Source organism: Phocoena sinus, chromosome 10 (assembly GCF_008692025.1).
Source record: "Phocoena sinus isolate mPhoSin1 chromosome 10, mPhoSin1.pri, whole genome shotgun sequence".
Classification (NCBI taxonomy): Eukaryota; Metazoa; Chordata; class Mammalia; order Artiodactyla; family Phocoenidae; genus Phocoena; species Phocoena sinus.
Window position 1 is genome coordinate 93,213,950 of NC_045772.1, and position 71,501 is coordinate 93,285,450.

General features: G+C 46.6%; 2 protein-coding genes across 3 annotated transcripts in view; one reads left to right on the forward strand and one right to left on the reverse strand.

Annotated features, from left to right (window-relative positions):
* Window positions 1–6,460, forward strand: part of GPRC5D (G protein-coupled receptor class C group 5 member D) — a 12,153-nt gene extending 5,693 nt beyond the window's left edge. Inside the window, 2 exon segments of the mRNA XM_032646979.1 lie at window positions 4,987–5,043; window positions 6,378–6,460. Of these exon segments, the coding sequence (XP_032502870.1) occupies window positions 4,987–5,043; window positions 6,378–6,460 (140 nt within the window).
* Window positions 6,461–26,142: 19,682 nt separating this feature from the next.
* On the reverse strand, window positions 26,143–46,452 carry GPRC5A (G protein-coupled receptor class C group 5 member A). 2 transcript variants are annotated; one of them, XM_032644113.1, is made up of 4 exons: window positions 46,110–46,452; window positions 30,241–31,169; window positions 27,416–27,474; window positions 26,143–27,117 (listed from the first exon to the last, which is right to left on the reverse strand). In XM_032644113.1, the coding sequence occupies exons 2-4, from the start codon at window positions 31,160–31,162 to the stop codon at window positions 27,025–27,027; spliced, it is 1,074 nt and encodes a 357-aa protein (XP_032500004.1). In that variant the 5' UTR covers window positions 31,163–31,169; window positions 46,110–46,452; the 3' UTR covers window positions 26,143–27,024. The 2 variants fall into 2 exon arrangements, with proteins under 2 accessions (XP_032500004.1, XP_032500005.1); XM_032644114.1 differs by lacking the exon at window positions 46,110–46,452 and adding an exon at window positions 45,068–45,095.
* Between the last annotated feature and the right edge of the window lie 25,049 nt (window positions 46,453–71,501).

The following is a 71,501-nucleotide window of genomic DNA, read 5'->3' on the forward strand; positions in this document are numbered from 1 at the left end:
TTAATTCTTTTCAGTTCAGTTGACCACGAGTTGGAAATTGACACTATACATCCTTCTTTTAAGAGTTTTTCATTGCTTTTGATGATGTGAGGTTTGGGGCAGAATTGCAGAGTCTGTCTTTCTTTCTTTTTTTTTTTTTTTTTTTGCAGTATGCGGGCCTCTCATTGCCGTGGCCTCTCCCGTTGCGGAGCACAGGCTCCGGACGCGCAGGCTCAGCGGCCATGGCTCACAGGCCCAGCCGCTCCGCGGCATGTGGGATCCTCCCGGACCGGGGTACGAACCCGTGTCCCCTGCATCGGCAGGCAGACTCTCAACCACTGCGCCACCAGGGAAGCCCGGGTCTATCTTTCTTGAAACTACTTCTTATAGTTCTCACCGAAAAATGGGATAAAACTTCTTCTGTTTGCTTTGTTGCTGTTATGTTTCCAGGAAACAAAAGTCAGAGAGAGAGAGAGAAAGTTCTTAGAGTTTCATAATACCCAAAACCCACTGGGACTTGTAATGATCAATTTTCCATACGCCCAAAAGACCAGGCAGGTGTTTAAAGTGTTCTAAGAAGTGTCTTAGTGGAAAAGCAAGAGCTTTCAAAAGCACAGTGTTTCCTTATAACTATCCTTATTACTGGAGCATGGTTAGAAAATCCATTTCTGCCAGTGATAGTCATTGTCAACGTAGCTCAATATTTTGTGGCAGAAAAAAAATCGATAGTGTAGAAAAGAACATATAGGTTGCTCTCCAAAACTAGGCAGAATAACCAGAAACTTAAGCTTAGAGAAGGAAATCAGAATTTAGGTCACCTAGAAAAAGTACAAATATCAAAAATTAGAAGAATTGGGCTTCCCTGGTGGCGCAGTGGTTGAGAGTCCGCCTGCCGATGCAGGGGACACGGGTTCGTGCCCCGGTCCGGGAAGATCCCACATGCCGCGGAGCGGCTGGGCCCGTGAGCCATGGCCGCTGAGCCTGCGTGTCCGGAGCCTGTGCTCCGCGATGGGAGAGGCCACAACAGTGAGAGGCCCGCGTACCGAAAAAAAAAAAAAAAAAAATAATAATATTTAGAAGAATGATTAAAAAGAAAGAAAAAGTACAGGATGACACCCAGCTAGGAAAAACATACAAAGAGATACAAAATAAATAAGAGTCAGACCAGTACAGTATAATAACAGTAACAAAAAAAAATCCTAAGTGTTGCTGTAGGTCATGAGCTGACAGTGGGAGCGCAGCTCACGGCTGTCTGTTTTTGTTTGCCCGAGAAACAATCTTAGTGCTGTGTAAACAGACAAGTGGTCAGCGGGAACAACCAGGCCATTGTTCTCAGCACCTGTCAGTCTCTGACAAGAATACCCTTTCCAGCACTGAGATCCACTGATGAGAAGTGTGGGAGAGGCTGGGTGGAAAACCACAGAGATGATGAAGAGGTTATAACGTCACACCTACGTGGAAAGGTTAGGACAATGAAACTGAGATGGCAGTTCTTAAGCTCTATGTGTCTTTCTCATGGACATTCAGGTTCTCTCTAAATTCTGTACTGAAACACAACAGTCCATGAGGCGTGCATCTGTCATGTGACTCTTCTGATTAATAGCTATGACTCCAGTCATATAATTATTTGATTTACCACTGGGTTGTGAGACCAGAATTATTCAGTTGAAAGAAGAGTTAGACAAGAGGGGATTAGCAGGGAATTTCACACGTATGAATACCTCTCTCCAAGAGGCTGCTGTCCTGCTTTCTGTCTCCAGCTAAAGACGAAGGGTGGAAATAGACTCAAATCGAAGCACAAAGCATTTAGATTAAATACGAAACTAAGAGTTGGTACACACTGAAATAGATGAGCAAAGCGGATTAAGGACTTCATTTCCTTGGAAGTCTTTCAAAAGATTAGTCTTTATCTCTCGGAAGTGGCTTAGGGACTTAGTTCGAAGATATAAAAACATCTTGATGGAGAATGAAAATGAAATCAGGTATATTACTACAAAACACCAAACAAATGGGTATAAATATTCCTTGCCCCATGTTATAAATGTGTTTCTTAAAAACTGTAGACTGGGGCTTCACTGGTGGCGCAGTGGTTGAGAGTCCGCCTGCCGATGCAGGGGACACGGGTTCGTGCCCCGGTCCGGGAAGATCCCACATGCCGCAGAGCGGCTGGGCCCGTGAGCCATGGCCGCTGAGCCTGCATGTCCGGAGCCTGTGCTCCACAACGGGAGAGGCCACAACAGTGAGAGGCCCGTGTACCGCAAAAAAAAACTGTAGACTGATTGAACTTTTAAAATCAATTGCTCTTTTAACTGAGAATTTTAAATGTGATATAATTTTCAAACACCTTAAATATAGAATATCAGCCATGAATCTTTGTTTATGAAGGGAAACTCCTGTTCTAATTATTGTCTGCTTTATCTGTTTTAGATGAATTAGAATATTGTTATATCAAGACCCCTGTATATTTTAAAGGATCACATAATTGTGGGCATTTTTTCTATCCTGTGTTTAAATATCTACAGACAAATCTAGTATCATTTTTTGAAGGTATTAAGACAGAAATAATGAGGCTATGAAATGTAAAAATGGGTCAATGAATATCAAATGATGTAAAACGAGAGAAAAATGTTCTTGCAAACAGAGGTCCTTCAGATTGTTTTCCTTACAGCAAGTACCAGGCATACCAAGTTCTGGCAAACATAGCCTTTTTTTGGACAATTCTCAACATTTTTTGCTTCAAGGTGCCCACCTTACTAGGAGAAACCAAATTTGGATGGTCCCAGGCAGTGTCAGTTTTGTTTGTTCTTTCAGGGGGACAAGCCTGAAAACCTCTCTGTCACCCTCTAGAGCTGCAGGTCACAAAGAGTGAACTGGCGTAAAGTACAGAAGAAGACGTGGTCTGGGCAAGATTTGCTTGGTGTGAGGACAGACCAGGCAAGGATAATGACATTCTCCTTGTCATTATGCTTGGGTGACAGCAGAAAGGGTGCAGACCCTGTCCTCACATGCCCTGTCTTTGAGGCTCAGCTCTGCTTCTTACCAACGTTGAGACCCAACCAAGCTCCCCAACCTCTGGGAGCTCAGGCTCTTTGTAGTGAAGTGATGGTCATAGTGTCCCTGCCCCCTCCAGGTATCAATGTAAGGTCTTACTTACTCAACTCGGATCCATACCAGGAGCTGGTGGCAGGATTAATAGAGAGAAACACTCGACGGTTTGGTAAATTCATGAACAATAACTCAAGTTGGAGAATTAGGCTTCTCTGATTTATGATCTGGTCTGATGAGACTATTGGAGGAACACGGGTTACCAAGGGGCTGAGTGGGAAGGAGTCTTGTTATGCTGCAAGGAACAAAGTTAAACCAAGGATTCAGCTCATTTCTGCTGAAAGAAGAATGTTTTATCTTCACAGGATTCAATCCCTCTAAAAAACACCAGTAGGAGAAGGATGTCGGAGCATCAATTATAACTATACCACCAACACCACCGCCAATAATAAGATACAAAGGGAAGCACTGTGGTGCTTTCTATACTTCATGTCCTATTCCAAGGGCTTTATAGATATTGATAGGTTTAATCTTCAAAGCAACCGTACGAGATAGATTGACTATTATGATCAACAGGAAACTCCCATCAGGAAACAGGGGCAACAAAACATTAAGGAACTTGACCGCAGGTAACGCAGCTAACAAGTGAGAGGGCAGAACAGTCCATGCTCTCAGCGCTGCAGCCACCAAGCAGGAACAAAATGACACGGCTACGTCCCAGACCATCGAAGGACAGCTATGTATCGAGCAGGGACCTGGTCTAAGAGACAGACACAGCTCCTGTCTTCACAGAGCTTACAGGCTTGTTGAGGAGACAGATATTAAACAGCCATGTGTGATTATTCTACGACAGTATAAAATGGTCTTTAAAAATTATGTCCAGTTTTTTTCTTTTCTTTTTTTTTTTTGACCACACGGCACAGCCTGCGGGATCTTTTTTTTTTTTTTTTTTTTTTTTTTTTTCTTTCTTTCTTATTTTATTTTGTTTTTGCGGTACGCAGGCCTCTCACTGCTGTGGCCTCTCCCATTGCGGAGCACAGGCTCCGCATGCGCAGGCTCAGCGGCCATGGCTCACGGGCCCAGCCGCTCCGCGGCATGTGGCATCTTCCCGGACCGGGGCACGAACCCGTGTCTCCTGCATCGGCAGGCGGACTCTCAACCACTGCGCCACCAGGGAAGTCCAACCTGCGGGATCTTAATTCCCAGATCAGGGGTCAAACCCATGCCCCCTGCAGTGGAAGTGCAGAGCCCGAACAACTGGACCGTCAGGGAATTCCCTATGTCCGGTTTTTAAAATTGAACCAAAGCTTGCAGAGTATCAAGCCTAAAGGGACTTTAGAGATGATGCAGTGAAGGCCTTTGATTCTACTGCTGAAGACAGTGAGATGCCCAAGGTCACGAAGGTGCCAAGACCCTGAGCCCGTGCTAATGCTCTTTCTGTAGAAAGTGATGATAAGCTTTCAGTCTCTTCAGTTACTAAACACAGATGTGCTTCTCCTGAGCACACGAATGTGATCCCTAGGCAACCTTCCTCAGAAGCTTTAAAAACACTCTTTAAAAATCACAGATTAGGGGCTTCCCTGGTGGCGCAGTGGTTGAGAGTCTGCCTGCCGAGGCAGGGGACACGGGTTCGTGCCCCGGTCCGGGAGGATCCCACATGCCGCGGAGTGGCTGGGCCCGTGAGCCATGGCCACTGAGCCTGCGTGTCCGGAGCCTGTGCTCTGCAATGGGAGAGGCCACAACAGTGAGAGGCCTGCGTACCGCAAAAAAAAAAAAAAAAAATCGCAGATTAAAACACACACACACACACACACACACACACACACACACACCCTCAGTGGAGACTTCCTTTTCAAAGGGTCAGGAGCCTCTTTGCAAGTCATTGAGTCTCTTAGTCCTCCTGTGCTGTTTCCAGGTGAATCCGTGACACTAAGCCAGCCCCTTCCCTCCTTTGACTTTCAGCCCGAGACAGTGATGGAGCTGAGGAGGGTGTAGCGGTAACTGAATATGGTACCCCCGATTCAGCAGCAGGTAAATGTGCTCATCTGCATTCTCCAGGGAAGCAGAGAGCAACTCACTCCTTCCTTAGGAGAGCAGTCAGTCTTCATCTCCAGTGGCTGAGCTGAGCGAGGAGAGGCAGGGCAGGGTCATCCCTCCAGGCATGGGGAGCTTGAGCCATCCAGACTGAATCCACACCAGGGCAGTGCAGTAAAGCTAAATCATGCCTTTGCCTCTGCAGGAGGCCCTCCCAATCCCCCATGGCGCTATATTCTGTTGCAGGTGAATGTCCCTGAAAGAAAAGGCAGCTTGAAGGGTTTGTGTGAGGGTGAAGAGATGCAAGCTCACGGCTTTTTGCCTTGGGGACAACAGGGGATTATAAATATGTATGAATGTCAGATCTGTTCTTATTATCAGTTGTATAAATGTATCCTCTGGGCCACGCTGGCTGCCTCTCTGAGTCACTGTCTAGCTCCAGCAGCCCAGGCTGCCCCAAGAACTGGGCTGCGTCTGTCAGCATCATCTGGATGCCCAGATGGGTGTACCAATTTTTTTAATTTTTTTTTTATGGTACGGGGGCCTCTCCCTGTTGTGGCTTCTCCCGTTGCGGAGCACAGGCTCCGGACACGCAGGCTCAGCGGCCATGGCTCACGGGCCCAGCCGCTCTGCGGCATGTGGGATCTTCCCGGACCGGGGCACGAACCCGTGTCCCCTGCATCGGCAGGCGGACTCTCAACCACTGCGCCACCAGGGAAGCCCGGGTGTACCAATTTTAATCCTTGCCTGCAGAAACAGAGGGACACTGCTGAGTAGGACTGGAAGTAACTTGGATTTGTGCCGTGATGGCTTGAAGACACACAAATCCGAACAGCTAAAAATACCACTTTGGGACACAATTGTTTTATTATAAGGATCACAAGTCACTAAGATCCGAGAGGGAAAGCCATGCTCAGGCTGTTTGTTCAATGAACTGTACTAGGCAACTGTAACTAGGTTAAACCCTCTGGTCTGTTATCTGAGAATTTGCCTTTTCCTGGAATGACACACAGACCAGGACATAGCTATATCATTTGCTGTAATTAATCCTCCAGAGGGCCTTTACAGGACGAGAAAATCTTTAGTATCCCCACCAAGAATTTCTCGGATTATTTTCAGTTTCCAGTAATCCTGCAAAAACATTCTTATTAATGGCTAAGAGGGAAGATGGTAAAGTAGTTGTGATGTGGATAGGTTCAACATTTTTTTCTTTTTTTTATTATCAAAAGATTAAATGATGGTGAGATGATAATATTTCAAGCATAGTTTTGGAGAGTATTATCCCCTGTGTTGCCTCAGAAAGCTGATGATGGCATTTCTTCTTTTGCAGACTGTTGATCCCACACAGGAGGATTTCATCCCTTGGGCTAAAGTAAGCCCTCAGCAAGATGCAGAATTATAAAGTCCACAGGAAACATGGGTAGTGAAAACCCAGCAGATCATCCTAACGTAGCCCTGATGGGCCACCGGGAAGCCCATCTGCCAGCGAAACATCGGCTCATCCTTCCTTCCCTTCCACACGGTCCTCTCCATCCATCTGGACCCTTCATCAGGAGACTGCCCCTTCAAGCATAATTACAATCTTGCTGGCCACCCTACTGTGACTATGTGTCTCTTTCTTCATTCTTTTTCTTTTTTTTTTTTTTGGCTGCGTTGGGTCCTAGTTGCACATGGGATCTTTGTTCCGGCACACGGGATCTTTGTTCCGGCGCTGGAGCTCAGTAGTTGTGGCACATAGGCTTAGTTGCCCCACGGCATGTGGGATCTTAGTTCCCCGACCAGGGATCGAACCCGCCTCTCCTGCATTGGAAGGCGGATTCTTAACCACTGGACTACCAGGGGAGTCCCTCTTTCTTCATTCATGTAACTGAAAGATTCCCTTCCCTAGTAATGCTAGGACAAATTGGCACCTCTTACTAATGCGACCGAAAGACCTCAGTTTGATGAAATTATGGTCATGCTAATATGACAAATTATAGATGTCAGTAGCAGCTTAGTACTGGATTACCCCTCTAGTCATTTTTATAAAGGGCCCCTAAATATGATTGACCCAGAATTTGCAATAAAATTACAGCAGAACCCTCAGGATCCCCACAATTGTGCATCTCATGGGCTTGCAATCTGGCAGGTTTCTCCCATGATGTTAGCACCCTCATGACAGTGAGTACGGCAGCCGATGTGACTGAGGTCAATGACCTGCTTTCATGAACTAAAAACAGCAAAGGAAGAGCCACCCGAGTTGTTGCTCATAAAGGATTTCAGGTGTACATGAAAAGGAGAGTCCACCTGTCTTGATGTTTCTAATGCACTGATGCCTCTGCCCTAATTACTTTTCCTTCATCCCTCATGCAGCTTCACATCCTTCCCAGTGGATATATACATCCTTAAGACCCATTTGTTAGATATAACAGGTATAACAGGACCAGAATCAGAGGCGTGTTGCCCTAAGGGTTTTTAGAGTCTAATTCAGCCTCCCACCTCGCAGATGAGAAAACAGAGCCTCAGAGAAATGGAATGACTTGTCCAAAGTCACACGGTAGTTTGTATTGGGCCAGGTCTTCTGACTCTCAGGCCACTCCTCTCTCACTCTACAGGCTTCTCCATGCCTGTATTTCTGTATTAACAAGTACGGCGTGCACCCTTGAGAATCAAATGTGATATTTCAGACCAGTGACTGTTGAGCGCCTGCTATGTGAAAACACTTTGAAAAGAAACTAAGACTCCATATATCGGGAGAAAAAGCCCTTTTAATGACCAGTGCACAGCACGGATGAGTATTTCCCGAGCACCTGCAAGGTACCAGGAATTGTCCTCGGACTCAGTCCTCGGCAGACAAGGCACACAGCGCTGCTCTGACGGGGCTTACGTTTTTCGTGGGGGAAGATAACACAATGCAGAGAGTTTCAGGAACACCACTCCCTCTGTTATCAAGTCCAGACACATACTGCTCACAGCACAGCAGCCCAATCGGTCCAGAGACGAAGTGCTGGGGCAAAGAACGGCAACTTTATTCGGAAAGTCAAAACACCGAGAAGATGGAGGGCTAATGTCCTAAAGACCATCTTAACTCAGAATAGAATTCAGGCTTCTTTTATGCTGAGGGAAAAGGTTCAAGATTAAAGGATAAAGGTGGATTGCAGGCTTCTTGGGGCCACCTGGCCTTCAAGGGAAGCATAACTTTGTTCTGCTTGCTCACGTAGGCTGGATCACGAGGCTTCTGCAAAACTTCAAGTTGCTAGCAGTGATTTTTACTTTACCATTCTTATCTCTGCTTAGTTGCAAGGTTTCTAGGCTGAAAGAGAACTTGTCTATAAGTAATAGCCATAACTAATTCAGATCCAGTCCGTGGTATAGAAACTTTCTTCAGGAACTTAATGAACTATTTGGGTACAAGTGACATTTCTCTAATGTTTAACTCTTGATGTGCGAGGCTAAAGTAATGGAATACACAGGCTGAAGAATGAGAGAGGCAGTTTCTACAGGGTGTTAGTTCTGTTCTTCCTCTGTTACACCTCCTTTTACAGACAAGGAAAGGGACTTGCCCAGGATAATATGGCTTGCTAGGGGCAGAACCGACTAGAATCCAGGTCCCCAGCTGCTGTTCAGGGGCTCACCCTCTACACAGTGTTCCAGCGATTTCATGTATTTTTCTGCTGCGCTCAGATGACCTGCTCCCTTTTAAAATCTGTGCCCTGAGCAATGTTCTCAGCACAAGCAAGCACCTAGGTGAACGACCAAAGAGTTTGACCTTCTGCCCTTACTGGTAATAAAAGAACAGAAAACGTCTAAACATTAAGGCTCTGACCGGTGGCATACTATTCAACAAACCACATAAGAAACCTAATTTGAGACAGAACAGCAAGCCATGCAGGCTTACACCTGCTCTGGAGGAAAACTATCATCACTGATCCTCCTAGATTTTATCCCCAAAATGATGACAATGACACCTTCAACGTAATTTTGTTTTGTTTAGTTTTGTAGGTAAGAGGTGTTTAAGTCAGCTGACAAATGTCAATCAACCTATTAAAGTCACATAGGATGGCTAATATTGTTTCCCAAAATGTTTTCCCTAAAATCAGTAAAGGTAAAATTGAACCTCTTTGTACCAAATTGCCTCCGAGGTTTATAGCACAATATTATCAAATTTTGGACCATGCATTAATATTAGTTAGATTTGGGGGGTTGTAAGGTTGCAAAGTATCTCCTTCAGGCTGTTTCAGGAATGGAGTCGTAAGGTTACATGTGGGAGGAGGGAGCGAAAACTCCCTCCGGGAACCCACTATAGCCGCCGGCTTCATGGAGATGGAATACTGTCAGGTGTTGGGTGGACCCTGTTGTCTCCTGCCCCAGCCCCACAATCCCCCTCAGCCACTTTGATACTTTCCTCACTATTTCCTTTTGTGGTATCTTCACATGTCCATCCACCCACTAGCCGCTGACTTATTCTCTCCCCATATGTCAGATTCCTGAGAGGGAGTCCGCTTGGGCCAGCTGATCATCATTGTCTCCGATTGGGTACTCCTTTGCCTTGGCCAGCCTCTTCATTTACATTCAGCCTGTGGATTGGATGCCCTTGGATCCCGTACCCACCATTGGTCCATTCGGCTATGTGTGGCTTGGTCTTGTGGCGCAGACTTGATTGTATATGTCTGCCCCCTCAGTGAGATGCTGTGGGCAGGGAATTATCCTCTGGGCAGCTAGGGAAGGTATAGCATGCACGATGAGTGACCTACTCTGGAGAGATTAATCCAGGAAAATATAATTTTATGAAATTATAGAATATTTTAGTGAAAATACCATTTCTTTTGAGTTTATGCAGCAATTCACGTAAAGCTAAAAACCTCAATAGTCTTCTAAGTTGGGATCCATGAGGAGCCACTTAAAAGAGGAGATAAAACTATTTGTGGGGCTCCCCTGGTGGCACAGTGGTTGCGAATCCACCTGTCAATGCGGGGGGCACTGGTTCGAGCCCTGGTCTGGGAAGATCCCACATGCCACGGAGCAACTAAGCCCGTGTGCCACGGCTGCTGAGCCTGCGCTCTGGAGCCCGTAAGCCACAACTACTGAGCCCGCGAGGCACAACTACTGAAGCCCATGCGCCTGGGACCCGTGCTCCGCCACAAGAGAAGCCACCGCAATGAGAAGCCTGCACACTGCAACAGAGAGTAGCCCCCGCTCGCCGCAACTGGAGAAGCCCGCGCACAGCGGTGAAGACCAAACGCAGCCAAAAATAAGTAAATAAAATAAATAAATTTTTAAAAAACTATTTATGATACGCATATTATACTCAATTAATTCAACATGGAGTATCTGAAGATCTGTCATTTACTGAACGCAAAAGCTGTTTATTCACTTAAATATTTTAGATCATCCTCTTCTGATTTTATTTTTCTGATTTTATTCATTTACCAAAAGAAAGGATATCAATGAAAAAATTCATTACAAAGTACCTTCCTGCTGGAGGGAATTCCCTGCTGGTCCAGTAGTTAGGACTCCACGCTTCCACTGCAGGGGGCCTGGCTTCAATCTCTGGTCAGGGAACTAAGATCCTGCATGCCACGCGGTGTGGCCAAAATAAATAAATTAAATAAATAAATAAAATAAAACAAAACACCTTCCTGGTATAGCATGGCTGGTTTGCTCAGCAGAGCATGGTGCTAATGAAATACCTGCCCAGGTAGAATTAATATATCCTTCATCTTGATGAATTTTTTCCTCATCCAGAGCATCAAAGATTTGTTTCTCTCTACATTAAATTTCATGATCTCTCCATAAGCTTAAAGCGTCTTTTACTTATGCCTTATTTCAACCTGTGGTCTGGTCAGGTTAAAGTTTCCTCATTCTCTCTACCCATTATTCCTTCTTCTTTCTTTTAAACAAAAGCTCCCTTTTCCTAGGATTACATCTACTTCGTATTGGCCAGATTCATGCCTTCTTATCATTCTTTTCCTCCTTCCACAATCAGCTCCGAATCTACCTTTTCCCAGAAACTTTCTCTGATGACATGGAGACACAGGGCTGTCACATACCAAGCCTTACTTAACTTATGGCAGAATAAAAGTCTCTTTTTTTCTTCAAACTCAGATGGTAAACAAGATACTTCTGTTGCATCTTTCTCTGAATAAGCCTAATCATCTATTTCAAAAGTACACAATTCATGAGAAATAAACTAGAAAATCTTGTTTTTTCTTCCTTGGTACAAAAGCCTCTTTTTTGCATCTGAAAGAAGTGCTTCTCAGTTAACATTAAATGGGAGTGAACATCCTTAACTTCTGAGAAGTCAAGCTTGACACCTGAGTAAAGAAAGACTTTTTCTCGGAGTTGTTTAAAATGTCTTTTATTTTTAAAGGTATTTATTTATTTACATATTTTGGCTTAGTTGGTCTTAGTTGCAGCACGCGGGATCTTTCGTTGTGGTGCGAGGGCTCTTCACTTTGTTGCGATACACAAGCTTCTACTTGTGGCACGCGGGCTTAGTTGCCCCGTGGCATGTGGGATCCTAGTTTCCCAACCAGAGATCAAACCAGCGTCCCCTGCATTGCAAGACAGATTCTCAACCACTGGACCACCAGGGAAGTCCCCGGAGTTGTTTAAAATGTCTTAATGGCTCAGACCAGTTTTAAGCTGCTGGTCTCCAGTGAGAGATCATGTTTGCTACTCTTCAAAGATTCGTTAGAATTATGTTTGCATTTTAACCTATATCAGAACTTACTTATTCAAAGGACTTCAAAGTGACTACCTCAGGAGGCATAAAGATCACCATTACTTAAAGCATTATTAGAATGCCTTTCCTGGACTGCTTTCAAGAATGTCTCAGGGGGCTTCCCTGCTGGCGCAGTGGTTAAGAATCCGCCTGCCAATGCAGGGGACACGGGTTCGAGCCCTGGTCCGGGAAGATCCCACATGCTGCGGGGCAACTAGGCCGGTGCGCCACAACTACTGAGCCTGCGCTCTAGAGCCCGCAAGCCACAACTGCTGAGCCCGTGAGCCACAATTACTGAAGCCCGTGCGCCTAGAGCCCATGCTCCGCAACAAGAGAAGCCACCACAATGAGAAGCCCGTGCACCCCAACAAAGAGTAGCCCCCGCTTGCCACAACTAGAGAAAGCCGGCATGCACCAATGAAGACCCAACACAACCAATAAATAAATAAAAAATAAATAAATTTATTTTTTTTTAAAAAAAGAATGTCTCATTAAAATCAGAGGGATTGGGTTGCTAGGATGGCCAAACTGTCAGATCAGAGAGGTGAGTTCAGGAATGAATTTCTACTGCTGATCTCATCAATCACTCAAAGAACTACCAAGTACACTTTGGAAATACCACCTGCTATCTTTCTGGATTTTTTTGTTTAATCCTTATGTGCAGGCAAGGCACACACTTGCAAGGCATGTTGTTATCTTGCAGATGAAGAAATTGAGGATCAAGGAGATTAAGCCACTTGACCAAGGTTTTAGACAGTAAGAACCCAATTCTGGCCACGCCACGCAGCATGTGGGATCTAGTTCCCCAACCAGGGGTCAAACCCAGGCCCCCTGCACTGGGAGTGTGGAGTCTTAATCACTGGACCGCCAGGGAAGTCCCTGGATTTTTCTAAAGATAGTGGAGCTATTAGAACTTGAACCATATTTAGGATGTGGTTAAATCAAGTCTGGGTTTGGAAAAGAATCCTCTGGGCAGACTTTTTTTTAATGTGAAAATTTAGAGGATTATATTGACTTTTCTATGTTCTTAGAGAAACCCATGCCCATCTAAACGTCTGATATTTGATCTGAGATTTATTCACATTTTTACACATGAATTCTTTAATTGGAGGTTAACGTAATTTTTCATTTCAACAGGATTTTCACATGATTACTGTCACAAATTGTGGGGTCACAAGTTCTGTGTCATCACAGGATTCAAGGTAAACTAAACTGGTAGGAATTTCAGTTGCCATCCATTACTGTCCACTAACTGTAGGATAATGGAGTCTATGCTGTGAAGCAGATAGAGAAGAAGCTATCCATTTTAAAAGGTGTCAAACACAGACAAAGAAAAGATACAAATTAGGGCATTGCATATATATTTCAATTTGTAGAACTGACACTTCTTAACTGTAACATGTTCTTTATATGATATAAATGCACTAAGGGAGCACATTGCGCTTTTAAAATTCCTTTTTAAAATTCACCCCTTAATTGTTGTTATTAAGAGTCGAAGGCTTTGTAAGTTTTCCACCTGCGTATAAGGAAGGGGGCTGGGCTTTTTAAAAATATATGCCACAAAGGGAACGTTTGGCTGTAGTTTCCACCTGGACTTTATTTGCACGCAGAAGAAACTTGTATAGACTTCATCTTCAGCTCATTTTTAAATTCCTGACTGTCTAATTCAGTGGCCTCATTCCCAGGGCAATTTGTTTCTGGAAAAACTGAGCTTTCCAACTTTTGTTTGGAATATATAGCTGACTCAGACTGAAAGAATGTTTTCTGTGGTTCTGTTCTTATTAGGGGTTTGTTTTAAAAGCAAAGGAAAATCTATGGAAAAGAAATGAGAAGATGAGAAGACACCCATAGCAGGAGGAGATCTTAGAACATAAAGATTTGGCTTGACTGGTGGCAGTAGACTAATAATGCCTTTTTAAATAGAACTTAGTTTTTAGCATCTTACGATTTGCAAATGGATTTCACATCCACTGTCTATCTCATGTGATCTACTGGATGGATTAGACCATTTATTTATTTATTTATTCTTAAGATACTAAGAATCTAAAACTGCCCTTGGGCCACCATCACTCGGCTGTTTTGTACAATACAATCTGAACTATAAAATAAAATAGACACATACGTCCAAAGAATCCTTACTTATGGACAGAGATGTCACTGAAAGGTTTCCAAAACAGGCTGTGCTTTGGCTATAGCCGTTATTGCCATGTCCTGCTGTTGATTTTTCTGAAGGCCAAAACAGCTGGTAGAAATGGCTTATTTAGGAAATAAGAAGAGTCAGTCAATTTTATGGAAAATGTCAATTCTGGGAGTCAGCCGTGCTGGTTGCCAAATGTTTCCAAACTCTCCTGCCGTCCAGGCCCATGATAGGATGGCACTTTTTGTCCCTTTTGAGGTTGGGTGGGACCACACATTAATTCCGGCCAATAAGTCGGAGCAGAAATGATGTCATTTCCAAAGCTGATTCCAGGCAGAAGCAATTAATTGTTGGTCCAACAAGGTCAAGAACTTTTTTCCTCCACCATGTGGCAAGCAGAGCTTCAAACAGTGGCTACCGCATCCATCTGGGTTCCATGATGAACATAACGGTGTGAGCAAGAAATAGAACTTTCTTATTGTAAGCTGCCCAGATTTGGGGCTGTTACCTCCGCCTGCCCAGCCCAGCCTGACTGACTGTCGTAGCCACTGAACAAATTGTCTGGTACCTTAACGTAAAACAAGGAGGTACTTGTCTGAATGTTTTACTTTACCACTTGTTCTTCCAGTGTTCTACAAAGGCATCCTTAGATTAAAGAAAAACCATCCTGAAGTTAACTGATATAGGCCGGACCTCTCTGCCAGGCGTGTGGCTTTACAGCTGTTCACATAATTACACTTCACTGGGATAGCTGCCGTCAAAAAAGCATGCAGAGGGCGAGGTGGTAACTTAGAGTCACTCTGTCTCAGAGACCGAGGGCAAGAAAGACTTCCCAGTAGAGGTCAAAGCTTGAGCTCTGTCTTACATGGGAGGTAGGCAGGAATTCATGGGGCAGATAACGTTGGGAATGATACTATGAGCAGCCGCTAACAGGGCGTCTTTGTTTAAATTAGAAAAATGTGCCCCCTCTGGGTGGATGAATCAGAAAACATGCCCGCAGCCCCCAGGGATGCAGCCTATGCTAAGGCCACGGAGCTTGGTAAGCGGAGCAAGGCTGAATTCCAACCCCACTCACCACCTCAGCCAGGTGTCTTGGCGCAGTGCAGAAAGCAACAACAACTATGCAACTGACTGCAATGACCCAGATTTGCAGAGGGCAGAAAACATGCCAGTGCAAAGGCGTAGCTGCAGAGAAAACCAAGGTGTATTGGAGAACTGCAAGGCATTCATTATTGCCAGAGCAGAAACACACAAAGCAGAAAGCAGTAAGAGATGAGGCTGGAGAACTGGGCTTCCTCGGCTCACACCGGGCTTATATCCCAAAAGCAGGAATCTGGATGTGGGTGTGAAGGCCATGAAAGGAGCGGCCGATCAGCCTGGAAGCTCGGGCACGAGGCATGTGTACCCCTGAGCACGCTTATCAACAAATCCTCCCACATTTTGAACCTAATGGAAAAAGTTAACCAAAGCTCTCCAGTCAAAAAAAAATCTAGAGCCCTTCATAGCACAATCTGTTTACACGCCTTTGTCAACCCTAAAAAACCCCTGGGAGGGAGCTGACAGGCACACCAACCCCGGGAACCACAGCCTGATTGGAAAAAATTGTTCCTGTTGCAAAATAACGCGGGGTCGTGAAACAAACAAACCGTGACAGCCTGTTTTTTATAAAATGTCTCTGTGTTGTTGATCATGGACTTTTTGCACTAATTTTGGTTTTTCAAAATTTTGTAATTTATCTTGATGACTGAGGGTTTTGGCGCTCCCTTGAATTTTGTGCCGGAGGCAAGAGCTTCGCTCTCCCCACCCTGGCCCCAGCCCTGCCGATGGATCAGATTTGCCTGGTGGGAAAGGGTGGGACTGTGGCTGGAGAGGGAACCCTGGTTGATGTTAGAATTACTTAGGAAGTTTTAAGAGCTCTCCATGGCCTGACCTCACCACAGACCAATTTAAATCAGAATTTCTGGGAGTGGAGCCCAGGCATGGGTATGTGTTTAAATCTTTCCAGATGATTCTGTTTTGCAGCCAGGCTTGCAAACCACTGCAGTTAAACAGATATTTAGGCTTCGAGGTACAGAATGAGGAAGAGGAAGGTGCCAGGATCCTGACCTGGGTAACTCGGAGGATGATGTTTCCACTTTGTAAAAGAGGTGACCCCAGGTGGAGGGTCCAGGAGGAGAAACAGATCTGGAAATGGAGAGGACAGCAGATGAGTTATTTTGAACCAGCTGAGTTGGAAGTGGAAATGCGCAGCTGAATACAAGGCCGTGGAGTTCCACCAGAAACAGAGAGAGAGTTTCGGGAATGAGCATAGAGGTGGAGGTGGGTGTTGTGAGGGGAGATGTGCTTTTATGGGGAGCATGAGGAAAGGGCCCCAGAATGCTTCGTGGTGGAGAAGCCTGCTCCATCCCTAAGGGGATTCTCTCCTGATGCCGGTTGCTTTCATAGCCACTTCCACCTTTAACACTGGGAGGTCTCCACCAAGATCCCTCCAGAGACGGAACCGGAGTCCTGTTTGCAGAATCACACTATAGCTCCAAAACAAGAGAGCAGACTGAGAGTCTTCCTCTGGATTTGAGTTCAAAGGTGGGGAAGGCAGCTGCTGGGGCTTGCCTGGAAGATTGGTGAATTAGAAAATGAGGACAAATGTGGCTAACTCTCCAAGGCCTTTCCCCAAACCTGCCCAATCAGAAGAATCATCCGGGATACTTGTTACAAATATAACTTCTCATACCTGGATCCGGACCTACTAAATCAGAACCTCCAGAGAGGGCCCTGGGACTCTGCCTTTTTAACAAGTTCCCATGTGACTCTTAAGATAGTATGAGTTTGGGAAGTCCTGCTCCGTTGACAAGAGAAGGCTTCCTCTTTGCTCTGGTTTGGAGCAAAGACTGCCTGGGCTTTTCCAGTTTGGCCCGAGAAGGCAGAATGTGATTGGCCTGATATGGCATAATCAATGGAAAGATTTTATGAGTCAGTCCTGTCCCTAGGAACATTCAGCTTCCAGTTTGCATCTTCTTCTCTCCCCTTGTCCGCCGACCCCACGCCTGCTGCATCCCTGCTGACCCTCGTCCACTCCCATCCAGTCCCCACCCAGGACACACTCACCCAGTTTTCCTAAGAGAAAATGTTGCCAGAAGCAGCTTACTGCCTTGAAATTTAAGAAGATAAATCCTTTCCCAGCCTCCTTGCTGACACTCTCATCTATTTCCAGCAGGGTCTATACAGTCTGAAAGGTCCTTGTTCATCCATTTGGTTCAAGTCAGTTTAGAAAAGGAATGCACTTGAAAAAACAACGGTTGCCATCGATCTTGGCAGGGCTGGGGAGGGGGGAATCAATCTAAAATGCTTCTTTGATTTTTGCCTTGGGGGCTGCTTTTCTCTTTTCTCATATTTGAAGTTTGTTCCTAGTAGTTCTCCTAGGAAACAGCACTTTCCCAAGCTTGACAAAGAAAAGCCTCAGGGAAATAAAACTTGGATGTGATGAAATGCACTCAGCCCAAAAAGTAAAGAATTTCCTTTCTTTCCTCCAAGCCTCAGGCTTGTGAATAGCTTTTATCACATTGGAGTTAAGTGTTCTTGTACAGAAACAAACAAAAAAAAATCGGATGGTTGATCAGCTGAAATTCATCACAATTATTTAAAGATAAATGACACCGAAGACACCAGAGCAAACTAGAGGGAATCTGACAGCCGGTCGGGCTCTCTGAGGGAGGTGCCATAATCCTAATTAGCCTGTGACACACAAAAAAATTACCTTTCTCCCCCAAAATTTATTGGTTCCTACAACAAATTCTCCTATGTGTGCAGGCACTGTGCTAGGCCCTGGGGCTACATGAGGAAACAAAACAATTTTCTGTCCTTCTAAAACATTCAGAATAGTGGGAGAAACACAAGTAAAAACACAGAAATATAATTGCAAATTATAAGCGTTCTGAAGCAAACAGACTGATGACTCAGAAGACCAGCTGCTAGGGGAGACCAGCATTAAATAGAATGGAGGTGGGAGGCCTCACTAAGGAAGCGACATTTGAGCTGAGATGCAAATGTGAAGGGGAAGAGCTGCGGCGGTGAGGGCAGGGAGACTCCAGTGAGAGGAGCTGGGCACCCTCGAGGGAAGAACTGATGGAGAAACTTGTCTCAGAAATGAGTGACTGAAACGTTAAGAACTCGGGGACTTCCCTGGCGGTCCAATGGTTAAGACTCCACGCTTCCACTGCAGGGTACACGGGTTCGATCCCTGGTTGGGGAACTAAGATCCCGCATGCTGCGCGGCACGGCCCGGCCGGGGTGGGGTGGGGGGGCGGAGGGGGACATTAAGAACTCTACCTGGAAGGGTCAGAACCAGATAGGACAGAGGCATTGAGTGGAACGGATGACAAGGGTGGCAAAATGTTGATTCCCTAGGCACTGGGGCAGCAGGCAGGGTTTGGGGAGACCAGAGACCCAGACTGGCTATGTGGGACAATGTACAGCAGTGTCCATTTACCCCTGTGAGCCTTAAATTATTTGTACCACTTCTAAGTGTCCCAATAGGTGAACTGATTTGAAGGCCCTACTTAATTAAGGCTTTAGGCCCAAACCGAACCATCTCGTGAAAACCTACTTGGGATTAACCTTGACTAGGTATTTAGGTTATATGCTCAAATTTCTTCACTGTATACGGAAAGGTTTTTTCAGACTGGAATGCATTTCTGGCTGATGGGACACTCTGAGAAAAGCAGGGGTCTGGGAAGCTGGAGGAAGTGGGGTAATGCCGTCTGGCTGTGGCCCAATCCTTAGGGTACGTGAGATTGTGGAGACCAAGGTCACAGGGATGGGTCATGCACCCTGAGTAAGGGACAGTGGTTGGCATGCATCCCTTCTCAGCTACGCACTCAGCAGCCTTCTGACCTGCTACTGATTTGAATGGAAATGTTTTCTTTGGGTGATAATATGTACGCATACAGGCAGCGACTGGGATCAAGGATAATCGTTTCGTCACGCTTGTGAGAATGGCTCTCCATACCTTACAGTTCCATCTGATCTGTGGCTATAGGCAAGGGTAGATTTGTGTATTGCCGGGGGGAGGGCTGGGGTGCACATGTGCTTACACAGGCAGACACCTCACACATGTACTGGGATTTCAGAGACTCCCATAGGCTGCTGGAAAATATATTTGGAGAGCATGAAAACTCTTCCATTTATCCCTTATGTGGACTTGATAAAGAACAATTTTTTTTTCTTTTTAAACCAAGGCCATCTTTTTTTTTTGGCCATGCCATGTGGCTTGTGGGATCTTATTTCCCCGACCAGGGATCAAACCCAGGCCTTGGTGAAAGTCCTAACCATCCTAACCACTGGACCGCCAGGGTATTCACAAGAACACTTTTTCCCCTTATCCTCTTGTTTTCTCCTGAAATTAAATGCAACACACACACACATACGCATGCACACACCCCAGTGACCTGGGGAAAATAAACGGGTTCCGGTTTGGTGTGTCACTGCCTCCAGGTGTGGTGTGTCAGGGAAAGGAGGGGACAGAGGCCCCAGCCAGTGCCTTTGAAGGGGGTGCGGAGGGGAGGGGGGAGGGAGGGTCAGTGCAATCAGAAGAACCACATGCCGGGGTCTGTGCCTTCAGAGGCTGCTTCTCCTCACACCGTCCCCGTCTTTCATGATTCAGGGAACTTCTGGGAACTTAGAGGGAAAAACAGCCATCCTTCCTAGGAGGTTCTGTGATGAGGTCAAACCCATCTGCCCAATATCACAGACAGCTCATGACACTCTGGGAACTGGAACTTAATGTTTTCCTGAATTTCTGATTCTTAAGTCCTTAACTTTTATTTCACCTTACAATGCTTTTTTCTTCATTATTTTGCCATTATTTGGTTGATGTTACAACCCTTCCTCCTGCCTTTCAACCCTCTCTCCCCATCTCCTCACCCCCACTCCCACACTTTCTCCCCAACACAGCCCTGGTCCTCCCCCTCCCCTCTCCTCCCACTTCCTCCTCCTCCTCCTCCTCCCCCTCCCCCTCCCCCTCCTCCTCCTCTTCCTTCTTCTACCTCCTCCTCTCCCTCCCCTCCCCCTCCCCTCCCTCCCCTCCCCCTCCCCCTCCTCCACCTCCTCCTCTTCCTCCTTCTTCTTCCCCTTTTTCCCCTTCTTCTCCTTCTCCTCCTTCTCCTCCTCCTTCTTCTTCTTTTTCTCTCTCCCTGTCTCTCTGTCTCTGTCTCCGTCTCTGTCTCTGTCTCTCTCTCTCGACTAGCTAAGTACAATCAGATGCTCCCTCTGACCCTCATCCTGGTTCCCAAGTGTTCACAGACTTCATGGGCTCATGACTCAGAGGACTAAGCTCATGCTGTACAGGCGCAACCCACAAGCCTCTTTGATTTTGCTGAGCAATACGGATCATAGCGTTCTTATGCCATGAATCCCCCTTGAAGAACAACATGGACTAGTAGTTTTTGAACTTAAGACATAGTAGCTTTTGAGTAAAGAACTAAATCAGGCAATATTTCGGGCATGGAGTGCATGTACCCGAGGCAAGGGGTAGGGGCACACTGGTTTTTATAAAGTTCAAGTATCGACGCAGAGGGTTCTACATCATCATTATCACGTCCACAGTAATGCAAAATTAAACATAGCACAGACTCTTCACAAGGCACCTTCCATTCTAAAGCAAGGCTATGAAGAAGGGTTCTGTAAAATACAACTACCAGCCAGGGGATGGATTAAGACCCCCAGTAATAACACTTACTAAAAGGTGAGGGCACCAAGAACAACAACGCGGCAAGTAAAAGTCCAGAGCCCAGAGGGTTACAAGAGGTTATCTAGTCCGGCCTCATTCCTAACACAGAATTCCCCACATCGTCCTCAGCACCCTTGACCTTGAACACTTCCAGCAAGAGATAACCCACCGCTTTGCAGGCAGCTCTTCTGGGATACGTCTCCCTCGGATTTCTAACCCTGGAGCCGTCTGCTGTGCTGTCATGATTACAGGTAGTTGAGGCGGGCTGGAGCTGTGCATAGGAGATCCAGAGGTGGCCCTCCAGCTTTGACTCCCAGCCCTCCCACTTGGCAACTGTGTCACCTTGGACACTAGTTAACCTCTTAATGCTTCCATTTCTGCAGCTGTTCAGTAAAGGGAGATGATGATCCTAATAACTCATATGGTTTTTATAAGTATTAAATTATATGAAACAAGTAAAGCACTTAAATGGAGCCTGGCATAGGGGAAGCACACGATAAATGTTAGCTGTGGTGATGGTCATACACCCTGCAAAGTCTTCTCCTTTCCGGACGAAATATCTCCAATACCATCAACCATGCTGTATCTCATGTCGTTCTAAAAATAGCTCCTCCGTTAGAAGCTCCTCCATTACAGTGAGATGCACGGGAATGGATTTAGTATTCTGATGTGGTATAACCTGCCCCGAGTTCAGTGGGAAGAGCACCTGCCTTGACCCAGATTTCACGATGGTATCAGGGCTGCCTTCGATTGAGTTGGCTTTTTGTCTGCTTGGTCCTTATCAGTCTTATAAACACCTAAAACTACCAGGCTTTTTTCATAAAAATTGCGGTCGAACCAAGCCTTTCCAACCTATACTTATGTAATTTATTCTGGAGGCATGAATACATTTACATCTATTAAACTAAATGCTTGGTCTGGGATCTTTATTCCAGTCTACTGCAATACATTTGTATTCTGGTTTCATTATTCAGTCTTTCCTAATTTTGTGTCATGTGCAAAATTTGAGAAATATGCTTTATTTTTATCCAAGTGGTCAAAAAAAATGTTACCCAAACAGATCCAAAAACAGAGCCCTGTGGGACACCACTGGAGACCTCAAGCTAATAAATGACCTTTTCTTGGATGTTTGACTTATGACTCAACCTAACTCTATGGTCATTAGACCTGCTTTTTTCATGAAGATAGCTTGTTCATAAAGATATCATGCTAGACGCAAACTATTGTATGTAGAATGGATAAACAACAAGGTCCTACTGTATAGCACCGGGAACCACATTCAGTGTCCTGTGGTAAACCATAATGGAAAAGAGTATGAAGATGAATATATAGATGTATAATTGAAGCATGTTGCTGTACGGCAGAAATTAACACAGCATTGTAAATCAACTATATTCCAATAAAAAAAATTTTTTTAAAGATACCTGCTAAAACAATGTATGCTTTTACTATTTCAATTTCTTGTGGGTAAAAAAAATAGTCGATCTGGAATTATTCCTCCTTAAGTGAAAGGAAGTAGCTTTACATAATCGCAGGGTATGGTGCGAACTTCTACCACCATGTCCCAGAGCTCAGGGCATAGCTACATGGGTTTCTCAGAGCTTTTTAAATTGAGTTGATAAAAATCCAGCAGGTTTGGTAGATCATATTGTGGAAGGGGATCTGACTCAAAGCAGCTGGTAACCAAATTTCATTCAAGTTTCATCTTCTTTTCTGTTGAAGATCGTGGTTGGATCTGGTGCTTGAGATCCACTACACACACAACAGCTCCTTGCAAAGTTTTCCTAAGGACTGCCTCTGAAATCTGCCATCAGAAACCGCGTAGGGTGGTGATCATTTTGTAATGAATATAAATATGGAATCACTATGTCGCATGCCTGAGACGAATATATCGTAAGTCAATTATACTTCCATCTGAAAAAAAGAAAAGGAAATCGCATAGGGAGTGAGAGATTGCCAAGGGGATCTATAGCTCCAGGCAAAGGAAAAGAACAGGGGCTGGGTACGGGTTTTTGACACAGGCTGGGACTCAAGGAAGTGGAAGGATTATTACAGCAACCGGGAAGATGAACTCTTGCCTTCCCTTGCAGCCCCTCCTTTGACAGAAGGAGGCTTGTGTGGCTTGGAGGTTGCAGAGGAGTGACCTGGGGTGACCCAGAAAATGTCAGTCCTCATCCGGTCCCTCTCCCCACAGCTTCCATGCCCCAGGGGAGGGATGCCTGGAGGAGAAATGGGGGGGGGGGGGCGCGGCAGGAAAGGCATCTGGGGAGGCAAAGGAAGATGAGAGGAGAGCTTAAAATATATGCTGACCACAGTCATTTTGTCTGATTCTTTCCTCAAACACCCCCTTTGGGGAAAAAAGTGTCTAAAGCAGACCACACAAGTGTTGACAGTAGAAGGAGCGCAGTACCAGAAATCCGAGCCCAGTTCCATTAAGTCCTTCAGGAATGAATTCCTTCCTCTGTAAAATGAGGGCTGTGGTTACCAACTACGGAAGCTCTGTGACCTTCTCAAACGCTAACGTTTTAGGCAGTGGAGTGTCCCACTCTGAAGGGTCAGGGAAGTGGTGGTAATAGGAGGTTGCAGAAACCGGGGTGAGGCACCCATCCTCTACCACACAGACTCCTCTGCATACCTGGAAAACCTGAAGCCAAGGAGGCAAATCATTATCTGCCCCGATGGAAGGGATGCCAGAAAATGACCACAGGTGGACCACAGAATTTCCAAAGGCAGCTGGCTATATACCCTGGAGGCCGAGTTCCCAGATCTGGGATCTCAGCAATCGACACCTGAGAAAGATTTTTCTGAAGCTGCCACCTCCAGTTCTAAAGTAATCTCGTGTTTCAGGTTGGGGCTGGAACAGTGGCAAACCTGCAAACCCGGTAGCAACAGGAGGAAGTGGAAAAGGAGAGAAAGATTGGCGGGGCTCAGTTCGGTTCTCAGGGACACTGACAAGTCTAGAAATGACGGCAGAAAACCCAGAATGCATGGGGAGGGGATTTCACCGCTGCATTTCCGGGGCCAGACCGTACCCTTGGTTTTGGCAAACTTTCCCTGACAAAAGCCAATGTTCTCACCACATAAATACTCTTCGACATTAATAACAACAGCCTATGAGACCAATATCTGTAAAGATGCCAGGCTGCATGCAGACGAGCTGGAAATACCTTGGAGAGTTTCACAAAGATGAGACACAGGGCAATGAAGCTCCGGGAAAGGAGATGGAGCGTGGATTCTTTAAAGAAGGTGGGAGGGAGAATGCAAACGGCTCACACGTTCAAGCCTTTTAAAATGGGACACGTTTGCCTCAAGCCAGCTGAGTAGCTGCAGCCCTGCCTCGTACCCTTCACAGAAGAGCAGCTGTGGACTTAGGCTGAGTCCCCGAGGGCCGATACCTGAGGTGTCACCGCCATCCAGTGGAACCAGGGGGGATGGCCGCTGTGGACGGCCTCAGCCTAAAGTGAGAGGCAGAGGCGACACTCCGTCTATTTCTCAACTGACAGTGAAAGATGAGGGGAAAGTTGTGAGCTTCATTTCATTATCACCCATTTAGTCACAAGGGGATGCCGTTCTGGTTTCCAGCCATCCATCAACTGACGTCACTCAAGGACCAGGCTGGGCTATGTCAGCCCAGGTGGAGACGGGGACTTACAGGAGGGCTTTGAAACACTCTTCTCCAGTAGCATAGCGATCCTCAGATTCCCAAACCTCCAGTCCCTGAGATGTCCCTATTTTAATAAAAGCATTTCATTATGTCCGGAAGACAGAGACCTGAAGTCAGGTTAGCATGGGTGAGGGGACAGGGGTGACAAGTGCTATTTGAATGGGCAGCATTCTTCTGCCACCTGGAAAGTAAAAGAACTCAGTGAGGTGATGATCTACTTGTCCAAACTGTACTTCTTTCTTTTTTTAAATTTTTTAATGTTTTTGGCCATGCCACGTGGCACATGGGATTTTAGTTCCCCAACCAGGGATCGAACCTATACCCCCTGCAGTGCAAGCGTGGAGGCTTAACCACGGGACTGCCAGAGAAGTCCCCAAACTGTATTTCTTGGAGGAGAAACCAATCTCCAGCGATGGGTGCCACTTCCATGCCCTCTCCTGTCTTTTGTTTGTTTGTTTGTTTTTAATTAATTTATTTATTTTTTGGCTGTGTTGGGTCATCGCTGCTGTGCGCAGGCTTTCTCTAGCTGAGGCGAGCAGGGGCTACTTTTCGTTGTGGTGCACAGGTTTCTCATTGCAGTGGATTCTCTTGTTGTGGAACACGGGCTCTAGGCACACAGGCTTCAGTAGTTGTGACACGTGGGCTTAGTAGTTGTGGCTCGCGGGCTCTTGAGCGCAGGCTCAGTAGTTGTGGCACGCGGGCTTAGTTGCTCCGCAGCATGTGGGATCTTCCCGGGCCAGGGCTTGAACCCCTGTCCCTTGCATTGGCGGGCAGATTCTTAACCACTGCGCCACCAGGGAAGCCCCCCTCTCCTGTTTTTGAAGAGGCTTGAGGATGGCCATCATGGGCTACAAAGGCCTGGCACATTCTTTCCTTAGTAAGAAAGCAAATTCACAGTATTTTGTGGCTTTACCTCTCCCTCAGCCCCCTTTGCCTGGTTGACAGGCCAGAGACAGAGAAGGAGAGAAAGGAGGGAAGGAAATACATGTTTCTTGAGTATCCACACTGCAATAGATAATATCCATGAAACGATATTGTTTTCTCTTCAGAACAAACCTCACTGGGTTATGGCCTCTTTGGGAAGACTTGAATGGTCTAGAAGGATCCACATCATCATTTGTAATTCCCCTTTTCAATACAAAGCTGGGCTAATGTGAGTGCGAAATCATATGGGAGACAATCAACTAAATCTCCGTGGAATGTCAATATCCCTAATTCGGCAAGCCATTAATTCCTCTCCAACCTCTCCCCAGAAAACTGGGTTTTCTTTGTGATGAGAAGCCAAGCGTCAGGCTCTTAGGCGGTAACTCCCTAACTCAGCTATAATCTCGTAAAGGTCATTCAGTTTCTGTGCATGGGGATTTCGTTTTTTCTTCTTCACCCAAAAGCGAGTTTCAATTGCCCCGCCCCACAAAGCCGTTTCTGGGATTAAGCAAATGATCATTGTTAGGTACCCTTGTCTTTTCCGAGAGATATTATGAACCAATTCTGTCAAATTAGGGATCTGGATTTATCCCCTCCTACAATCAAACCTCAGATGAAACGAGAAACTGCCTTTGAGGTCTCCTCCCTGTCTGACCCGGGCTGCCAAACCCCATTCCGAAGTTGCCACTCCTCTGTCTCCTGGAGCAAAACCTCAGGTCCATGACCCTTCCCAGCTTCCCCCTCACCTTTGCCACTCACCCCCAAAACTGGGGAACACACACTTGTCGTAGACGTAAGGAGGAGGAAAGAAAGGTCAAGTCCACACCCAGTGGGACTGAACCTTGAACTTCAGCTCCCACGTGAAGATGAGAGCGAGCCTGCAACTCTCCCCGTGTCCGGTGTCCACCGCTCACACTGCCACAGCAACAGTCCAAGAGCTGCCACCACACCTTTATTGCATCTCCAGTGAAGAACAGTGAGTAACTTATTTTACAAGGCACGCTCCCCCGAGTGGACAATACCCACTTCCAGAACGCGGGGGGTGAACACGGTCTGAGGAGCGAGGGGATGGGAGAAGAATCAGTGCTTAGAGCACTGAGCAGAACTTAGAGCAACCCAGTGCCCACATTCTCCTGGCAGAGAGAAACTGGGCTTGTCCATGCTGGTGAGGGCTGGAGGGAGATCTCCCGGTGAAGCACAGGGGGCGGGGAGGTGAGCCTGGGGACCAACGGTGAGTCTGGGAGTGAATTGGCGCTGGGGACCCTGGTTAGGCAGCATCACAGAGGTTAGCAAATTTCGGGTGACTTTTAGCGCCTGCCATCCGGGCATGAAGGGAGGTGTGGGTAAGTTGGCTTCCAGTGTAGCTGTGGGTGGGGTGATCTGAGAGACGGGCCTTTGCTGGTTTGCTCAGATAGGCAGCTCTGCTCTGATTCTCACAGAATCAGCCCACAGTTGGAAAAGTTGGCTTCTGAGGCTGAATGAGCCAGTGTGTGGTCAGATGACCAGAGCCCGAGTCATGTGTAAGATGGCAGGGATGGTTAAGGGCCACCCTGAGTTGCCCGAGACGCCCACTCGAGAGAAGCAGCCTAACTATGGGACAAAGGAAACAACTACAGTGCTGCTGAGGACTGCCGGTCCCGTCGGCCCTCATTAACCCCAGAACAGAAGAACCACGGCTGAAGGCTGCAGGGAGGCGAGGTCTTCCTGTGATGTTCTGTACAGCTTCCTGGGAAGACTCAGGACTCAGCCCGCGTCCCATGAACTCCCCGCTGGCTCTGCTGACTTGCTGTGTTCATCCCACCCTTTGGGACGTGTTAACTGACATCTTTCCTTCCTTCATAGTCACTGTAAGGGCTAACCCGAGACTGGGCCCGCGGAATGGAGAAATCCTTTGGGGAGTTCCGATTCTGAAAAGGAAACACTCGTATTGTTCAACCCACTCCACTTCCCGGCCATTTCCACAGCACTCTGCACTCCAACCTGGGCAGGAGTCTAACTTTCCTTCCCTTCCTCTAAGCCCTCCCCTGCCCTGCACTCCAGTCTCCTGTCCTAATCCCATGAGGCAGATTACAGGAAAGTAGACCCGCGATCCTTTCTAGGCGGCATCTAGGGGCCATCAGAGTGGCAACATCATCTATTCCCAAAGGACAAATGCTCCTGGGTTGCTAACACTGCTGAGGAAAAAAAGAGAAAGAGCTCATTTACCTGCAGCTGGAAATGGGTGGAGTACGGGGCATAGAACGTGTCACCTGTCTCTTCAGTACCTGAAACAGACAATGCAGATTAGGTCAATGTCAGGGTTCCCTCCTTGACAGCCCCCAATTGTGCTCGCCCCAGTTATTTATAAAGCACGATGCTTTATCCCTTTAATTTCCTGTCTCCCTGGTAGATGGTCAGTTTCATGTGGAGGAGACCGTGTCCTCAAGCCCAGGCACAGAGTCAGCCCAAAACTGGTTGAACAAATGAACAACTAGCTACGTATAATCACTAGGGAAATGCTTTCCAAAACCTCTCCAGAGCCCTCCTCATCCTAGGACCACTCCAAAAGCACATCTGACACCCATCTTTTCAGACATAGATCCGGCTGGAGGTGTACCTAGAGAGAATCTCACTGGAGATTTACCCACTTCCTTACCTGCCCAAACAGGGGGGGAAAAAGTCACGATTTTCTTTGTGAAGGGACAGAACCTGTGAGTAATTGTTTTCTATGTATTTAGGGGAAATCAGAGGGATTTTTTTTTTTTTTTCGCCACACCACACAGCATGCGGGATGTTAGTTCCCCGACCAGGGATGGAAGCCATGCCCCTTGCAGTGGAAGTACCGAGTCCTAACCACTGGACCACCAGGGAAGTCCAAAATCAGAGGGATTTAAACTCAGGAACAAACGAGTAAACACATACGCTCATCAGGAATACGATTTAGGGAATTCCCTGGCGGTCCAGTGGCTAGGACTCGGCGCTTTCACTGTCATGGCCTGGGTTCGATCCCCGGTTGGGGAGCTAAGATCCCTCATGCCGCAGGGCACGGCTAAATAAATAAATAAATACAACGTAAAGCAATCCATTTATTTCCCACCAAATTTACCTGTTCAGTTTACTCAATAAATACCTAAACACCTTCTGTCTGTAAGATATTGTGAGGAATAGAAGCATTAATCAGAATGATTCCTGCCCTGAGGGTGCCTCTGGAGAGTCCGGAATATATGACAGCTACACAAATAACTACGCAATGAGACAGACTCTGCTAAGGTCATCTCAAAGGTCTAGAGTTAGGCGGGCGGAGCAAAGACTGAGGGAGACTGGGGAATAGGGACTCTGCAAAAGGGCAAGAATAAGGAGGGACGCGTCAGGCGGAGGACAGACGCTCTTTGAGCCCAGACAAGCAGGCAGGAAATTGCAGGGACTTGGTTTCTTTGAACTGAGAGCACAGCTTCAGGGGTGGTGGGTTCAGGCTGTGAAAAGCCTCATCAAGGATTCAGGAAATGCAGTGGATGCTGGGGCGCCAGTGAGGCGTGTGGGCAGGAAGGGGCGGTGGCCAGAGAAGTATTTTAGGGAGGGGAGGCTGGCAATGGCCAATGGAATGAAGGGAAAGAAGGATTAAAGGAAGGAAGACTAGGGACTTCCCTGGTGGTCCAGTGGGTAAGACCCCAAGCTCGCAATGCAGGGGGCCCAGGTTCCATCCCTGGTTGGGGAACTAGATCCCGCATGGCGCAACTAAAGATCCCATGTGCCGCAACTAAGACCCTGCACAGCCTAAATAAATTAACGAATTAATAATAAGGGAAGGAAGACTAGTTAGGGACCAATAACACAGAGTCCAAGCATGAGGTGACAAGAGTGAGAGTGTCCATTGGGGATTCACAGGAGGGAGTGGGTGGTAAAATCTCCCCTCCGGCCCTCCCCCTCCCTTCACTCTTTCCACCGCGCAGGAGAGGGACCAGGGCTGCAGAGAGAAACACCGGCAAGCTTTGCACTGAAGGCTTCAAGAGCAAAGAAATTTACTAGCTGGAGCTACGAACCTGGCCTTGGAGGTCCCTCACTCCTGTCCCGTACCCACTCCCCTCCCCCGATTAGACCCAGAGGCTGATGTAAACCCAAGAGATCTATAGTTTCTGGCTATCAGTGCAGCCTGGCTGCTCAGGACTCCAGACAAGAGCAAAACTCCCTCCTGTGGGCCACGGATGGGCGATAAAATGTATCTCTTCAGGCTACATCGAAATCCTCAGTAAATTTATAGAGATTCCCACTGGTTTATGATAAAAGAGCTTTCTCCCCACTCTGTGCTCTGTGGTCACTGCACGGCTGGGTTCTGTGCACTCAGATCTACGAAGGCTCCACATTTCTGGAAGGATTGCCTCGTTGACATGTATAAAGAACACTATCTCGCCCACTTGTCTCGGGGAATTTATCTAATCAATCTTTTTCCATTCCTTTGCTCCATCTTCTTTTGATTCAGAGAAATCTACATGGTAGAACATACTAGATGAAGACCACCAAGGCCAGCTTCTAGTTCTACTTGTCTCTAACTAGCTGGATGATGTTTTCTTTTTTAAATTTTTATTTGTTTATTTTTTGGCTGCATCGGGTCTCTGTTGCTGCGTGCGGGCTTTCTCTAGCTGCAGCGAGCAGGGGCTACTCTTCATTGCGGTGTGCGGACTTACTGCGGTGGCTTCTTTTGTTGCGGAGCACGGGCTCTAGGTGCATGGGCTTCTGTAGTTGTGGCACGTGGGCTCTAGAGCGCAGGTTCAGTAGTTGTGACGCACGGGCTTAGTTGCTCCGCGGCATGTGGGATCTTCCCAGACCAGGGCTCGAACCCCTGTCCCCTGCATGAGCAGGTGGATTCTTAACCACTGCGCCACCAGGGAGGTCCCTCTAGCTGGATGATTTTAAGGAAGACCTGAGCCTTGGGGACCTTATCTGTTCTATCGGGAGTATGACCTGATAATCTTGCATGTTCCTTACAGTAATAATATCTTATGGTTCTCCCCCATTTTCCCACAAGGGATTCTCTACCCAGCCCGGCTCTGTACCTTGAGTGATTCCCTCTTGAGAATAAGCTATGTTCTCCACACCATAGTTCTGTTTCATGAGCTGAGGTTTACAGAAAGCATCCTCCACAGGGTAATCCATGGGGTTCCGTTGCTTTGTGAGCAGCTGCAGCTCGGGGGCAATGTAAGCCAACAGGAAAACCCAGCCATTGGCCACCAAGGCTGAACTGAGGATGGTGTCATCCCACTGGGGGCCGGGGGTAGGAACAAAGAGCAGGGTGATCCACGTCACCCAGATGGCAATGGAGAGGAACATAGTGAGGTAGATGTGGGCCCCGTGTCTCTTCCAGCCAGTGAAGGATCCCCGAAAGGTGAAAGAGGCCGTGAAGAAGGTCAGCATCATCAGGAAGAAGACATAGATGAGCAGCATGACAAAGTCCTCGTTGCGCCGAGGAGGAGAAAGCTCGAAGAAGATGTTGACGTTGGTCCTGTTCATGGTGAGGACCACATACTCGATGGCGATGACATCCTGCACCAGACTGAAGCCCAGGGCCAGGCCCAGCATTGCCAGCATGGAGAGGGGCTGCCTCCCTTGGACCAGCTTCGTCAGGTTGAAGGCGTGAACCAGGAGGCAAGAGAAGCAGAGGGCAAAGAGGATGCCGAAGAGGAAGAAGCGTGTGGGCCCCGTGCTGCCGTCAAGGCTGATGATGAAGGCGAAGGGGAGGCCAAAGATCCCCAGCACACCCAGGAGAAAGAGGAACTGGGTGGGGAGCACTTTGCGCCTGTTGGAGTCCTGGACCTTGCAGATGAAAACCAGGAGGGCGATCATGAAGGCCACCGAGGTCACAGCGCCCACCGACGCCAAGGCCTCTAAGACGATACCCCAGGCTGCCTCCTTATCGCAGAGCCTGTAGTACCTGGGGTCCAGGTTCGAGCGGCAACCATCGGGGGCACCTGTGGACATTCTCGTCCTGCAAGAAAGCAAAGTTGCAGGTGGGGGTGAATCTCCCCACAAACTCAGGCACAGAGGACCAAAAACGATTCAGAAACTATCTTGTGTATTTAGCCAGGGTTTTGCCCCTGAACTTACAACGTTAGATCAAGCTACTAGCTGTTCTCCACCTCTCATGGCAAATTCTAAAGGCTGATGAAGGGAAGAAACAATCTCATACCTTCCTCCCCGCAATTTAACTATATTAATATTTACCCTGAAGCCAGAGGGCCCAGGGCTCTGATGAGGTGTTTCAGAGTCACATCTCAAAAAATACGTCACAAATAACTTGCCAGGGTTCCTCATATGTTTGGCTAGTGTTTCCTTAGGAACTGGTGAACGTGGAAATTCGTAACCATAAAGTTAACACTTTGGGAATTCCCTGGCGGTCCAGTGGTTAGCACTCAGTGCTCTCACTGGTGGGGTCCGGGTTAGATCCCTGGTCAGGCAACTAAGATCCCACAAGCAGGGCAGTGTGGCCAGAAAATTTTTACAGTAAACACTTTAAACATAATTTGTCAGTCTCCAGTTTTTTGCCACCTTGGGCCCAGCCTCAGATATTATTTGTAAGCATCCCATTCTCCCATGGACAAGAGGAGTTATCTGAACTGTGGATTTCTCTGCGGAAGGCCAGCCTTCCCCTCTCAGCCGCTGGGTCCTCTTCTTCAGCTCTGATGTCACATATTATTTTCCCTTCTTAATTAAGGTTTGTAAGGATGGCTCTGCTAATCCAGAAAAGCAATGGAAGGGGTCTTCCCTGTCATAGGGTTGGCCACGCGTTGCGGCTTGTTGGATCTTAATTCCCCAGCTAGGGATCGAACCCATGCCCTCGGCAATGAAAGTGTGGAGTCCTAACCACTGGACCGCCAGGGAATTCCCCAGAGTGAGCTCTTAATTAGCTACCTGTAAGGAGGATGGCCTGGATGACACAAAAACAGTGGGTGACCCAACAAAAAATATTACCAATAGCTAATGCTCATTTTTACTATGAATCAGAAACCCTTCTAATCACTTCTCATATATGTATTTATTAGTTTAATTTGATAGCAATCCTATAAGGTAAAAATGATTATCCCTATTTGACAGATGAGGAAACTGAAGCAGGGAGAGATCAAGTTACTTGCCCAACATCACACAGCCAGGAAATGGCAGACGCAGGATTTGAATCCAGGTTACCTGGCTCTAGGTGAGGATCCCTGGTCTTAACTACTATAGGTGCTACCTCTCCAGGGAGTTCTAACTGGCCTTAGAATGCAATCTGAGATATTCCCTCCCCCTTCTTTCCCTCATCAGATGCCCCATAAACCAGCTATTTGTGGTCCTAATTCTACTCTCTTAGTTCAGCCCCATGAAGGATAGGCGCTCCCAGGTGATAGATGATCCACAAAGCAGGTAATCTACTCACCCACTCAGGGATAATGAGAAATCAGCTTGAGGTAGAGCAGCTTACTTCCTATACATCTGTCCTTAATCTCCCAGATCTGCTGCCTTTTTTCCTTCCACAAGTTCCATGTCAATTTTAGACCCAGCTGATTTCCCAAACCCCATGAAATCAAATTCCTTGGGATTCAGGGCACACGTGGGAAGATGAGTTGGGAAATGGGAAGAGAAAGGAGTTTGTATATTTCCTCAAAATGGATGGTTCTCAAATTCCAAAGCCAGTGTCAGATAAGACGTTGAAATTCAGGACCGCTGTGGTTTTAACAGCTTCTCAACAAAACTATAATTGTTTTCTGAATTATATTACTGTTTATAAGTTTCTATGGCACGATTCTTTTTGATTTGTTGTATACTATTTATGCATGTAATCTTTTTTGTTTTCTAGTGTTTCTTTTTCTGATAGGATTGCTCACTCAACAGAGAAATCTTTTGAATTGACTAGAAGACAAATATTGGGGGGGGTGGGGAGCGGGGGCAGAGTTAGAAGAAGGGAAGGCTCATTGAGACCCCCTCCATAGAAAAGCACACGTGAGAGCTCTTGGTCTCTCCTAGTGCCAAATTGGGAGAAAATGTGCATAAAGAAATCGGCAAGAAGAAGACAGCTAGGGTTGAGAAGCAAAACATACCCAGAGTCCTGCCTCTTTCCTTATAGCAGAAAAAACAGCTCAGAATTTCTGCACCACATACCCATAAATGCTTATAAACAAGATTTCTCGGGACCTTCACAGCACTGTAGGCGTGCTGTGATCAACCCAAGACGAAAAAGAACGCCCTCCCCTCCCCTTCCATCCTGTCTCTTCAAAACCAAATCACAAAATATGACACAAATGAACTTATCCATGAGACAGAAACAGACTCACAGACATAAAGAACAGACTTGTGGTTGCCAAGAGGGAGGGGTTGGGGGAGGGATGGATTGGGAGTTTGGGTTAGCTGATGTAAACTATTATATGTAAAATGGATAAACAAGGTCCTACTGCATAACACAGGGAACTATATTCAATACCCTGTAATAAATCACAATGGAAAAGAATTTTTTAAAAAAAGATCAAGGACTTCCCTGTTGGCACAGTGGTTAAGAATCTGCCTGCCAAGGCAGGGGACACGGGTTCGATCCCTGGTCCGGGAAGATCCCACATGCCGCGGAGCAACTAATCCCGTGCGCCACAACTACTGAGCCTGCGTTCTAGAGCCCAAAAGCCACAGCCACTGAAACCCGTGCGCCTAGAGCCCGTGGTCCGCAACAAGAGAAGCCCGTGCACTGCAACGAAGACCCAATGCGGTCAAAAATAAATAAATAAATTTATTAAAAAAAAAAAAAAGATCAAATCACCAAGACAGAGCACAGCGAGGTGGGACACGTAATGAACAATTGCTGGCTGACTCTGCCGAGCAAACAGGCATATCCTCCTCCACGTAGACAGAATTCAAACACTGCTTCCCTTAAAGATGCAAACTATGGGCTACCCTGGTGGTCCAGTGGGTAAGACTCCACTCTCCCAATGCAGGGGTCCCGGGTTCAATCCCTGGTCGAGGAACTGGATCCTACATGCCACAACTAAGAGCCCACATGCAGCAACCAAGAGTTCCCATGCTGCCAACGAAGATCCCACGTGCTGCAACTAAGACCTGGCTCAGCCAAAATAAATAAATAAATTTAAAAATAATAATAATAAATAAAGATGCAAAATCATCTCTTCAGTTCAATGAGATAGTTGTGTCCCAGCATTGTTTTATTCCCATAGACATTAGGAAAAAATTATATATATGTATATGCTACATAACACATACATACATATATGAATGACTATTATGTAGATGCAAGAATTTTATGTGCAGTGTGTTCGAATAAAATAAATAACTTAAATAATTGATGGCTTAAATCCACCTTCCATACTTTGTAATGAAATTTGCCTCTCCAAGCTTAACTTTTTTTTTTTTTTTTGGCCACGTTGGGTGGCATGCAGGATCTTAGTTCCCCGACCAGGGATCGAACTCGTGTACCCTGGAGGGGAAGCGCGAAGTCTTAACCACTGGACCTCCGGGGAAGTCCCTGCAAGCTTCACTTTGCAATATAGCCATTCATTCAACCAGCACCACTATGTGTCAATCATGTCAATCACTCTTCTAGATGCTCAATGGTAAAGGGGGAAACAGACATCAGACATGATCCTTGCTGTAGTAGAAGAAATGGACAGATGGACGTAATCTGCCACCACTGCCACGACCTTCCTGTGGCCTTCCCTGGCCAGGGGTCTGTCACCTGCAGTCCACTCCAGGGAAATGACACCCTGGTCATCCCGACTGCATGCAGAGCCCAGAGCAAAGAGTGGGTTACGTTCCACCTCCCCAGGGCAGTGCAGAATGAGACACAGGAGGAAAAAGAAAGGCAAATGCACTTCAGATACAGGCAACCCCTGAAATACAAGGCCCCCCAAAGTCTGATACACTTGGCCCCGGGTGGAACCGGACAGGGAGAGGGGGCACGCCCCCTTGTCTATGCTGAAGATGCAGAAGAGGAAGAGCTGGGTCTAATTCAAGGGCAGCGTCACAGGGGAAGGGACCAGGATCCAGGATTCTCTTCACTCCCCACCTCCCCACCTCACTCCCTCTCAGATTAATCATAAGGGCAGTGTCCAGCCGGAAAGGTATTTCTCTCACCTCCCTGCCCTTCCCCGGAAACTGCTCCTTCCCCACCCCTCAGGGCTGTGCTGTTTGTCGACAGGTAGTTGTTACCATAATTACCTGATAATTATAAAGGAATCTGAACTTGATGACTGTCAGTCTTGAGAGACTGATGAGGTTTTCACCTAAAGGAAGGTCCTGGTACTGCACAGAGGGATGGTAGGGCAGAGACTTCCTGCTCCCAACTTGGACCTCTAGGCCCTTCCCATCTGTGCAGCTGTGCAGGAAGGGTTTGTGTCTTGGGGCCTCCTGGTGCCCACAGACCAGGGTCCCACACTGTAAGCACATAAGGTAAGGGGTCCCTGGAGAAAGAGGACCAGGCATGGCTTTCTTGACATAAGAGAAGCCATTTTTGGCCTAAGTTGTTTTGTGATCTAAGCCTGGTCACAGTGCTTGCCCACGAACAGGTTTCAGAAATTAATGATCTTTTTTTTTTTTTTTAAGATTTTTTTTTTTGGATGTGGACCATTTTTTAAAAGTCTTTATTGAATTTGTTACCCTATTGCTTCTGTTTTATGTTTTGGTTTTTTGGCCAGGTGGCATGTGGGATCTTAGCACCCCGACCAGGTATCAAACCCGCACCCACTGCATTGGAAGACGAAGTCTTAACCACTGGACCACCAGGGAAGTCCCAGCAATTAATGACCTTAAGGGAACAAAAGAATGCAGAAATAAGCAACTGTGATCAGGCAAGAGAAGTACCAAGAGCAAAGCTAATGGATCAGTTGTAAAGACTCCCAGCTCTGCTCAAACATTAGCCTGAAGTGCTCAACTACCAGATCAACTGGAGTCTAGGGGTGATGGTGTTGACCTTTTCTGACCCTCACGACTTCAGTCAACAAAAGCTTGGACTCTGTGGATGCCTGAGCCCCTTCATGAATACGCATGGAGCCTTGGCTTGAAACTTCCCCAATTTTGCCATTTGGGGAGACATTGCTTTGGGCAAGATCCCTGGTGCTCTCCTTACCTGCTGCAAGTAATAATAAATCCTTCCTTCTCCAGAACTTTGGCTTGCTTGTGTCTTTTGGCTCAACACCCACTAAGAAGTGAATCCAGTTTTCCAAGTAACACCATGAGCAATTGACAGTGGGTATGTAGAGAAGAACCCCACTTCCCCCAATTTCACCTCCACCTCCCACCCCCAATCGTGCAAGGGAGATGGAGAAACAGTCCCTGAATTACCTTTAAAATGCTTTTTTTAAACTAAAAATAGAAATACCATATGACCCAGCTATCCCAATACTGGGCATATACCCTGAGAAAACCATAATTCAGAAAGAGTCATGTACCACTATGTTCATTGCAGCTCTATCTACAATAGCCCAGAGATGGAAGCAACCTAAGTGTCCATCAACAGATGAACGGGTAAAGAAGATGAGGCACATATATACAATGGAATATTACTCGGCCGTAAAAAGAAATGAAATTGAGTTATTTGTAGTGAGGTGGATGGATTAGAGTCTGTCATAGAGAGTGAAGTAAGTCAGAAAGAGAAAAACAAATACCATATGCTAACACATATCTATGGAATCTAAAAAAAAAGAAAAAAATGGTTATGAAGAACCTAGGGGCAGGACAGGAATAAAGACGCAGACGTAGAGAATGGACTTGAGGACACGGGGAGGGGGAAGGGTAAGCTGGGACGAAGTGAGAGAGTGGCATGGACATATATACACTACCAAACGTAAAATAGATAGCTAGTGGGAAGCAGCCGCATAGCACAGGGAGATCAGCTCAGTGCTTTGTGACCACCTAGAGGGGTGGGATAGGGAAGGTGGGGAGGGCGGGAGACACAAGAGGGAAGAGATATCGGATATATGTATATCTATAGCTGACTCACTTTGTTATAAAGCAGAAACTAACACACCATTGTAAAGCAATTATACTCCAATAAAGATGTTAAAAAAAGAATAAATTTTACCAAGATAAAGATAAAAAAAAACATGAAAAAAAAGATGTTTAAAAAAAACACTTTTTTTAATGTTTGTTTTTATTATAGAAAATTTCAAGCATACTCAAAAACAAAGAGAATAGTATAAGGAAGGCCCATCATTTGGTTTCAAAACTTACCACTATTTGGCCAATTTTCCTTCATCTACATCCCCGCCCCACTCACTAGATCATTCTTAATCTAGTGAGAAATCCCAGACATCATTCTATGCATATATGCTTCAATATGTATCTCTAAAAGATAAAACCCTTTAAAACTTAACCCCACTTTAAAAATTAACGATGGGGCTTCCCTGGAGGCGCAGTGGTTGAGAGTCTGCCTGCCGATGCAGGGGACGCGGGTTCGCGCCCCGGTCCGGGAAGATCCCACATGCCGCGGAGCGGCTGGGCCCGTGAGCCATGGCCGCTGAGCCTGCGCGTCCGGAGCCTGTGCTCCGCAACGGGAGAGGCCACAACAGTGAGAGGCCCGTGCACCGCAAAATAAATTTAAAAAAAAATAAAAATAAATTAAAAATTAACGATGACCCTTTAATATCAAATGTCCAGTTAGGGTTCATAGTTCTCAGTTCTCTCAAACGGTTTTTTTTTAAAACTTCTGAGAAAGTAATTTTTTATCTGAGTGACTAATTTTTTTGGAATTATCCTTCCTACTTCACCTCTCCTCCACCCTCTTCCACCTAATTCACCCTCCTCCACCCCTTCCCCAGCATGACAGCGATTTCGCAACGGGTCTGAACTGTCCTAAGCACTTTGAATTTTGTCAGAGAGAAATCAAACTCACCAAACGCACTCACAAGCAGGTCTGCACTAAGGAGGCGCTGGGTCACATAGGGAATGGCCCAGATGAGCCACCAGGAAGGTGGCTGGGGACGAAGGACAGGGTTCTGAGAAGCTGAGGTCTTCTAGCAAGCAGGGTTTGAGGAAGAAAAGGGAAGCATCAGCATTTAGGATTAGAAACCGCCAGGAGCTAAAGCAACAGCCTCAGAGAAGAACCTAAGGGCTGGAGCAGAAGGAGAAAATGAAATGGAACTGGTGGTCATATGGACATCGTATGACCCGAGTAATAACCAGATTCTGGTCCAGTTATGTCTGCTCATAACCAGAGTCAAGGGCAGACAGACCTATGGGAATTCCCTGGTGGTCCAATGCTTAGGGCTCTGCGCCCTCACTGCCGTGGCCCGGGTTCAATCCCTGGTCGAGGAACCAGGATCCCACAAGTTGCAAGGCACAGCAAAGACAAAAAAGGGCAGAGAGACCTAGGGTCCAACCAAGAAAGGACTTGCTCCTACAAAGACCAAACGGGGGGGCAGCCCTGGCCGCGGCTGGGCTCCTGTCTAAGTGACCCCAGGTGTCTTCTCTAGCATGGATTCTGAGCAAGCAGAGTCACTAAGCAGAGGGATTTACTGGAATCCAGTCATTCACTCCCACTCACTTCCCTGATTGACTAAACCCTGCACTCTGGAGGGAGATGGTGAGGTTTCAGCGTGTGCAGCCTCTGGCCTGAGACACGACAAAGGACTTTGAGTCATGAGGGTGAGACCCTCTTCACTTATTACAGCAGCTGAGCCAACTACCGCCGTCCAATAATCCACCAACACCCACAACCAAGACCCTGACATCCCTCAGCACTGCCTTAAGCCCTTTTCAGGTGAGCCAAGGCATGACAGAAAGGTTAAAAAAACAAAAACGAAGGAGGGAGGAAAGGGAGAGGGAAAGGAGAAAGAAGAACCAGAAACCGGGGCTGAGGGGGAGGGGAGGACAGGGAAGGAGGGAGTCGCTGCGCTCAATTCCCAGCCCTGTGACTCCGCCCCTTTAGGAAAAAGGGGTTTCAGCGGCCTCTGTGTGCGGACACCTCCAAAGCAGGGCTGGGTGCTGAACGAGGGGGTCTGAGCCCATGTCCAGTTCCTCTGTTCATCCCTCCAGGGAACTCCTTGTAGACAATTTCCAAATCACTTTCTCCCTCCCCCTCATCCTCCTTCCTGCCCCATTTCCTGTCATTAAAAGAATATGTGCTGCAAACTCCTAACCAAACCCCAGACCAGGGCTGGAGGTGAGATTGAAGGGTCTGAGTAGGGGCTGGGCTCAAGACGCAGGGTGAACGCTCACCTGCCAGACAGAGCCACAGGGGTGCTAGAGCAGGACTGGCCCTAGACTGGCCTTGACACACAGCACTGACTGGGATGCAGGGACAAATTCCAGCATGTGAAGGGTCTCTCAGCTTCTCCTTTGCAACCTCTGAGACTCCTCTTTCCCCAGAGAGGTGGGGAGGTGTCTGGAGTTACTTACGTCCAGACCTAGTAGGTTTTCGAGCTGACTGTATGCGGCCCACCCCAGATTATCTGAGCAGGAATTACCCGCGACCCTGAATCTTGCCCAGAGCTGATCTTATGTTCCTCCTTATGAGATCTGTCTCCTTCTGTCATCTAAAAAGAAGAAGACGATACATGTATAACTGATTCACTTTGCTGCACACCTGAAACTAACACAACACTGTAAATCAACTATATCCAATAAAAAAATATTTTTAATAAAAAGAAGAAGAAGAAGAGGACGATACTGACCTCTTAGGACAACTGCCTGCAGAATGATACCAAATAACTCAAGTGTTTGTTAAAGCTGGGCCTTCACACCATCCCGAGCCAGGCAAATTGGCAATTTTCTAGCATTTTAATTTTCTCTCTATTCTTGGAATTGCCACATTCAATCAGTAGCAATAACAATAGTCACAATACAAGTATGATTAAAACTAATGACAACTACTGTCACATACTGAGTCCTCTTACGAGCCAGGCTCGATGCTGAGTGTTTATGTGTGTTCACTCATTTACATGCTTTTACATCTATTTTCTTATTTAATATTCCTACAACCCATTTTATAGGTGATAAGACTGACTCTTGGAGAGATGAAGTTACACATCCAGTGTGAATTAGTTAGGAAGGATATCCCTTTATGAGTAGTCTTAATTAGAATTTAATCTTTTGTTTCACCTCTAAATCACTATTATGCTCTCTGAAGCTTTTCTCCCTGACTCCAGCTTCACTCTATTTTTTTTTTTTTTTGAAATTGAAGTATAGTTGATTTACAATGCTGTGTTAGGTCCTGGTGTACAGCAAAGTGATTCAGTTATACAAATGTATATATTCTTTTTCATATTCTTTTCCATTATGGTTTATTACAGTATATTGAATATAGTTCCCTGTGCTATACAATAGGACCTTGTTGTTTATCCATTCTCTGTATAATAGTTTGCATCTGCTAACCCCAAACTCCCAATCCATCCCTCCCTCACACCCCTCCCCTTGGCAACCACAAGTCTGTTCAAGCCTCTCTCTATTTAAACCACATCCAAGAAGTCTCCAAAATAAGCAATCCTGCATTTGGTCAATCTCTCCGCATTTGCTGTGGTAAGTATACAAATCATGCAGACCCGCAGACAGAAGGTGTGGCCGCTGCCCCTAGGAGCGCCAACAGAGTCACACTGATATACAAATAAGGCTTGCAGAGTGCGCAGGAATGCTGAGGGCACACGGAAAACAGTGACCCACTCTACCTAAAGTGTTAAAAAATAAAGAAAGAAAGGCTTTAGAGAGGAGACCAGGGGGAGATGAGGCCTGAAAGATGGGCAGGGAATGGTGGGAGATTTTAAGAAGGTAGAACCAAATGGAGCTTAGAAATACAGGCTCGTGAGGAGAGATATCCAGTTTAACTTTGTTAAATCTAAGATGAATTGGGAGGACTTCCCTGGCAGTTCAGTGGTTAAGACTCCACGCCTCCACCACAGGGGGCACGAGTTCGATCCCTGGTCGGGGAACTAAGATCTTTTTTTTTTGCGGTACGCGGGCCTCTCACTGTTGTGGCCCCTCCTGCTGCAGAGCACAGGCTCCAGACGCACAGGCCCAACGGCCATGGCTCACGGGCCCAGCCGCTCCGCGGCATGTGGGATCCTCCCGGACCGGGGCACGAACCCATGTCCCCTGCATCGGTAGGCGGGCTCTCAACCACTGCGCCACCAGGGAAGCCCCTAAGATCTTTTTTTAAATTGAAGTATAGTTGATTTACAATGTTGGGTTAGTTTCACGTGTACAGCTAGGTGATTCAGTTATAAATATATTCATTCTTTTTTAGATTCTTTTCTCATATAGGTTATCACAGAGTATTGAGTAGAATTCCCTGTGCTATACAGTAGGGCCTTGTTGGTTTTCTATCTCATATATAGTGAGGGGTGTGTGTGTGTTCATGCCAGATTATGCCCTCTTTTTACAGTGGAGGAAACAGAGGAACAGAGACATTAAATAACTTGCCCAAGATCACCTGGCTCTTAGAAGCCAGGCTCCTGGGAGTTCCCTGGTGACTCAGTGGTTAGGACTCAGCACTTTCACCGCCACGGCCCGGGTTCAATCCCTGGTCAGGGAACTGAGATCCCACAAGCCGAGTGGCACGGCCAAAAAAAATTTTAAATAAAAAATAAATAAAAGCCAGGCGCCACGACACCAGATTGTGCTGACCCTGCGTGCTTGAACATGTGAGTCTGAGGCTCAGGAGAGGTTTGGGCTATGAGCACAGATGGGGGGTCACGGGCTCATAGCAGGTGTCGGAAGGCTTTGGAGGAGACCAGATCATACAGGGAGCCTGCACGGCAGCAAGAGAGCCAAAGACAGAACCCTGGGACACCGTCTCATGGAAGCAGGAGTCAGCAAAGGTTGTTCAAAAGAAATTGCCAGGGTTAGTACAAGAAATAAGCCCGGCTGGTTTCCTAGAAGTCAAGGAGCAGTTTCCCAAAGAGTGGTTGATGGAGTTAAATGCTACAAGGGCAGCAAAGAAGAGAAGGCATGGGAAGGAATCTTTGGGTTTAGCAATTTAAAAGCATAGCGAAAGAAAAATAAATAAATAATTAAAAGCATATTAATTAAATGCATAATTAAAAGCATATTAATTAAAAGCATATCATATTAATCATATTAATTAAAAGCGTATCAGCGCCTTTTTGTCTGTTACAACAGATTCGGCCTCAATGTGAGCTTCAAGGCTTTTCTCCAACTGGTCCTCCCACCCACTTTTTCCTGGTTTCCTAACTCCCCTCCCCACATCTGTGCAAGGTAAGCAAAACTTCCAAGAGTATTTTCTATCTGGAAGGGAACTGGGGCTCATCTAAGACCCTCTCTTACAAAGTCGCTCTTTCCCTCAACACATGCATTATTCTCCTTGCCAGAAAGACCCTTCTCCTAGTCACAATTCATGTACCATGTTTCGTAGAAACTTGACCCAAAACTTACCTCTACCGTGAGGGGTTTTTAATTATTAGTCCCATCTCATTCTAAATTTGTAGATCTCTTCGTAGTTTTTACAATTAAGTATTTCTCGGTGCTCAAGTTTTTCCATATATATGTCATATATTATACATTAATATCAGTGCTAACTCGCCTATCAGATAACAATCTTCTTAAGGAAATAGAGCAAGTCTTCTATTTGTTGGTATCTCCCTATGTGCTCTGCACAGTGGTTGTTGAGCAAATGTTTTGGACTAAAACTGAGCGTGACTATAACTCAAAGCAAGTTATTCATTAGCAAGTATGAGTAATGGGGAGGAAGAATTTGGGGAGCTGAATATGTGCTGATGCTAACCCTTATATTTTTATCTGGCTGAGCTCTAAGATGAGGCTGGAGTCCCACAGAAATTTCTCTGCCCTAGGTGAAGGATTAGCTGTAAATGGAAAGTGTCTACAGGGAAATGTCCAGGATCCCCTCTTCTGGGTAAGCCATCCGTGTTCTGATGACATAAAAGTCTGAGTTGAATTTCTATGTAGTAACTGGGAGAAAATAAATCCTCATTCCACCACAGGCAGATATAAACAAGTATAACAACAGTGTTCATCCCAGTTTATTCACTTTTGGAGGCATTACCATCTTCCTCTGTTCTAAACAGTGCATGTGAACTTTAGATAAATTACTGAAATATAAAATAAAATACTTGAAATCCCCTTTTTTAACTTAAGATTTTGAGTGAAACTACTAAATCTCTTAGGCCCAGAATTTTAAGATATGAAATTTCCAGGAAATAGGTGGATAAAGTGAAGGCCTCTACTGGTATACCACCTCAAAGCTCTCAAAGACACCTTCTTTCAAGTATTTTATTTCAACATATGAAGGTAACATATTTATGTTCCCAAGCTAAACTTATCTCTCCTTACAAGCCTTTATTTCTAAACCCTGAGAATGGTACTACCATACACTCAGTGTATCTAAAAATACAATATAGACTATCTAATGTGGGGGAAGATAGAGAGAGCAGACCACATGGCCAAAAATTAGATGACAATAGCAAGCAACTATTATTAAAATAATTGTAAATTGTAATTTTTTATTTTGAAAAGACTAAATTAAACCATATTATACCTATAAGAACCTCACCTAAAACAACGAGATTCAGAAAAGTTGAAAGCAAAAGAAAGGAAAAAATGAAAATAAGTGCAAAAAAAGGAACAATAACAGATATGTTTATTTAGCAAGTATTATGTATCAGGTACAAAGTTAAATAATAGCTTGCTTAAGGTAAGAAAATTAAGTAAGAGTTGAGTTATTAATATCACACAAAGTTTAGTCAAGACAAAAATCTATTATATTGACCTAAAAGCTTTTTTAATAGTAATTAAGAATACTCCACATTGAAGATACAACCATCATAAACTTTTATGCACTGAATAATACAGCACCAAAATACCTAAAACAAAAGCTACCAGAAATACAAGGAGAAATCAAAAGAAATACTATAGTTACAGAAACTTTAATACTTCTTTATCAGTCTTCAGCAGATGAAATAGAAAAAGCAAATAGTAATATGGTAAATTTTTATAAATGTTCTATGGATCCTTTAATATGCCCTATCTTCATATTTTATTAGATCTCTACTATTAATCATGTAATTCAGATCCTCTATATCTGTGATCAGCAAACATTTTTTGTAAAGGACCAGATAAGGAACTTAGAAAATGGCTTTGCAGGCCATTTGTTTGCAGCTGAGAGCAGTCATAGATGATACACAGACAATGAGCATAACTGAGTTCCAATAAAACTTTATTTACAAAAACAGACTGTGGGAAGTGTTTAGGCAGGAATGTAGTTTACCAGCCCTCTCTATATGATTTCTTTTATAGAAGTGGTCATGGAATGTTTATAAAAACAGCATATTCTAGACCACACCAAAAAAAAAAAAGCCTGAAATAAGAAATGTACAGGAATAATGCACAGAAATGTATATAATCTGACCACAGGCAATAAAAATAGGAATATAAGTAGAAGCAAAAACACCAAACTACTCAGAAAATTTGAGACTCCTCAAGCAAAATTATTATTCGATTCATTGTTTTTAAAGGCCCTATCATACCAACACATCATTTCCTACCCATTTCCTCAGCTCAGTCTGTGGATTTTTAAATAGCAGTGGACCTGAAGACAAACCCCCAGAATGAGAATAAAATCACAGTCAAAACTCTTCTTCACGCCCTCTTACCTTCAATTCCCACTAAGGAGTGGAATACAAAGAAGCAGACTCCAATGAGGACGCCCAAAGAGACACATACAGATAGAGACCGGCTAGAATCTCAGCCCTGGGAAGGAGCTGGGGGCCTTTCCAAGACCCCTTAGGAGGAACTCAAGGCCCAGCCCAGGCCTCCTCACAGCTACATGGCCTGCAGAGCTGGGATGAGAAATCAGGCTTCCTGACTCAAGGCTCAGAGCGCTTCCCTGGAATGTTAGCTCGTTCTGAGTTCCGCTCATTCCCATCTGTCTTTGGAGCACCCACCTACCTCTCCACACCCCAGAGCAGCCTCTTTCCTGGGTGACACCTCTGCTGGCCCTCCTTCCCCGCCCCCCTCCATTTCTTCCCTCTCCTAGGAGAAGCCAGCACACAGACCGGAGGGCGGAGTTCTGACCCCCGCTATCCTCACCCCTCCCCAGGCCCCTCCTATCTGAAGTGGCTCAAGTATTCCCCTTCAGGAATGAGCCCACAGGCCTGGCTGATTCAACCAAACCCTTCAACAGGTGTGGCGTTTACAAAACCCTCAGAGGCAAAAATCAATCTGGAAAGAAGTCAAGAATGGAAAGTCCTTCAGATTCCTCGAACCGGAGCTGCTTCCCCTTCCTTCCCCCATAGATGTTTAAGGGACCATCTTGGACAGTTTGGGCCCATTCCCAAGTCCCATCTGGTGGGTGCCTGAAAGTGGGCTATTACTGGACATTCAACCCAGGGGATCCAGAGCAATTCAAGGGACAGCAGAGGAGGGAATGCTGCAGAGCTGAGGGCCACACTCACGTCAAGAGAAGGGACGGCTTCTAGAATCTACTTCCCAAAATTCAGAAGGGCACACTTGTCGTGGAAGGACAAAATAAATGGACACTTTACAGTACCTGGGGAAAGTAGCAGCGGTCACCATCTCCCTCTTCCTGCGCACCCACGCAATTCCCTGCCATTCCTCTAATATCTTCCTCCTACTTTTCTCTTCCCCTAGACTGACCCCAGAACTGCTCACCTGCTGGGCCAGGATTCCACCTACTCAGTTTGTTCAATGTGGCTGAGCAGAAACTATTTATCCTGATTATCTTTTTGCTCTCTGCCTCTTAGCCTGGGAATGGGATGGGGGTGTGGGATCTAAATTGAATTAAACTACAGGAATTCCTTTCCTGGGATTATTTTTTGCTCCGAGCCAGCTGCAGTCCATTATCAGGGTTTCTTTCCTCTTGTATCCCCCCTCCCAGCGCCGCTCTCCCACCCCACCGCGCGTTCCCCTCCCCCCGGAGGATTTCAATCCCGAGGCCGGGCGCGTTCTGTGCTCAGTGCGCCTCACTTACCCTGGTACCTTGGCTTTGGCGAGCGAACTTGGCGCTGCTTCCCGCGCACAGAGGCAGCACAGGAGCCCCTCGGTGCTAGCGGAGCCCGCGGGCAGCAATCCCGCCCTCCCGGCGCGGAGCAGTTATAAAGGCGGCTGTCGCCGGCGGGAGGAGGGAGAGAAGGGGTGAGCAGAGGCACAAGGGGCGGGGGAGGGTCAGGGTGGGGTGGGGTAGAGGACACGCCTATTCCAGTTCCACGGTACCGCTTGCTGTTATGAAAATAAAGTCCAAAAGCCGCCTGACGTCAGCAGCACAGCCACCCTTGAAGTAGGTGGTAGTGGTGATGGGAGGGGCCACCCAAGGCACCCAACCCGCCCCACCCCGCGCACCAGCAGCTCAGGACGTCCCAGGGCGGGGGGTGGGGGGGGTAAAGAAAGGGGTCAGAGGGGACTGCTCAGTATCCGTCCTTCCTGCTGTCACCTCCAGGAGGGAGCCACACCTGCCCTTGCTCCGGGCACTCCTGTGCGCCCAGGGCAAGGGCTAGACAGCTTGCAGTGCCTGGGGCCCCTGGGAAGCTAGGCCCGGGACAGGAGGAGCTGGCCACCCTCTCGGATCTCCTCAGCCAAGGCAGGTGAAGCCAAGGAAAGCCTCCTTCCTGGGCCCAGAGTCAGCTCTGCAGTTCCGCCGGTCAGAGCTGCCCCCAGACAGGCACCGTGAAGGCTGCCCCAGTGCAGAGAGATGGGGAGATGTTTCCCTCTCTACTTTCCTACCTCTCTTAAAGCCTTGATGATGCAGGTGGAGGAGAATGTGGGTGCCAGATAAAATTATGAAATCAAGGAATTTGCCGTTGGTGTCTGGTTCCCCCTCCCTCCGCTGCCCACTCCTTGGCCATGATCAAGCCAGTGCCACTGAAACCTGTCTTTATTGACTTGTCAGACAATCCCTGAGTGGCTGCCTCCCGGGTGCTGGCCTCAGGCAAGGCCCTACCCCACTGCCTGGCAGGAGGGCGCTGCGTGCTTTTAAGGTGCTGTTTAGTTAGCACATTGGTCAGCTACCTGGGATACTATGCATATAAAGAACGGGGAGGCCTAGGGCTCCCCGGCTTTCTCCTCACGTCTCCTCACACCCCAAGTTTCCAGTCTTTTTAAAGGTGACTTTTTGGAGACAGTGCCTCCACCTTTGTTAGGTTTTTATTTCTCTCTCTCAAGAAACCACAGCCAATGTCTTAAGTCCTGGAACACTTCCCTTGAGGCCTGCAGCTCAAGTCCACAGGCTCCTCTCCCAGGCTCCTAGGCGTGCATGTGCCTGTGTGTGTGCCTGTGTGTGTGTGTGTGTGTGTGTGTGTGTGTGTGTGATTGTCAGGGACTGGAAATGACGGTTCTTTTTAGTGTGTGCCATCTGCTAAATCAGGTCTCCTCTCTTGACCAGTTTTCTCATCTGTTGAATGAGGAAGTTGAACTAATTCAGCCTTGTCCCATAGATATGTCATTCAAGCCGCGAGGGTCAGCCACATGTGTAATTTAAACTTTCTAGCAGCCACATTAAAAGAAATAAAAAGAAACAGGAGGAATTAATTTTCATGATGTATTTTACATAACTCAAGAGACCCCAGACATTATCATTTCAACATGTAATCAATATTTTTAAAAATATTAATGAGCTACTTTACATTCTTTTCTTTTCAAACTACATCCTCAAATGCCCAGTATGTGTTTTATGCTTTCAGCCCTGACCAGATTGGACCAGCCACAGTTCAAGTGCTCAAAAGCCCTGGACCAGCCGTTTCTGAGGGCTCTTCGGGCACTGGCATTTTAGGGGTCTGGATCACCAAGGCTAGGGTGAGGTTCATGACATCAAGAAAAAAATATCAGGGCTTCCCTGGTGGCGCAGTGGTTGAGAGTCCGCCTGCCGATGCAGGGGACGCGGGTTTGTGCCCGGGTCCAGGAAGATCCCACATGCTGCAGAGCGGCTGGGCCCGTGAGCCATGGCCACTGAGCCTGCGCGTCCGGAGCCTGTGCTCCGCAACGGGAGAGGCCACAGCGGTGAGAGGCCCACGTAACGCAAAAAAAAAAAAAGAAAAAAAGATGTCAAACTGGAGGAGGGAGTGAAAGCAGAGGGCTCATCACTTTGGGGATCTGCCCCACATCCCCCTACCTCCAATGTCCACAAGAAACTCGGGGAAACCTAGTGAGAAAGGGGTGCATGTGTTTTGTTTCTCCTGTTGCTGCCCCTTCCCTAGTGCCGGCTGGCAGGCGGGCTGGCGGGTCCAGGGCTGCGTGCAGGACAGCTTTATGGGGTTGCGTTTTGAAGCCCTGCCCTTGGTCGCCTGTGCCTATGAGTGTCCGCCTTTCTGTTGACTTCAGATTCCCCACCTTGTCCTCTTAGCACTCTCCCTTCTACCCTCCTTTTAACCTTTCCTCCTCCCATCCCTTTATCAGTAGCCAGCCCAGTGCCAAGCCAGGACTGGGGTGAGGCACTCAGGGCACAACATTTAAGGTGACACTAACATAGCCCTGAGAGTGGGCGCCCTCTTAAAATCTGAGCCCGGGGTGCCTTGCGCTGCCCCAGAATCCTTGTGGGTCCAGCTGTCTGAGAGGTGGGGTAGGGCTGGGAGGTAGACTGAGGAGGGTGGGGTAGCTGAGTAATTGTGAGACGCCCCCAAGGAAGACAGGGAGGGACCCAGTAGCTGAAATAATTCATTTGCTGATGGTCCAGAGAACAAGGTTGAGGCCCTTGGAAATCAGTGAGAGAAAGACCATAAGGGGAGTCTGGAGACCCAGGTACAATCCAACTCAAGTCCTCCTCCTCTGAGTGTTACCTGGCTTCGAGTGACAGGTGGCATTGTTGAGGGACACAGAAGGGAAGCTCAAGTGACTGGAAATGAGAAGAGAGAGGCTCACAATAAGGGCGCTTGTTCCAGAGGCTGGAGAGCACCTTCATTCAGCTGCAAGGCCGGCAGAGGTCACTTTCCATGAGGAGGGGCCTGGGTCTGCCTCCCTCTGGGAGCCCCAGAACCAATCCTCGCTGACGCTTCCCTCTCCCGCCCAACTGTCGCCGCCAGGACCCCATCCTTGATTGCAGGACTGAACCGGGAATGCGACGGCTCTCCCAGTGCCCTGGTGCTCTGACCCCTTCACCAAGGCCACCTCAGCATCTGGGGCTGTAGAACCTCAGGGCAGGGGCTGCCCCTTTCTCTCCCCACACTTCCTCACCAGCAAAATGGAAGGTGCCACCTGCCTGCCCCCCGCCCCCCCACCTCCATGAAATCCCACTTAAGAAGCGCAGTGGACTTCCCTGGTGGTGCAGTGGATAAGACTCTGAGCTCCCAATGCAGGGGGCCCAGGTTCGATCCGTGGTCAGGGAACTAGATCCCACATGCATGCCACAACTGAGAGTTCTCATGCCACAACTAAGGAGCCCATGTGCTACAACTAAGGAGCCGGCAAGCCACAGCTAAGACCCAGTGCAACCACATAAATAAATAAATATTTTTTAAAAAATAAATAAGCCTGCTCCCTTGGGAAACCTGTAAGCAAGCGGACCCTTGTGGAAGCGCCAGGTGAGGTTGAAGTGGCCTTTTAAAACAAAAAAAAAAGGAAACATCTGAGGAATTCCCTGGCGGTCCAGCGGCTAAGACTCCGATTTTCCACTGCAGAGGGCACGGGCGGATCCCTGGTCAGGGAATCCCACATGCCATGCCACGAGGCACAGCCAAAAAAAAAAAAAGAAGCATCTGAGTTGGAGGAGAAAAACACAGGGTAATTTTATGTCCTCAGGTCATTACACTCATGGAATGGAGGGGATCACTGAACCTCAGCTCCGGCCAGCTTCCTGCTAATCGTGGCTTCTCCACCCAATTACTAAACTGAACCGGAAGCAGCTGAGAGCCAACTACACACCAAGCATTGCGGGGAATGTAACACATGTATGAGAAAGAGGCTACTCTGTCTCTACGCCTGAAAGGAATCTCAATGTTTTTTACAGCCATTTAGCAGCTGAGGATGAACTTCTATATAACATGCTAGGGACTCATAAGCAAACTGCCTTGAAGGAGCTCAGTCTGGAGGAGAGATGGATGTAACGAAACAAATGTATGCATTGTGTTACATGTTATGCTGAAGGCAGGAACACACGGGGCCACAGCTGGGCATGAAAGGCCGCAGCGTTCAGGGTAGCCCTCCCCCGGGGGGTGAGGCTTCCAGGAGGAGTAAGTTTTTCAGCTAGAACAGCAGGAGGGCGAGTGACAGCCTGGAGGGCCTTCCAGGCTGAGAGGACAGACTTTGCAAAGGCACAGAGGTTGTGACAGCCCTGCCCATCAGTACAGCGTGGACACCGAGTGTGGACAGCGGGAGATGAAACCGGACAAGTAGACAGTGGCCAGCTGGAGTGTGGAGTCCCAGACTCATCCTGGAAGCAGAAGGGCACTGCAGCAGGAAGCAGGTGGCCCACCTGACCTTTGAGAATGTGTGAGATGAGCAGCCCCTCCGGCGACCGGTGTCTTTTTTTATTTCTTGGCCGCTCTGCATGGCATGCGGCATGTGGGAGCTTAGTTCCCCGACTCTGCAATGGATGCGTGGATTCTTATCCAACGGACCGCCAGGGAAGTCCCAGCAACCGGTGTCCTTATAAGAAGAGGACACGGAGAGATGCACAGGCACAGATGAGGCAGAGACCCAGGGGAGGAGGCCACAGGAAGGCAGAGGCAGAGACTGGAGTTATGCTGCCACCAGCCAAGGAGCACCAAGGATGGACGACAGCCACCAGAAGCTTCTCCCTCAGAGCTCCAGAAGGAACCAGCCCTGCCCGCATCTGGGCTCCAGAGTTCCAGCTTCCAGAACCCTGAGAGAGTAAACTTCTGTTGTTCTGGTCTGACATACTTCATTACACAGCCCTGGGAAAGTAAAACACTCTGAAGTGGAGATGATTTTGCATCAACCAGCAGGTCCTGGGAGCTGCTGAGAAGAGCCCGCCTAGCGCAGCAGGAGTCCCAGGCCTTCATCCTGACATGGCCTTGGTTCCATCCTCCCACCTCCAGGAGGTGGAAGCAAAGAAGTGGAACACACAGAGGGTAAACACGTGTAGCACGGGAGACACAACACTTGAGGCCCTGGCGTGCAGCCTGTGGGGAACCTGAGCTTGCAGTCAGCACGCTGGCCGAACACCAGCCCTGCCTGTCCCTGCCTGTCCTCTGCCTCTTGTGGTCGGGCCATTAAAAATGCTGGGGTTACAGCTCACACTTGCCCACCTGTTCTGGGACTGACTTTAAGACTGTACTCATACTCAGGGTCTTGATTCCAAGGAGAGTCATGAGCTGAAGCTGCCATGCGCACCAGAGAGGTGCCACCAGTGACCCCAAGGCTGGAGTAGAGAATCCCATTCAGTGCCCAGACGGGTTCGGTGACTGAGAAACCCAATGCAGCTGGTAGTCTCCTCTTTCAGCTTCCTCGCACCTGCCCAGTGGATCTGCCCAGAGCTCTCTCTCTCTCTATCTCTCTCTCTCTCTCTCTCTCTCTCTCTCTCCCCCTCCCTCCCTCCCTTTCTCTCTCACTCACTCGCGCTCTCACTCTCACTCTCGCTCTCTCTGGTTGTACTCAGCCCAGGGCAGGGAGGCAGTGTCCAGGGGGGTTCACATTGTAATGAATTTGAATGGCGACCCTTGGGGTCAGGAAGATCTGCTCTGAATCCTACAAACAGCTCCAAGGTCTATTTCCTTATCTGAAAGAAGGAAGTTCATTACATTGAATTCACAGCATTCACAAGCATCATTTAGAGTTTCGCAAGGCGCGTAGGAGACATTCAGTAATATGCATCCACTCACTCATGGATTTCCGGCACTGAAGGCAGGAAGGTAGTTTCCTGAGCCTGTACATGAAAGACAAGTAAAACGGTGAAGCTGGCAAAATTGTCCTTCAGTATCTTGCCCTTGTCAATCCTCTCCCTCATGTCCAGTTACCCGAACGCCCTTATATTTTCCATCGGCTGCTCAATCAAAAAAACTCATTCGAACTACAGTATCCAAGGACTGAAAGGATTGCCTTTTGCCCCTCCTGGGAGTATTTTCTATTAAAAGAAAGGCTTACCAATTCCATTCAGCAGTAAAGAGAAACAAACCACTGGTACATACCACAACACGGATGAATCTCAAGAAAAACATACCGAGAAAGAGAGGAGGAAAGAGTACAGACTCTATGCTTCCAGTTCTATAGAATTCTAGAACAGGCAGAATTTATCTGTGATGACAGAAAGCAGATCACTGACTGTCCAGGGCCAGGGGTGAGGGCTGAGGATTTCCTGCCCACTTTTTTGGGGCGATGGGAATGTTCTAGATCTTCATTGTAATGGTTGTTACACAGCAGTATGCATTTGTCAAAACCCAACAAACCATACCTTAAACATGGATGCATATATGTAAATTATACAGCTATGAAAATGATTTTAAAAGAAAAAAAGGAGTCTGTTAAAGAGGTTGATCTTTTTTCTTTTTTAAATATTACTTTCTTTATTTATTTGGTTGTACCAGGTCTTAGCTGCAGCAGGCGGGCTCCTTAGTTGAGAGGTTGATCTTAACACTAAAAAGAATGAATCCCTCAGAACAGAATTTTAAGGAAAGTGAAGGATGACAGAGCCAGGCCGAAGAGGGCATTTCAGGAGAACGTTTTGGTGAGACAAGATTATTTGGTGTCCCTTCCAGGCAAAAGGAGCTATTTGGGGAATGTGGTTAAGACACGGAATATTTAGGATGCAGTGATCACCCAGATCACTACCTGTTCGTTCTTCACTCCCTGGCTTGAGGCTAGGATATTGAATCATTCAAAAAGTACGTATTGATGGGCTTCCCTGGTGGCGCAGTGGTTGAGAGTCCGCCTGCTGATGCAGGGGACACGGGTTCGTGCCCCGGTCCGGGAAGATCCCACGTGCCGCGGAGCGGCTGGGCCCATGAGCCATGGCCGCTGAGCCTGCGCGTCTGGAGCCTGTGCTCCTCAACGGGAGAGGCCACAGCAGGGAGAGGCCCACGTACCGCAAAAAAAAAAAAAATACGTATTGAATATCTCTAAGTGCCAGGAACCCTTCCAGAAGGTGGGGATTCCATCCTGAACAAGTCAAAATCTCTGTGCTCATGGAGCTGACATTTTAGCAGAGGGAAGAAAACAATAAGCAAGTGAATATGTTATGTTCAGCAGAGTTGGGAGGTAGGGTTGGAGGAAATAGATGCTGTTATACACAGGGGGCCAGGACAGCCCTCTGGGAGAAGGCAACATTTAGGCAGAGACCTGAACGCAGTCAGGGAGTGAGCCTTGCGGATCTCTAGGAAAGCATCCCAGGCAGAGGGAACAGCTGGGCAGGGCCCTGAGCTTGGCACGTTCATGGAACAGTAAGGAGGCTGAGAAAGGTGCAAGGGAGAGAGTGGGGCAGGAAGAAGGTGCAGATCAAGTCCAGCCTCGGAATCACTGTGAGGTCTCTGGCTTTCACTCTGAATGAGAAGGGAAGCCGGTGGCAGTGAGGAGGGACATTTTATGAGGGTCACCCTCTCTGTGCTGAGCATGTGCATGGGGGGGTGCTGGGGGCAGGGCTGGACAGTGCGAGGCCACTGCTAGGCAAGGAGGCTGCTTGGAGCAGGCGTAGCAGTGGGAGTAGTAAGAAGTGGCCAGATCCTGGATACATTCTGAGGATAAAGCCAACGGGACTTGCTAGTGAATTGAATGTGAAAGAAAGAAAAGGAATCAAGAATGATTCCAGGGCTTTCCTGGTGGCACAGTGGTTGAGAGTCCGCCTGCCGATGCAAGGGACGCGGGTTCGTGCCCCGGTCCGGGAAGATCCCACATGCCACGGAGTGGCTGGGCCCGTGAGCCATGGCCGCTGGGCCTGTGCGTCCGGAGTCTGTGCTGCGCGGCGGGAGAGGCCACAGCAGTGAGGGGCCCGCGTATCGCAAAAAAAAAAAAAAAAAAAAAGAATGATTCCAAGGTTTGAGGCTTTGGATATAATTGAAAAGAAATTCCTTTTGTTCTATATGTTATCAAGAAACAACTAGGACGCTTATTACTAAATTCTTCTTTGAAGGACCATCTTTTCAAAATAAGAAATGGAACAATGCAGACAACCGAATGTTTTGTGGGGTTTTTTCCTCATTTCTCTTCTTTCTTTTAACATCTTTATTGGAGTGTAATTGCTTTACAGTGTTGTGTTCGTTTCTGCTGTAAAACAAAGTGAATCAGCTATATGCATTCGTATATCCCCATACCCCCTCCCTCTTGCGTCTCCCTCCCACCCTCCTTATCCCATCCCTCTAGGTGGTCGCAAAGCACCGAGCTGATCTCCCTGTGCTATGCAGCTGCTTCCCACTAGCTATCTATTTTACATTTGGTAGTGTATATATGTCCATGCCATTCTCTCACTTCATCCCAGCTTACCTTTCCCCCTCCCTGTGTCCGCAAGTCCATTCTCTACATCTGCGTCTTTATTCCTGTCCTGCCCCTAGGTTCACCAGAACCATTTTTTTTTTTTAGATTCCATATATACGTGTTAGCATACGGTATTTGTTTTTCTCTTTCTGACTTATTTCACTCTCTATGACAGAGTCTATGTCCATCCATCTCACTACAAAAAACTCAATTTTGTTTCTTTTTATGGCTGAGTAATATTCCATTGTATATACGTGCCACATCTTCTTTAGCTATTCATCTGTCAATGGACACTTAGGTTGCTTCCATGTCCTGGCTATTGTAAATAGAGCTGTAATGAACACTGTGGTACATGACTCTTCTTTTTTTTTTTTTTTTTTTTTCTGTGGTACGTGGGCCTCTCACTGTTGCGGCCTCTCCCGTTGCGGAGCACAGGCTCCGGACGCGTAGGCCCAGCAGCCATGGCTCACGGGCCTAGCCGCTCCACGGCATGTGGGATCTTCCCGGACCAGGGCATGAACCCGTGTCCCCTGCATCGGCAGGCGGACCCTCAACCACTGTGCCACCAGGGAAGCCAGACTCTTCTTGAATTATGGTTTTCCCAGGGTATATGCCCAGTAGTGGGATTGCTGGGTCATGTGGTAGTTCTATTTTTAGTTATTTAAAGAACCTCCATACTGTTCTCCGTAGTGGTTGTATCAATTTACATTCCCACCAACAGTGTAAGAGGATAACCTTTTCTCCACACCCTCTCCAGCATTTATTGTTTGTAGAGTTTTTGATGGATGGTCATTCTGACAGGTGTGAGGTGATACTTCATTGTAGTTTTTTTTTTTTTTTTATTGTAGTTTTGATTTGCATTTCTCTAATGATTAATGATGTTGAGCATCTTTTCATGTGTTTGTTGGCAATCTGTATATCTTCTTTGGAGAAATGTCTATTTAGGTCTTCTGCCCATTTTTGGATTGGGTTGTTTGTTTTTTTTTTTGATACTGAGCTGCAGGAGCTGCTTGTGTATTTTGGAGATTAATCCATTGTCAGTTGCTTCATTTGCAAATATTTTCTCCCATTCTGAGGAGTGTCTTTTCATCTTGTTTATGGTTTCCTTTGCTGTGCAAAAATTTTGAAGTTTCATTAGGTCCCATTTGTTTATTTTTGGTTTTATTTCCATTTCTCTAGGAGGTGGAGGAAAAAGGATCTTGCTGTGATTTATGTCATAGAGTGTTCTGCCTATGTTTTCCTCTAAGAGTTTGATAGTGTCTGGCCTTACATTTAGGTTTGTAATCCATTTTGAGCTTATCTTTGTGTATGGCGTTAGGAAGTGTTCTAATTTCATTCTTTTACATGTAGCTGTCCAGTTTTCCCAGCACCACTTATTGAAGAGGCTGTCATTTCTGCATTATATTCTGGCCTCCTTTATCAAAGATAAGGTGACCATATGTGTGTGGGTTTATCTCTGGGCTTTCTATCCTGTTCCATTGATCTATATTTCTGGTTTTGTGCCAGTACCATACTGTCTTGATTACTGTAGCTTTGTAGTATAGTCTGAAGTCCAGGAGCCTGATTCCTCCAACTCCATTACTCTTTCTCAAGATTGCTTTGGCTATTCGGGGTCTTTTGTGTTTCCATACAAATTGTGAAATTTTTTATTCCAGTTCTGTGAAAAATGCCATTAGTAGTTTAATAGGGATTGCATTGAATTTATAGATTGCTTTGGGTAGTATAGTCATTTTCACAAGGTTGATTCTTCCAGTCCAAGAATATAGTATATCTCTCCATCTGTTTGTTAAGTCATCTTTAATTTCTTTCATCAGTATCTTATGGTTTTCTGCATACAGGTCTTTTGTCTCCTTAGGCAGGTTTATTCCTAGGTATTTTATTCCTTTTGTTGCAATGGTGAATGGGAGTGTTTCCTTAATTTCTCTTTGAGATTTTTCATCATTAGTGTATAGGAATGCAAGAGATTTCTGTGCATTAATTTTGTATCCTGCTACTCTACCAAATTCATTGATTATCTCTAGTAGTTTTCTGGTAGCATCTTTAGGATTCTCTATGTATAGTATCATGTCATCTGCAAACAGTGACAGCTTTACTTTTCTCTTCCAATTTGGATTCCTTTAATTTCTTTATCTTCTCTAATTGCTGTGGCTAAAACTTCCAAAACTATGTTGAATAATAGTGGTGAGAGTGGACAACCTTGTCTTATTCCTGATCTTAGAGGAAATGGTTTCAGTTTTTCACCATTGAGAATGATGTTGGCTGTGGGTTTGTCATATATGGCCTTTATTATGTTGAGGTAAGTTCCCTCTATGCCTACTTTCTGGAGGGTTTTTATCATAAATGAATGTTGAATTTTGTCAAAAGTTTTTTCTGCATCTATTGAGATGACCATATGGTTTTTCTCCTTCAGTTTGTTAATATGGTGTATCACGTTGATTGATTTGTGTTTATTGAAGAATCCTTGCATTCCTGGGATAAACCCCACTTGATCATAGTGTATGATCCTTGGATTCTGTTTGCTAGTATTTTGTTGAGGATTTTTGCATCTATGTTCATCAGTGATATTGGCCTGCAGTTTTCTTTTTTTGTGACATCTTTTTCTGGTTGTGGTATCAGGGTGATGGTGGCCTCTTAGAATGAGTTTGGGAGTGTTCCTCCCTCTGCTATATTTTGGAAGAGTTTGAGAAGGATAGGTGTTAGCTATCTAAATATTTGATAGAATTTGCCTGTGAAGCCATCTGGTCCTGGTCTTTTGTTTGTTGGAAGATTTTTAATCACAGTCTCAATTTCAGTGGTTATGATTGGTCTGTTTATATTTTCTATTTCTTCCTGGTTCAGTTTGGAAGGTGGTGCTTTTCTAAGAATTCGTCCATTTCTTTGAGGTTGTCCATTTTATTGGCATAGAGTTGCTTGTAGTAATCTCTCATAGTCCTTGATATTTCTGCAGTGTCAGTTGTTCTCCTTTTTCACTTCTAATTCTGTTGATTTGAATCTTCTTCCTTTTTTTCTTGATGAGTCTGGCTAATGGTTTATCAATTTTGTTTATCTTCTCAAAGAACCAGCTTTTAGTTTTATTGATCTTTGGTATTGTTTCCTTCATTTATTTCTGATCTGATCTTTATGATTTCTTTCCTTCTGCTAACTTTGGAGTTTTTCTTGTTCTTCTTTCTCTAATTGCTTTAGGTGTAAGGTTAGGTTGTTTATTTGAGATTTTTTTTGTTTCTTGAGGTGAGATTGTATTGCTATAAACTTCCCTCTTAGAACTGCTTTTGCTGCATCCCATAGGTTTTGGGTCATCATGTTTTCATTGTCATTTGTTTTTAGATATTTTTTGATTTCCTCTTTGATTTCTTCAGTGATCTCTTGGTTTTTTAGTAGCGTATTGTTTAGCCTCCATGTATTTGTATTTTTTACAGTTTTTTTCCTGTAATTGATATCTAGTCTCATAGCGTTGTGGTCAGAAAAGATACTTGTTGCGATTTCAATTTTCTTACATTTACCAAGGCTTGATTTGTGACCCAGATATGGTCTATCCTGGTGAATGTTCCTGAGCACTTGAGAAGAAAGTGTATTCTGTTGTTTTTCGATGGAATGTCCTATAAATATCAATTAAGTCCATCTTGTTTAGTGTGTCATTTAAAGCTTGTGTTTCCTTATTTATTTTCAATTTGGATGATCTGTCCATTGGTAAAAGTGGGGTGTTAAAGTCCCCTACTATTATTGTGTTACTGTCAATTTCCCCTTTTATGGCTGTTAGCATTTGCCTTATGTATTGAGGTGGGGGATCTGTAGTTGTGGCATGCGGACTTCTTAGCTGAGGTATGCGAACTCTTAGGTTGTGGCATGTAGGATCTAGTTCCCCAACCAGGGATCAAACCTGGGCTCCCTGCATTGGGAGCGTGGAGTTTTACCCACTGGACCACCAGGGAAGTCCCAAGATTTAGAAATTAATATAAACTTTGTCAGTCCCTAGAGTGGTTTAGAATAAGTCATTCATCATTTAGCCAAAGGGGGAAAATATCAGAGGAGCATAAATGATAACTTTTCCCATCTTGTTTTTATTCTCTTTGGTACCATCTTCCAAATGTTTACCATCTTAGGGTTTTTTTTCACAGTTGTTCACAGTGTTGATTCATTTAGATTCTCATGGAACCACAAATTTCTTCCTCTGCCTTCAATCTATAACATTTATCTCCCAGCAAATTAAATAAGATGAGAAGAATGAAATCATTTCTACTGACATCGATTGAGACACTCCAGAGTTTCTACCTGGACAGACACAGATGGCCTTCACTTCTAAAACTGTTTTCAAATAAACTAACTCCCCAAATGCCCAGATTTACCTTTGTCCCTAAATGCTTGGCTAAGACCCATAGAAGAAAGGTGACTTGTCCAAAATTTACTTGACGAGACAATGGAACACGGGAAAAATATCCCTAGCAAGATAAGAAGGTCAGTAAATGAAGTTAATTCTCCCTTGAGTGCAGAGGAAATATTTGGCTTTCCAATACAGACTGGCCTGAAGTTTTTAAATATACATATGTTCTTTACTGCAGCCTCCATCATGATTTCCTGAGTTATCAGGAGAAGAATGCAGTACATGAGGGGAGAAAGAGATAAGAACCAGCTATTGATCGAAGGCCTATTTTGTGCCAGCTCTTTATTCAGTGCAAAAGGACTAAGCAGAACTATCCATGTATCCTCTGTATAAACTTGTACAAAACACCTACTGTGTGCCAGGTATGTATAGTGTTTCAGATGAAATGGAATCAATGAGTAAGAGGGCTTCACCCAGACCAATAAATCACCTCTACATCAAAATGTCCTTATGGGTTGGAAAATTAGCAGATTATCACCTTGTGTTGCCTGTCCTTTTGTTGCTAAGTGTATTCAGTGTGTTGGAGGGGGACTGTAAGGAATATGGCCCAAAGGGCTAATGTCCCACGGGGCTGGAATGAGAGGGGTCCCCAGTCTGCTTTCCAGCCCCCAGGCCACATCCCCGTCTGGTTCTGACCGCATCCCAGAGATGGGCAATGGCTAATTCCCAGGACAACACAAATCCAAACCGGAGTGAAACTCCTGTGGAAAGATTCTGGGCTGGCACTTGGGCAACACCCCGGGGCCCCCACCAGCAGAGACACACTGCCGTGGCACCTCTAAACCACCCTGGCCCACGGCAGGTGCAGAGCAAACTAAGGGTGCTGTTGGACCTGCCACCTACGTGCCAGTCACTTCCTTATTTCTCTGGTGCTGTGCCAAACCATGACTGCTTGAAACGTCTCTTCAAGAAAATGATGGGTGTGACCCTGGGAGGGAACCGTGTAAATAGGTACCTACAAAGGTGAGTATTGAGGAAAGAAGACGATTTTAACGGAAAGTGGGAGAAGACCAAGCTGCCTTCAACTTGGTAAAGGCATTTCTGGGTATGACTACTCAGTTTCCCAGAACCAAGGCTTGTCTTGGATCCCTTGAGAAAGAACTTCTGAATTGAGACCTAAGGAAATTTTATTTTCCCATTGTAAAGAAATTTGGCTCTCCTCCAACAGAATAATAACCATACTGTGTGTATGTGATATACATACATATACGCAGGCTTTGCAATGTTGAACTGTTAGTTAATAATATTTGGGGGTGAGGGGAACACTTAGCATAATGTGTCTGGCGCATGATATAGCATCAGTAATTAGCAGCTCTAGGTGGGAATAAGCTTGACCAATAATAGGACTGAAGTTCAGAGAATGAGGGACATATCTTAAGTCCCAAATCTAGTGAACTGGGGAGTCAGAACTAGAACCTAGGTCACCAGACTCCTGTTCAGGCGTCCAGCGGTTGTATCACCCTAATTCCCCTCTCATGACTTATTTAAGGATAACAACATACATAGCAAACCCTTTTGCATCTTGCATTTTTTTAAATCTTGCATTTTTACTCCCATCCACCAAAAAAAATGGAAGAAATTCCTTGATATTCTCAAGGACCACCAACATTCCCTATTTTCAGTAGCACAGGGGTTCATGGTCCATGGACCATAGACACACAGACACACACCAGGGATAGCACAGGGGTTCATGGTCCATGGACCATAGACACACAGACACACACCAGGGATCCAAAGATGGATTTCAAGTTGAGAACCCCTCTCCACTGTCAGAAATACATGTGCATTTTCCTTGAGAAAGTGCCATAGGGAATTCCCTGGTGGTCCAGTGGTTAGGACTTCGTGCTTTCACTGCCTAGGGCGCGGGTTTGATCCCTGGTCCGGGAACTAAGATTAAGACTCCATGCTTCCACTGCAGGTGGCACGGGGTCGCTTCCTGGTCAGGGAACTAAGATCCCGGGCATGCTGAGCAGCACAGCCAAAAATTAAAAAACAAAAAGAGTACGGTAGTGATATACCCACAAGACTACCCAGGATCTTTTCACTAAAATACATAACATCATGGAATATAAATAACATCACGGAATATACATATGAAGGAATGGTTTCTTTTTTTTTTTTTTTTTTTTTTTTGAGGTACGCGGGCCTCTCACTGTTGTGGCCTCTCCCATTGCGGAGCACAGGCTCCGGACGCGCAAGCTCCGTGGCAATGGCTCACGGGCCCAGCCACTCAGCAGCATGTGGGATCTTCCCAGACCGGGGCACGAACCCATGTCCCCTGCATCGGCAGGTGGACTCTCAACCACTGTACCACCAGAGAAGCCCGGAATGGTTTCTTTTTAACCAGTGTAATGGACTTGATGTTTGTGTCCCCCCCCAGATCCCTATGTTGAAGCCCTAACACTCAATGATGGTATTTGGAGGTGGAGCCTTTGAGGAGTAATTAGGGTTAGGGTCATGAGAGTGGGGCCTTCATGGTGGGAATAGCGCCCTTATAAAAAGAGACACCAGAGGAATTTCCCTGGCGGTCCAGGGGCTAGGACTCCGCACTTCCACTGCAGGGGGCATGGGGGGTTCCATCCCTGGTCAGGGAACTAAGATACTAAGATCCCACATGCCACACGGTGCAACCAAAAAAAAACAACTGAGGTCATGTGAGCACACAACGAGATGGTAGTCACCTGCGGGCCAAGAGAAGCAGCCTCGGGATGAAATGACCTTGCCGGCACCTGGATCTTGGACTTGCAGCCTCCAGAAGAATGAGAAAATAAATCTCTGTTGTTTAAGTCTCCCTGGGCATGGTATTTTGTTAAGGCCGCCCGAGCAGACTCAGACAACCAGTTTACTTTCTTTTTCATGATCGGGACACCTGCTATCCAGAATTTTCAGTTGCTGCAGCACGTGTGTTTTCTGTCTCATGTTCTATCTTTCCAGAAACTCTCCAACGCGGGTGTTATCATCCTCAATTTACAGATGAGGAAATCGAGGCTCAGAGAGGCAAGCGACCTGCACATGGTTCAACCTTCAGAATGTGATGTCACGTCCACGCAGCTGGGCCCTCCTCACTCCAGAGTCAGGCCGTCTTTGGGGCCTCCCTCTGCCCTTGGCCTCCTGGTCCCCCTGCGGCTGACTCTGCAGGGACCTCAGGGCTGTGTCTCTGCTGTGTTTTCCCTGGAGCTCTGGCGGTCTCCCTGCTGGTCTCGCCCTTCTGAGCTCATTTGCAGCTGGTGTTGCCCTGCGGCCTTCAACAGCCTGCTTTTCCACAGTTTAGGTCTGGCAGGAACTGCGGCTCCTCCCTTCGTTTCTCTTTCCCAAGTGAAAAGAGCTGACAAACTGACTTCGCTGGGGCCAGGCTGACATCTCTGAGCAAACACCTCCATTCACCACTTGTTTTCCGTGACTCGGATTTGGTGCTACTGCTGTATTTCTACACATTCTGAGATACATCCCTGGGCATTAGTCAGGGACTTTACCTCATTTCCTGGTTGCAGCTCACCTGGAATCTTAAAGGCTTCCCAAACAAGCTAGGAAGGGGAGGCTCCCTGTCCTGGGTCTCCTGTCCCCGCCCCCCAAACCCCCACTGATTCCACATCCCTCCCCATAGCTCTTCCGTGTGCCAGAGCACCTGCCTCGTCTAATCTGCTCTTCTGTTTTGTTTTCTGTTTTCAGCTTACATCTGTTGGGAACCTTCTTATGCCAGACACAGCGTTATCTCAGTCCTTTACATCCATTATCTCAATCCTTTCCCCCTCCCAGGAAGAAGCTGATAAACACATTTACGACAAGGAATATATAGGACAGATAAGGTTTAATGGGTTAACCCTGGGACACTTTAGTGGAAAAACAGAACTTCCACCAAAGCTGTCTGTCCGCTGTAAATACAAAAGTATTTACAGTTAAGGAAGGCAGTGCATGGTTTGATTTAGTTTGATAGGAGGTACCTTCCTTTAAGAGCTTGAATCATGTTATCAGGTGCTCAGTCACTTGTAGCCTCTTTTGCAAGGCTGTTTCCTTGGCATGTATCATTACTCAGTAGATTCAACACAATGGTACTTACTAAGCACCTGCTGTGTGAGGGGATTATATTACTCTGGTAACACAAAGGAGGCTGCTGAACTCTTTTTCTTTTACTTAATTTTATTTTTGGCTGCGTGGGGTCTTCACTGCTGCCTCAGGCTTTCTCTAGTTGCAGCAAGCGGGGGCTCCTCTTCGTTGCTGTGCGGGCTTCTCATGGCGGTGGCTTCTCTTGTTGCAGAGCATGGGCTCCAGGCGCGCGGGCTTCAGTAGTTGTGGCACACGGGCTTCAATTGCTCCATGGCATGTGGAATCTTCCCAGACTAGGGATCGCACCCGTGTCCCCTGCGTTGGCAGGCGGATTCTTAACCACTGTGCCCCCTTGCCAAACTCTTGAAACTACAGAAAGTTCATGACTGTCTCTTTACACCCCTCAGGGAAGAAGTTTCATATCTTTCTGAGATTTTCAAGGACCTTCAAGTCACTTGTGGTTCAGAATGACTGCTTTACAGATTTCAATTATAAGCCCCCAAGTGTTAAGATACTTTGTAAAAAGAATGAATGTGGAAGCAGAACTAATACGTAAACACGTAGAAAAATGAAGTCCCCTCTCTCTGTTACCATCTGTCATGGAGGCATGCTGTGACCTTCGGGAACAGAAGGACCCTCTCCTCACTTGCACTCTCTCCTCTGCTCATGGAGCATCAATCTGGACTAAAACAAAATAAGACACTTGACTGAGTCGGAAAGGCCCATGAACTGACCAATCTCTTCTTTAACCTCATCCATTTGGTACTGTTACTCCTTATAAATCTACTGTTTAGTGTGTTTTCTTGGCTAGATTTGCCCTGAGTGAAGGGACTCATCGAGAAAAGCAATTTTTTAAGTTCAGGCACACAAACACACACTCAGACACCCGTGTACATATTTATATTGTAATTTAAGTCAACAGACACCCTGCTTAGCCAACCGGTTCATTCACTCATTCATTAAATAATCAACATTTATCGTCCTACCTGGAACCAGGCTCTGGAGTTAAGGACAGAAGTAAAATAGGTTGCATCCTTAAGGCTCTCACAGTCTAATGAGAGACAGACATCTAAGCACTTGATTACAAGACAGTGAGTTAAATGCAAAGAAGTAAATAATTGGAAATTCGAAAGAAAGAAAGCAATTTCTCCTGGAAGGATAAAGAAAGCAGGAAAGGTTTCACAGGAAAAGTGACTTATGAGCTGACGAATAAGTGAAGACCAGACTAATAAAAAAGACACAGTGCGTGCTGCCCCTCCAGGGGGCCACCTCATTCCTGTAAAGCACTCACCCAACACACTAATCCAACACCCATGCGCGCTATGCACTAACCATACAGCCTTCAACTCTGCAACGGCAACAACACACAGTCAAAGCACCCACGGCCTCTCCCCCTTTCCCCTTTCCCCACGGAGTAAGAAAAACTATTTGCATTGCAAACATCTAGGCTGGGGTGGCAGACACTTTACAGCAGGGGTTGGTGAGCCCAGGCGCTTTATAAGTCCAATTCAAGCCTACTCCCATTTCTGGCTAAGTGAAAGCCAGACTTTGACATAAGCTGTGTCAGGAAGGCCCATCTACCCCCCAAATCTCCTGCCAGAAAGAACCTTGTCATCTGCCTAAAGGTGGACCGTGACCATTAGTAAGAGTCTTACTTCGATTTTTTGGGGTTTTTTTTAATTTTTGAATTTTATTTTACTTATTTTTTATACAATCGCCCAATTCATCACCCCACCACCCCCATCCCCCCACTGCTTTCCCCCCCTGGTGTCCATACGTTTGTTCTCAAGAGTCTTACTTTGAAATGCCAGGGTGCCATGAAACATCAGTATTTTTTTTTTCATTTTTAAATTTCTTTTTTTATGTCTTTATTGGACATAAAATGCTGTGTTAGCTTCTGCTCTACAACAAAGAGAATCAGCTATATGTGTACATATGTCCCCATATCTCCTCCCTCTTGAGCCTCCCTCCCACCCTCCCTATCCCACCCCCCTATGTCATCACAAAGCATCGAGCTGATCTCTCTGTGCTATGCAACAGCTTCCCATTAGCCATCCATCTCTCTCACTTCGTCCCAGCTTCCCCTTCCCCCTCTGTGTCCCCCTGTCCGTTCTCTGCGTCTGATGGAACATCAGTATATTAATCTGGTCATTAGATGATTATTTTTCATACCTTGTGTGTAAATTATAATTCAATTCTTCTCTCCTTTTTTTAAAATTAAAAAAATTTTTTTTTGGCCTCACGGCATGGCAACGTGGGATCTCAGTTCCCCAACCAGGGATGGAACCCATGCCCCCTGCATTGGAAGGGCAGAGTCTTAACCACTGGACCGCCAGGGAAGTCCTCTCCTCTCCTCATAGTTGCTAGATATCATCCCCCTTTGGGGCCCACTCTGCCTGCACCTGTGAAGAGGCAGCAGAATCTGGGCACTGATGCCTCTCCATGGCCCTGAACCCAGGCCCTGCTGTCTGCTGGAACAGGAGTTTGAAAGCCCGGGTTGGTCCAGTCTCCTCACCCCTCACTCCCAGGCAGACTGGCAGGGCCCCACCTTGCCTGGAGCCTTCCTTTGCCCCGTGCGCTGTCCCCTATCCCCCCTGAGAGCACTTCCTTAGGGATCCTGCCCTCGAGGTAGCTGTACCAAGGAGCTGAAGAGGGAAGACGGAAAGGCCTGGACAATACATTCCTGCTGTTGACGGTGTTTCCTGGGGAGGCCCTCTGAGAGGGAACACAGGGGACTGAGACACCATCTGTGGAGAGTCATGGGCAGGGGCTTCCCTGGCGGTCCAGTGGTTAGGGCTCCGCACTTTCACTGCTGAGGGTGCAGGTTCAATCCCCGGTGGGGGAACTAATATCCCGCCAGCTGTGCTGTGCAGCCAAAAAAAAAAAAAAAGTGATGGGCAAAGTATCCCAGGGACCCATGTTGTTTTGTTTTTTTAAACTTTTCTTTTTGTTTGCCCTGTAGATTTTAATTCACCTTTTCGAGTTCCGTTGTTTCATTTATTTATTTGATATTAATTTAAAATTTTTTTTTGTCACTCCACGCAGCTTGCAGGGTGGGCCGTGGCAGTGAAAGCTCCGAATCCTAACCACTAGGCCACCGGGGAAGTCCACCAACGTTGTTACTGGTCCTCATTCACGTTCCTGTCTCAGGCCTTTAAACAGCCCACAACCGTGGCTGCCGTCCACTGCATGCCGGGAGGAGGCCCATGCACACGTTTTCTCATTTAATCCTCACCACAACCCCAGGAGGCAGGCGTTACGTGGCTCCCCACTTTACAGGGACAAAATGGAGGCTTCCTAAGTTTCAGTGACCACAAACCCGGCCAGGAGGAGAACCAGGACCCACCCCAAGTCGCCCTGACCAGAGACAGGGCTTTTCAACCCCACCGTTGAGGTGAGTGGTCACTCTCTCCAAGCATTTCTGTGGATTGAAACTAGACCCCTAATCCCGGAAGGGAGGCCCAGCCCAGCAGGTCTGAAGGCTCCTGCTGTCCCCAAGGGAGCTTCCTGTGCACCTCAGTCCCAGCCTCCTGCCATGGGGCCTTCAGAGGAAACCAGGAAGGAAGAGGTTTCTGACGGTGCCACCTGGAGGGGAGTAGAGGCTCCCGTGAGGTCCTACTCTGAAGGGGCCAAACAGAGTAAGCTTCCTCAGAGGCCCTTGCTCAGCATTTACTGAACAATCTGTTACTGGACATCAACTAGGTCTCACGTTCTGTGCTAGGCCCTGGGGTCACCGAGATTTAAATGAAAACAAAAGCATAGGCCCTGCCCTCAGAAAAGGTCATAGTCTCACCTGTAGAGGGGACAGGTAGGTACACAGGTGCTACGAGGCAGGAAGTGATGACACAGGAAGCAGCTGGGAGCCAGACCAGCTGGGTTTTAGTTCTGGGTGTGTTCGGCACACGAGTGCTGTGGGCCTTTTTGAACACCTGTGCGTTTCTGTTTCCTCAGCGGTAAAACGGGGCTACTAGGACCTACCTCTTAGGGTTGTCGGAAAGATTGAAAACAAATGTAAGGGAACTGTTAACTGGGGACCGTTCCCACTTGCCTCCTGAACAAAGGCCAGCCTTCACAAGCTTGGGCAGGTGACTTAACCCTTTCCTCCTCAGCTTCCCAATCTGTAAGTTAGAGCTAACACACCCTCCAAACTTCTAGATCTGTCCCTCAACAGAGGTTGCCTGAAAACTCTGAGACGTGTTGTGGCCACAATGGAGGGAAAACCATACACCCTCAGAGGGCTTCCAGTAAAGCTGGGAGATGCTCGGAGTAGCGTCCTGTTGGAGGAAGAACATACACAGCATGTGAGTAAGGGCGGAGTTATATGGCGCCTACACTTCCTCTGGGGTTCTTTAAATGTTGGGGGCGGGGACATAGGTGTGGGGCAGTGACCCACAGGGGCTAAGGGAGCGAAGAGAGGTTCCCACAGACGTGGGACCTGAGCTGTGCCTTGAAGGATGTGTAGGCCCCATGTGGAATCAGGAGCAAGCATGGGGTGTTCTTGTGGCTCCTGTCAGAGGCTATTTGTTTATTTTATTTATTTATTTTTTAAATAGACACCTAGCCATTTTATTTTATTTTATTTTGCCACACCACGCAGCATGCGGGATCTTGGTTTCCCAGCCAGAGACTGAGCACATGCCCCCTGCGGTGGAAGCGTGGGGTCTAACCACTGGACCACCGGGGACGTCCCTGTCAGAAGTTATTTAAAACATAATCTTAGACCTTCAGGGTCCCCTAGTTCGGTGGATGAGACGCCATGAGACTCATTCTTTGCCCAAGGTCCCCTTTGCTGCCACTGGGGTCCCCTGTTCCCAGCTGTTCTCAGACCTTCTAAGAACTGTGGGCTCCAGAACCAACTTGTGTCTACAAAGAATATTTGAGAATCACAGCTTGAAAGGCCAAAGATACCCCAGCAGAGTAGCCAATCCGACCTTCCTAGTGTTTTACACACCAAGTAAACCAGAAAAAGCAAATAAACACTGCCAGGCTGACCCAAAGGAGAACAGATGAGGCAGTTATGAAAGATGGGGTGTGACCCTTCCAATACAGCTGGGAAAAGGCCTCTCCTTCAAACAGTCACTCACCTTGCTCAGTCTCCCTTGAGGGCAGTGGTGCCTGAAGCAAGCTGTTTATTATTAGCAATTGCAGGTGTAAACAATGGAGATGTGACCCATACCTCCCAGCTACACCATCTCTGCCCATCTACTTGCCGCTACTTATCTGTCTCATCAAATTATACGCATTAGACTGGTGCCTAAATAAACAAGGGGAAAATGTTAATTTCCTGGCAGGAACTTCCTGTGTAATTAGTCAGCAGCTCCAGTTCCTGCTGTGTCACTAACCAGCACTGTGACCTTTAGCAGGGCCACCTCTCTCCAGCCCTGTAACCATCACCTTAGGCCAGGCCACTTTGTCCCTCTCCTGGACCACACAGCTTCCTACTGATCTCTGTCTCTAGTTTTTCTCCACGCCCTAGTCTTTCCCACTCTGGAGATCTTTAGGATAGAGATCTTCCTAAATCCCAAATCTCATCAGGTCCCCCCTCCTTAAAATCTCTTCATTTACTCTTGGATAAAATTCACACACCTCTGCACCACTTACAAAGCCCGGCTCCGGCCTCTGCTTATCATTCCAGATGCCTATCTCCCCCTTCCCCTTTTGGAGTCCTATGTTCCAGCTGTGTTTAACCTCCCACGTTCCCCTGTATGGTACTAACAATAACCAATGTATTGAGTGTTTTCTATGTACCAGGTATTGTTCTAAACAACTCTTTGTGCATGAAATAACTTAATCTTTATAACGCTACTGGATAGTGCTGTGATCCATCTCCATTTCACAGATGAGGAAACTGGGATGCAGAAAGGTTAAACAATTATCCAGATTCACCCGGCAAGTAAGCGGTAGAACGTGAGTGCACCGTGCTTACCGTCCCCTCTTCTTATCTCCAAGTCTTTGCACACGGGGTCCCTTCCACCTGGAAGACTTCTCTTCCTACCCTTTCTCTTCCCCAGCCTTTCACCACTTGGCTAACTCCTACCCTTCGTCTGAGATTCCCCATGTATGTATCTCCTCCTCTGAGCTTTCCCTCCCCAGACTGCCCTCTCCCCCAAGATGGCCCCCCACGAATGATGTCTCCTGACACTCATGCCCTGACGTAGTTCCCTCACGTATTTAATCTCAGCTGGCCCTGTGACTCACAACAGAATATGGTAGACGTGATGCTAACTTCTGGGCCTAGGTCGTAAGAAGCCTGGCAGCTTCTACCCAAATCTTCTGGATCACTCACTGTGAGATAAATCAGACACTATGTAAGAAGTACCTCATGCTGTGGGGAAGCCAAGGTAGCCACATGGAGATAGAGGTACCCAGCCAATCCTCAGCTGTTCCAGCCATCCAAGGCCATGCACCAGGTGGGTGATAAAGCAGGAGTCTTGGACGTCCAGCTTGGTTGAGCTTTCAGATGACACCATCCTCAGCCACCCACTGACTACAGCTCTATAAAAGACCCCAAGAGGGAGCCACATAGCAAGTCCAGTCAACCCACTGAACTGTGATTTGTTATTTTAAGCCACTCATCTTTAGGGTGGTTTTGTTAAGCAGTAATAGATAACCAGAATGATGGGGATACAGTGGTGAACAATAGATTGTGTCTACCCTCAAGGAAGTCTCAGTCTAATGCCAAAATCAAGCAAACAGGCAAGTACAAGATGCAAGGACAACACAGTGTGATGAGTTTGAGTGGCGGGTAAGAGCAAGGGGATGACTGTCCAGTCCTTAGCGCCATCAAGCTGAAAACCAACAAAAGAAAGCAGAATGGTGTGGGTGATAAAAGCATGGGCTTTTGAGTCAAAAGGAGGTCTTTGAATCCTGGCCCTGTACTTGCTTTTGGAGTGACTATATTACATATATATCACATGTGATTAAATATACTTAAAGTTAATTACAGAAAAAGAATATGGTCCAACAATAATCCAGGCTTGTCAAAGTTCACATCAAACTAACACAGCGGAAAATTCCCTCTAGACATATGACCTTATCTCCAGGCTGTACATTTTATGACTAAATCATTCATTCTATTCCATTTACTGGAAAACCCATATCTTTGGGAAGAGCATGAAGAGGGGGATTATTCCTTAGACTTTGGTGCATATTAAACGGGAGACTGGACTGGTCACTGTTTCAGGGAGAGAACTGAATCTTGCTTATCCTCGTTTCTCCATGCTGATAACGGCATCTGGTACATGGTAGCTGCTTACTAAGGGTAAGTTGAACGAATGAATGAGTGAATGAATGAATGAGTGAAGGAGAAGGAGAACTCACAACATGAAGTGCGAGATCTAGGCTGAGAATTTTACCTAGAATATCTCACCTACTTCTCATCACCACCCTATGATATAGGTTATGTAGCTACTTCTGATCGAAACCACTCTCCAGCATTCAACACCTTGCTTTATATTACTTGTACCATGGACTCAGGGATGATCTTTCTCATCTATTTTTTTTGGCTGCGCCACGTGGCATGTGGGCTCTTAGTTCCCCAACCAGGGATCAAACCCTCAACCCCTACATTGGAAGCGCAGAGTCAACCACTGGACCGCCAGGGAAGTCCCCAGGGATGATCTTTTTCAGAAAGGAAAAGTGTGGCTTGACTTAACTAGCTAGAGAGCACTTTCACTGCCACAGAGAGTTTATCTTCAAATCATTACATAAATATGTAAATAACCTTTGAAAGGTAAGATAAGTGGGTGAAGGCAATCTAGCTGAGATAACTGTCCAGTAACTGGAGCAGAATGAGGGCCAGGCATGTAGATACCCTCAGAATCATAACTGAATATTTGCAATTCATGGATGAAAGGAATCTCAGTCTGGTAGATCAAACAAGTTATCAGGAGACAAAGAACCTCTTTAGTAAAACAGAAGGCTCTGAATTTTAGCTTCCGGTCAAAGAGGGGATGTACCTATATCAGTCTGGGTCCAATCAGGAGGCAAAAACTACACAGTAATTTAACAGGGGAAGTTTAACATAAAGAATTATGAGGCTGGGCTTCCCTGGTGGCGCAGTGGTTGAGAGTCCGCCTGCCGATGCAGGGGACACGGGGTTGTGCCCCGGTCCGGGAAGATCCCACGTGCCGCGGAGCGGCTGCGCCCGTGAGCCATGGCCGCTGAGCCTGCGCGTCCGGAGCCTGTGCTCCGCAATGGGAGAGGCCACAACAGTGAGAGGCCCGCGTACCGCCAAAAAACAAAACAAAACAAAACAAAACAAAGAATTATGAGGCTAAGATAGGAGCGTAACTATAAGATGTAAAGAGAACTCTAAAGGGTACTTTAGGGAATTCCCTGGCAGACCAGCGGTTAGGACTCAAGGTTCTTACTGCCAAGGGCCCAGGTTCGATTCCTGGTCGGGGAACTAAGATCCCGCACGCCACGTGGCATGGTCAAAAAAAAAGGAAACGTAGTTTTTATTTGTCCAGCTAAAAATTAGAGGATTTATTACCAAGAAAGAATGGATGGAACAAATATTGGAGTACAATTAGCTGTCTCTGTCACAAGGATTATCAAAAAAAGGATTTGATTAGATAATACATGCAAAAG

Excerpts from the sequence above, each read along its gene's own strand:
- GPRC5A (XM_032644113.1), bottom strand. The coding sequence starts at position 31,162 with ATGTCCACAGGTGCCCCCGATGGTTGCCGCTCGAACCTGGACCCCAGG. Across the intron at positions 27,475-30,240 it reads TCAAGAGGGAATCACTCAAG|GTACTGAAGAGACAGGTGAC; the intron begins GTACAGAGCCGG and ends TGTCTGTTTCAG. Across the intron at positions 27,118-27,415 it reads CCACCCATTTCCAGCTGCAG|AATCGGAACTCCCCAAAGGA; the intron begins GTAAATGAGCTC and ends TTTCCTTTTCAG.